This window comes from Pseudoliparis swirei, chromosome 19 (genome assembly GCF_029220125.1).
Source record: "Pseudoliparis swirei isolate HS2019 ecotype Mariana Trench chromosome 19, NWPU_hadal_v1, whole genome shotgun sequence".
Taxonomy (NCBI): Eukaryota; Metazoa; Chordata; class Actinopteri; order Perciformes; family Liparidae; genus Pseudoliparis; species Pseudoliparis swirei.
The window spans coordinates 25,456,869-25,528,957 of record NC_079406.1 but is presented as its reverse complement, the minus strand read 5'-3'; the positions used below and the strand labels follow the sequence as shown (position 1 = coordinate 25,528,957).

The 72,089-nt window shown below is 43.4% G+C and overlaps 2 protein-coding genes across 3 annotated transcripts; both read left to right on the top strand.

Annotated features, from left to right (window-relative positions):
- The first annotated feature begins 29,771 nt into the window (after positions 1–29,771).
- On the top strand, positions 29,772–43,357 carry tlx2 (T cell leukemia homeobox 2). Of its 2 annotated transcripts, none has more exons than XM_056439083.1 (5): positions 29,772–30,716; positions 36,334–36,546; positions 37,659–37,896; positions 42,530–42,710; positions 43,046–43,357. In XM_056439083.1, exons 1-5 carry the CDS (start codon positions 30,122–30,124, stop codon positions 43,055–43,057), a joined length of 1,239 nt encoding a protein of 412 aa, XP_056295058.1. In that variant the 5' UTR covers positions 29,772–30,121; the 3' UTR covers positions 43,058–43,357. The 2 variants fall into 2 exon arrangements, with proteins under 2 accessions (XP_056295058.1, XP_056295059.1); XM_056439084.1 differs by having other exon boundaries at positions 30,347–30,716; positions 37,662–37,896; positions 42,530–42,705.
- Positions 43,358–49,162: 5,805 nt separating this feature from the next.
- npm1b (nucleophosmin 1b) lies at positions 49,163–67,282 on the top strand. The gene is made up of 11 exons (XM_056439085.1): positions 49,163–49,251; positions 49,550–49,632; positions 50,477–50,596; positions 50,890–50,983; positions 51,531–51,622; positions 51,858–51,928; positions 52,127–52,211; positions 56,727–56,804; positions 60,999–61,061; positions 61,283–61,357; positions 62,420–67,282. The coding sequence occupies exons 1-11, from the start codon at positions 49,203–49,205 to the stop codon at positions 62,471–62,473; spliced, it is 864 nt and encodes a 287-aa protein (XP_056295060.1). The 5' UTR covers positions 49,163–49,202; the 3' UTR covers positions 62,474–67,282.
- The last annotated feature ends 4,807 nt before the right edge of the window (positions 67,283–72,089 follow it).

The following is a 72,089-nucleotide window of genomic DNA, read 5'->3' as shown; positions in this document are numbered from 1 at the left end:
TGGGTGCTGATGGTGGGGGTATGATGAGCTGTGGTGCTCATCCATCAACACCACTTACACGCCATAGGATCTGCTCTATAGCTGAGGGGCGAAATTAAGTTACGGACCCACATCTGCTGATACCCACTGGTTCATTAAAGGATCCGCCTGCTTAGGCAGCAACTGGGCGGCATCGAACACGCTGCAAAAAACACCCAAAAAATACAAGAAAATAAGAAGCTTGTTCAAAAAATGCAACCTTTTCTTTGTGGAAATAGATACGGAAGATTAACTCGTACTCGCGGCAGTGTCCAGTCTTTTAGTTTTTGTGTTTATTTTAATATTTTCTTTGCCACAAACACATCGGCACTAACAACATCACTTTTGGACATAAACTTTTAAAACAAGGGTTTTTGTCCACTTTTTCCATCGATCCAGCGTGGCGGCAGAGATTGAACCACAACAACAACAGTGGAGTCGCTACTACGGGAGACGACGAAACATCGAGAAACGGAGCGAATTGAACAGACTGAGAGTTCAAGCCCACCGTCCACCTTTGCCCAGCATCCTTCTTGCTAACGTCCAGTCTCTGGAAAATAAGATGGATGATTTTAGGGCAAGGATCAGATTCCAACGGGACATGCGGATTGTAACATCTTTGTCTGACGGAAACTTGGCTGACCCGCTGGTGCGGATCGAGTCATATGTCCAACCGAGTCCTGCTCTGTTTTCCGTGCAGACAGAACGGAAGAGTCTGGTAAATCTAAGGGTGGAGGGGTCTGCTTCATGACAAACAACATGTGGTGTGACCCCAAAAACATTAAGACTCTTTCTCGTTCCTGCTCGCCGAACCTGGAACATCTGACGATCTCATGCCGCCCATTCTACCTTCCCCGGGAGTTCAGCTCGGTCATCACCACAGCCGCCTACATTCCACCACAAGCGGACACCGACGTAGCACTATCGGACCTACACGATGTGTTATGTCGGCATCAGAACAAGTATCCCGACGCGGCTGTGGTGGTGGCTGGGGACTTTAACAAGGCAAACCTAAAAAAAGTCATGCCGAACTTTCACCAGCACATTACGTGTGCTACCAGAGGGAAAGAACGTTGGACCACTGCTATACGCCATTCAAGAGAGGCTATAAGGCTGTCTCTCTCCTCCGTTAGGAAATCAGACCATGCCGCCATTTTTCTGCTTCCGGAGTATAAACAAAGGATCGCAATGCGGTGGTCTGACCAATCAGAGGCTGAGCTACAGGACGCTCTGAGTATTGTCGACTGGGACATGATCCAATCCAGTTCCAGTGACGCCAGCGAGTTTGGAAGTAGCAATGAGCCTCATAGCAACGCTTAACGGACACCATCGCCCCACGGTAAAAGTTAGGGTCTTTCCTAATCAAAAGCCGGGTTGATAGATCCATCCGTGAAGCTGTGAACGCCGTACTGCTGCCTATAACTCCGGTCTTGTATCCGCAACATGGACGAGTACAAGGCAGCGGTCTATGGACTGAGGAGGCGGTGAAGAACGTAAAAGGAGGTACCGAGACAGAGTGGAATCACAGATGGAGCAGCGCGACACCAGGCGCCTATGGCAGGGCTACGGACTATTACAAACTACCAGAGCAGACCCGCGCAATGGTGAGTGCCGACGCATCCCTAGCGGACGACCTGAACTCATTTTATGCACGGTTTGAGGCTAGCAACAACAGCGCTAGCTGGTGAGTTCTACCGCTGGGGATGAACACACTCTCTGTGACCGAGCACAGTGTGAGGAGGGCTCTGTTGAGGGTGAACACCAGGAAAGCTGCAGGTCCAGATGGCATATCTGGGCGAGTACTGAAGACCTGTGCTAACCAGCTAGCTCCAGTGTTCACCACAATATTCAACCTCTCCTGGCTGAGTCCGTGGTCCCCGCCTGCTTCAAGAGATCCACTATTGTCCCTGTGCCCAAGAATGCTTCTCCAGCATGTATGAATGACTACCGACCGTGGCCCTCACCTCGGTGGTCATGAAATGCTGAGAGGCTGATAAAGGACTACATCTGCGCCTTCCTCCCTTCCTCCATGGACCCGCTGCAGTTTGCTTATCGCCCAAACAGATCCACGGATGATGCTGTCTCCCAGGTACTGCACACCACACTCTCATCTGGACAGCCAGAGGGGGCTATGTGAGACTACTGTTCATTGATTATAGTTCAGCTTTCAACACCATAGTCCCTCCAGACTGGCGGCAAGCTGATTGAGCTGGGACTGAACACCCCTGTGTGCTTGGATCCTGGACTTCCTGACCGCCAGGCCACAGGTGGTCAGGGTGGGCAGACACACCTCCAAATCCCTCACCCTGAACACAGGATCCCCAGGGTTGCGTCCTCAGCCCCTACTGTACTCCCTGTACACACATGACTGTGTGGCCAGGTTCAGCTCAACACCATCATCAAGTTTGCGGATGACACAGTGGTGGTGGGCCTGATCTCGAAGGCCTACCTGGAGGAAGTTGCTGATCTGTCACTCTGGTGCCAGGACAACAGCCTCATCATGAATGTCACCAAAACTAAGGAGCTGATTGTGGACTTTAGGAAGGTACAACAACAGAGGACTCACCACTGGGGATTAACGGGACTACTGTGGAGAGGTGAGCGTATAAATACCTGGGAGTCCACATCACCGAGGATCTGACATGGTCAACAAACACAGACACTCTGGTGAGAAAGGCAAGGCAGCTCTACCACCTCAGGCAGCTGAGGAAATTTAAAGTTTCCCAGAGGATCCTTCAGTCCTTCTACTCTGAGCTGTAGAGAGCGTCCTGACAGGAAGCATCACAGCCTGGTTTGGCAACTGCTCCGCTCGGGACAGGAAGGCTCTGCAGAGAGTAGTGCGTCGCAGGCGCACTACTGGACTCACTCCTCCCACCACCACAACAACCACACAGGAGGCAGCAGAGCCCAGCCAGCAGGATCATCATGGATCCTCACCCCACAAACAGAGACTGTTTCTGCTGCTGCGTCTCATCAGGGCCTCCCACTGTCACGCTGAGACGAGTTTTACTCAGATCAGGAGGTTGTGAACGACCCCACATAGACCCCCATAGACCCCCCACAACTGCCCACCAGGCACACACACACACACACACACACACACCACTGTTATTGTTGTTTTGTTTTTGTTGTTGTTGTGTTTGTTTGCTTTGCTTTGCTCCTGCTGAGCATTGCCCATTTATTGCACACACTGCTGTGTGTGTATGTGACAAATAAAACATCTTGAATCTTGAATCTTGAACTCTCTGTGAAAATTAAATTCCTTGAAACATATTGACATTTCACATTTCCATCAGAATTTCCCTCTTCTTTTCTTTTTCTGGGGCCAAATATTCTGCCATAAAAAGGTGATGTAATGATCAGCTGGGGCTGTATTCTTGGATATTATCATTGTTTGGGAAAAAGGGAAAAAATACATAAATTAAACAATTGTCCAACATCTTGTCTTATTACACATTTAAACATTAATAAGAAAGAAGTGAAGATTGATCGTATTTGTCGAGACTCCATTTCTTGCAGTGCGTCTCCAGAGTGAGGAAGAGGAGGAGAAGAAGAAAAAGAGGAAGGGCGTTAGATTCAGAGGTTTCATTTCAAACAACGGGCCACTACCAGCGTGAGTCCGACACCACAGCCCAACGCCAATTACACTGATTGGAAGCAATTGGTTTGGCACTCGTGTTGCTGACATCGACAAGTACAAAGTTTGCTGGTTGTTCGTGGAGGCGGGGCGCGGAGCTTTTACTTATCTTGTTATGAGAATTTGGGCGTATGGAAGATAGTCACTCGGGTTTCAGACTTCGTGTCACGTGGGTTTCAGACTTCGTATAATCACGTGTCAGGCGGGTTTCAGACTTCGTGTCACGCGGGTTTCAGACTTTGTATAATCACGTGTCACGCGGTTTTCAGACTTTGTATATTCACGTGTCACGCGGGTTTCAGACTTCGTATAATCACGTGTCACGCGCGTTTCAGACTTCGTAAAATAGCAAAATAAAAATTGCGGATTACATATTTTTTAATACTTTGTTGAATTAGTTTGGGGCGCTTTTATTTGTGTGCATGACTTTAAATTCTGTATTATCGTTTGTCACTTGTGCATTTCGAGCCGCGGAAGGTCAAAATGATTCATCCGTCCAACAGAGGAAGGTAAACAACACACTCTGTAACTGAAGCTCCATGTTTGTTTGTTTTTACAGCGACGGCTTAAGATATAGAAAAATACAATAAGCGGGAATACCGATGAACAAAATCCTGTTTGCTCTCTTCGATTCGGTCTTTATTTATTCAGGTGGCGTTTTGCTGACTGTGCGTTCTCTCACCTTTTTTTTTCACAGCAGGGAAGAAACCGTTTTGACTCGTCGACCCGGAACATCGATTCACGTTTTATGGCTCAAAGTCACCCACGTTTTTGCACACTTCATCTTAGAATGCATGTCTCAAATATTAAAAGTAAACCATTTTTTTGGGGACAATTTCTTTCTTTCAATCATTTTATTTTAAATTTTTTTTGGTAGCTATTCATTAATTTGGTATTTAAATTTATTTAACCAGGAAATGCCTCATTGAGATTAAAAATCTCCTTTACAAGAGTGTCCTATCCAAGACAGCACATTACCAGACAATACAAAACAACAACAAATAAATACAAATTACATAACAGCCTAACAACCAACTATACGAACAATCAGACAAGGACAGAAAAACACGGACAGAAATCAAACATATCAAACAGAGATCAAACAGAAATCATCAGAAATCATCATCCTCCATTTTGAACCTACCAAAACAATTGTATTTATATCATTCTTACCACCATTTCATTTTCAACTCATCCGGGCTACTACCCCCTCCTCCCCCCAGGAGGAATAACATCGACAACCAATGCAAAAAAGAAAAAGGGCACAACAGAATTGCAGAACAGGAAACCCCCTATTTATGTCTGTCAAAACCATTGAATCCTAAACAATGAAATATTGCTGACATATTCCTTCAGAGTCACTTGGATCCCAAGCCTCTTCGTACGGACACTTTCTGTGTCCTGAGAAAACAAATAAAGAGGATTTTGCTCCAGACGGGTCAGGTACAAGTAAGACGACGTGTTCCTCTTGTACGGGGATGAAAGAACTTGAACGCTGTCCTTCGTCGCATTCCCTTTTTTTCCGTGCTTTTCTTTTTCTTCTTCTTTCAATTAAGCATTTCATTTTCTGACAGTTGAAGCGAAAGCCACTGAGGCTTGAAGCGTATACGAATGATGGCACTTAGTGAGAGAAACCACCATCCGCACCCCATTAACCACCATCCTTCACCAAAGGTACGATCGGGGCTACAGAGTCATAAGTCATATGTGCATATTGGACAACATGCCTTCCTCCGGCCCCTATCTCCTCTGGGTGTGTAGCTGTGTGTAGTGGGAGGATGCCGGCTGCTCTCATGAGGGTACTTCCTCCCTAAGTATTGCTTTTCCCCTCTTATCTAGATTCTTCAGATTAGCCAATCTGGACTATGAAAACACGTGAAGAGGGGGAGAGTGTCAGGTAGACTTAACCGACTTGTGTCAATGCACTTTAACAAACCGTTAGCTAACAGTTCCATATTTGCTAAATTCGGGGATATGTTGATTCATAAACAAATGGAGAATGACTTTACAATATCATTATTTTGGAGTACAAAAGTTAACAACGGTAAGGTGAAAGTAGTCAACAGACTTATCAAAAAAAAATATGCCGTTGCAATAATACTATGTAATATTCGTGAAGTGAGCCTTAGTATCTTACAATTATTCATCATTAGCTAAATTTGTCCAGCCTGTAAACATGTGAAATGTCTGTTTGTGCTCTTTTTGTTTCACAATCCCTCAACAGCGTGAAGAAAACCCCCATCTGTTTACGTTGTCACACGCTTTTCTTATCAGAAAAGATCAGAGTATTACCATCTCCACCGTCAACGGCCATTAACCTGAGCTTCCCTCCGCATCCATCGAGGCACGAGGTTTGATTGAATCCGGGCCAACGCTAACTGAAAGGAAAGCCATGGCGGCGGTATTCGAGTTTCTCTCCAAACACCCTCAGCGTGGTTATTATGGGGCCCGACATCAATGGGTTGAGCCGAGGCCGGGGGCGATGGTGGCTGAGGGCGTTGTCACGGAGACTTCCTGTGAGAACCAGCAGGTCCGTACCGACGCTCCGTAAGAAGCGGTCAAAAACTTATTTCCCTGTTGATCCCGGCGAATAATAACGCCGGATGAATCTCGTCATCTTCGCGGCAGCTGTCGAACGCGTGCTCTTATGAGATTCTCACAAATTTATGTTTGACCCCCCGCAGCAATGCATGCTGGGCGTGATGATTCGGGGAGGGCCTAAACAGATGTTTTATGTATTTCTTTCGAGACCTAATGGTTCTTCTTTTTTTTCCACCACGGCGAAGATAATTTACTGTCACCTGCAGAGAGACGGGACATTAATGTTTCGCTTAGTCTATTTCTAATTATTCCTACATGGAACATTTTGGAATGAGACTGCCATGTAATGCAGTTTCTTCATTACTAAAGTTTTGCACCGAGGTGAAATTTCCGCTGCCGCGGTGCTTTAAACCGGGCTATATTTTGGCGGTGGAATCACACCCGGGTGGGATGTTGCCGCTCGGTTGGCGGGCCTCCACCGCGGCGTGGGTCACGGGACGTTCGCGGAGAGGCCTGAATTTGGACGGCTAACGGAGGGGCGGGGCCACCCGGTCTTTCCTAATTGAAATACCGTAGACCCCGTTGCCCAAATGTAATTATAGCATCAAGTATACGGGCACTTGAGGAAACAGCAAGATACAAATTGAAATTTAAGAGTGAAATGCAAAGTGTCTCCAGCAGTGCGTGAGTGCTCGTAGTGGCCACTAGGCCGTGCCTCGGGAAATCTAGTATGCGTTAGAAATGAAAACCAACATCTTGGTGATGTTTGAAGTTCATTAACCAAATATTTTGTGTGTTTTACATTCATTTGGACGTCTGTTTCCAATGCAACGTACATTTAATTCCTTACACAATGGGAGGTAATTGATTGGTGTGTATGTCGTGGATTGAAACCAACAATTTATCACCAACGTTGTTGAATTATTTGATTATTAAAAAAAAATTAACATTAACATTTTTACACATGAATTAAAATTCCTACATTCACCATATTACTTCGGGAAAGTACAGAAGTATCGGTGATATTGACTCATGTGCGAGTGCTTTATTATTATATATTATGTTACTGCATTGTTAACACTTTAGAATTGATTGAGGTGGATTTTATTGAATCTAAATAGTTTAATCTATAATAACGAATCATTAAATATGTTTATGTGTCAGCTTGTTCTCAAGCATCAGTTTTGTGTCTGTTTCTGCTTTTTATCCGTTCACTGTATTTTCAAAATAAACTTCGATGTAGGTTTAGGAGATTAAACTACTCAGTTAGATTTAGGGAAAGATAGTTTGTTAGACAATTAAAGATAACCTAGAGCAATTCGTATGACAGCTTAATTTTTCATGCATTTCCCGATAAATGTCCGGCCACATCCGTCACTTTCGACTTGTCACATGCATGCAGTCTTTTCAAAATAAAAGCGCGGCCTCGCAGTGAATAAGGTTTACAGAGTGTGTGGTTTGGGTTAAGAATAACTACAGGAGTGACGTTAGGCGAGTTTGAAAGTTATGTAACTTATAATTTAGAAAAAAAAGAAAGGTTTTGACTTCTGGGACACGAACAGTGGCCTGCTGGGTGAAAGTCATGTGTTGTATGTGCAACACTTCTAAATAAGCCAATTTATACATTTATTATTGAATTTAATAGCATAATGGAATGACATTTGCTACTTTTTTTACACTTATCACTCCTCATGCTCAAACAAAAGGGCGTAAAGTAAAAAAGCCAAAAGATTTGCTGCAGTGCTGCAGACGTGAGTTATTTCTAATGATTAAGCCTCTAATTTCTCCAAAGTGTCTCTCGCTGACATCAGGGGCTTTAAGCACTTAACTATTATTGATATTCTACTTAATAAAATTCTGTTCCCTTCAGTAACTTGCCAAACGATTAGTCCCAAACAAAAGGTTAGTTTTAATTGTGCGAGAGAATATTGAATCCTCCATCACGGTGACAAGCGAAATACAGTACGCGGCGGGATGGGGGGAGGAAGGGGGGCTGTATCCACGCCACTCTCCCCCCCACACACACACCGCCGGCGCCATTGTTGTGACCCCCTTCACGTTCAGGAGCTGTCCGCAGGTCGGCCTCGGGCCGCTCAAGAGTGCGAGATGACAGGTGGGAAAGCACAGCGGCCGCCGCCGCCGCCGGTGGAATGAAAGTGGCGCGGCCCGGTCGGCGTGGCGACGACACGTTTCAAAGGGGCCGGAGAGAGTTCAGAGGGTCCAAGACAAGAGATGCTATCCAGATGCCTCTTTTTTTTTTCAACGTTAGCTGAAGTGCTCATTCCTTGAGTCATTATAGATAGATAGATAGATAGATATATACTTTATTAATCCCCAAGGGGAAATTTGTCGAGCCAGTAGCAGCAACACACAAGAATAAAAAAACAAAACACAAAATATAAGAATATACATTATGTCGATCACAGCGAGAGAGAGAGAGTGAGAGAGAGAGATATTTGGCTGCTGGCTTTTTTTTCTTTCTTCCTTCCTTCTTCTTCCTTCTTTTCTTTCTTTTTTTTTCCGTCAAGCTCCTGCTCTGCCAAGACAATGGCAGATGGGAATGTGTCGATACGTAAAGTCGGAGGAGGCCCTCCCTCCGTGTGCGTGCACGGACACGCCAGCGCCAAAAGTTCAACGGTGTCACGCTCCTTTCCTTCCCCCCCCCCCCCATCCCCACCACCCCCCGAACTCTTGCTGCTCTGCAACAGTCGACGTGCGATTTCTCTTCTTCTTCCTTTTTTTTTCTCGGGCCTCTCTTTCTCGTCGTAAGAGGTCAAAACGTGTACCGGCGTGTTCTTGTGTATATTTATTAAAACATTTTTTTTAAAGGATCTCTTCCACTAATAGTCTTTGGAAATGAAATATTTGGTACGGAGCCAGTTGTTCCCGAGGTTTTGAACACCTGCTTCATCATTAACATAAGAAGCGGCATCGGGCTCCGTTTTTTAAGCCCTGACATAAATTAACTTGTGTCCTTCTTAATAAAAAAGCCCCGTATCTGGTTTCCGGAGGGGACTAATGCATTTACCTCCTGCCTAGACGCTTCACTCGTTCTTAATCCAGAAGTTTCAATCGTTGACACTTTAATGTGCGGACAGTCAAAGGAGAAAGTCGAAAAAAGTTGCACCGCTGCGGGAAACAAAAACAAATCGCCTTTGTGACAGTAGTGGGGATTTTTTTTTTTTTTTGGGCACAGATGTGAAAGATCACATTTCAGATGATACGCCGATCACCCCAACAAGCCTCTGCAACGTCTCCGCGGAAAAAAAAGGTATGCGCCACGCCATCATGTATTCGATGACGCGTTAGCTAAATTTCGTCTTCTTTCTCTGGGCCTGTGTGATATTTTAAATGTGTCGACGCGGCGAGACAGCTGACGCCTTGAAATAGCTGACGTGTTTTGCTTGCTGTGTTTTCCTTTCACCTATATACCCCCCCCCCCCCCCTTTTTTTCTTCGCCGCTGAAATCTAGTCACCGAAAAGTGGATTGACCTTCGCTTTGTAACCGGAGACGTTGGTCGCGCTTTGGAATTCTGCAAACAAACTTTTCATCTCTGCAGTCGGAGCCCTTTTGATCGCCCGAGTGGCTCGGCGTCTTGATCTGCCGTCAAAGTTATCTCGCCGAGAAAAAAAAGGAAACACGGCTCACACTTACAGAAATAGAAAAAAGGTAACGGAGACGCTGAGAAACATTTGTTTTTTATTACGGGAAGCCCGACGTGGACGCAGACTGTTCTGGAGGAAGTATTCCGATCCTTTAAAAAAAAGTACCAAACGCACTGGGAAATGTCAATATGTAATATTATGAAAATGAAGCATTAGTACTGGCCTGAATTATATATTAAATAAACGTATTCGCAATGCGTTGAACCCTCTGGTCTTGTTATTTAATTAAACATTTTAAAAGACACGTTTTAAAGTATACAGCACATGTCATTTAGCTAACGCTTTCATCGGAAGCAACTTACAATCATGTTAAATTCATACACCGTAGAATGACTTAAGGACCCATCGACTAGGGCGGGGATTGAACTGCCAACCCCCTGATTGAAAGACGGGACCCGTTCACCACTGACCCACAGTCGCCACGTTGTTTACCTGGGAACAGGGTGCAAAATAAATCTACGCTCAAAAGGGTTGAGCTTTTTTTAACCTATTCAACATGCGACCGTGTCGGGTGGACGGTCCGGCGTAACGACGCAACAACGAGCTCAACGTCGATACAATCGGAGAGCGACGTCCCGAACACACGCACAGGGCGTCACTTCTTAAGTTGCGTTCACGCCAAAAGCGTTGAGAATTTTTCGCGCGAGTAGATCCCAAAAGCAAAGTCACCGTACAGACGCGAGTGGTTGCGATAGACGGGAATTGCGCGGCGCGAAATATTTAAACTTAGGCGAACAATTCGAAGGATGGCGAGTTGCGAAAGCCAATCAGCGTTGAGAATCTAACTGCTGCTGATCTCGTAGGGCTGGAAGCTGAAGTCATTTAGAGGTCGTCGGTGAAAATCACCGAGCTGTGTGAGCCTACGGGTGATGTCATGTATAAATATATATATATATATATATTTTATTAATGTTATGAACACAAACACGAGGACGTTAGATGTTCCGACGTTTGTGGGACGTCCTCAACAAGTATAAAACAGAACTAGTGGTTAGCTCTTCCGTGGTGGACGAAGGAAATGATGACTGTGTCCACGGAAATAAGCCCCGCCCCCTCTAAGGCACGAATGACGCAAAAAAAAAAAAATAGTCAAGCGAGTAAAGGTTTTTGGTGTGACGCAGCATAAGAATGAGGTAGAAGTCGAAATCATAGGGACCGATGTCCGCAGGGTTGCAGGAGAGAATGGCGATGAATTGAGGAACGCCGAGGCCGAGGAGGGTTGGCGGTTGACGGACTGGAAGTCAAGAGTGGAGTATGAGATCATATTTTCTAGAGCTGAAGCCTGAGACGCGGTTCTATACCAAAGGAGCCGAAACTACGACGTGGCGGTGAGTGGATGAAGAGCCGGGGAGAGCTGATGAATAGCAGATGTGTGAGCTGAGGGAGGCGATGAGCCGATTGCAGGCAGGTGTGAAGATAAACTGGGTCCAGGTTGACAGCAAGACAGGAAGGGACTCAAACACACACACACACACACACACACACACATGCAGAAACAAGCCAGAGACTGCTGTCCATCATCTGGAGCCATGTTTCTATTCAATTGTCACGTTATTTAACCCTTGTGTTGCCTTAGGGTCATTTTGACCCGAATCAATATTACACCCTCCCCCCGCTTTAGGATTAATTTGACCCCATTCAATGTTTAATGTCGGTGTTCTTTCGGTAGTCAACAAACAAACATAAAGTGCCTCACACTTAAACTTGGAAAACAATATTAATTCTAATAATTTTCTGGAGGTTTTAATTGCTGGCGTCAAATTGAACCCAAAGGGTAAAATATGTTAGTAAATATAAAGGTAACAGGAGGGTGAAACATTGAATCGGGTCAAAATGACCCAAAGGCAGGGGGAGGGTGTAATATTGATTCGGGTCAAAATGACCCTAAGGCAACACAAGGGTTAAGAGCAAACATTTGTTGTAAATTGACCCTTCGCTAAGTCCCGCCACACAAACAAAGATCGGCCAATCACAGCGTAGCATCTATCTTTTATCTTTTTTAACTTGTTTTCACTGCTGAGTCCGTTTGACATCTTGGATACGTCCTTCAAACACATATTTTAGATCCTTCCGTCTGCTTCTCCCTGATATCCCAATTTTTCCGTTTTCCCCCCAAATTGGATAATATTGTTTCAAGGAGTGCAGTGAGTGGCAGTGTGGGCTCCACGGTAGCTCTGAGGGAGGGGGCGGGGCTTAGCTAAGGGCCAATTAGACCAGCGTGTCCTCATATTAACGGATCGTGTGATATCTTACGAAGAAATTACTCATTTTTGCTGCTTCTTTTTTCCCGTGACACGTCACTTTTACGCTGTAAGAATAAACGGCATCGCACCGGGATGCCGGATTAGCAATCATTCGCCATTTTAGAAAGAGTTGACGTCGGATCCTCCAGCTATACGACCTAGCTTCCCATCTGACGGACATATACACAGTTCACTTAAATAAACTTTATTTTTTTAACCGATTTCCACCGCGAGTAACGCCGCTTTCGCACCGCTGCATACCAGCAGCTCTCCGCCTCAAGATTCCTCCTCTTCCCTCTCTTCCTGAAAGAGAGCAATCATTTCTTCATTAGCCTTTTATTTGTTTTAACTGTTCCACTTCAGGGGTAACACACACAGTTTATTTGGGTACTCTTAATTACAAAAGGGAGATCGTGTGCCCTCCTCGCCAAAATGAATGTCTCTCTCTCTCTCGGCCTCCCAGAGGGCATCGGCGGCCGCGGAGTCGGACTGGGTCTGATTGCATTTTCCACCACGATTGATGAAGTTATCGCAATACTGACCGAAGCGACTCGGACCTTATCTCTTCGGCTGTGAAGTCTTTAACACCGTGTCTATTCGCCCTTGAGGCGAGAGAGGGATTAAGAGGAGAAATGCCCTTATTTCCTATTTGTTAGTTTTTGTTTTTTTTCCTCCTTTTTTCGAAGCTGAAGCCCGGAAGGCCGCGAGCTCGGTCACGATGAATTACATTGCAGTGCTGTGTCTCTCTCTCTCTCGCTCTCTCTCTCTCTCTCTCTCTCCAGATAGCCATTCAGGAGGTATGGCTAGCTTCGGGTGTCTTTTCATTTTTTCCGTGACCCCGTTATTAAACACAGTGATAGAATCGGCCTCCCACCTAGTTGATTCAGAAATGTCAGGGAGGACTACAGAAGAGGAAACATGGCTTTCTGTTCACAGTCGCATCAAATCTGGGACAAAAAAAAGTGAACGCGGACACCTGGGAATGTGTAATAGTGACTTATGCGTACTCGAAACAGGAAGTAGTGATGTGGTGAAGGGAAAAGTGAAGTCAAATTAGTGTTAATCTACAGCATTATGAACATATTATATATATATATATACAGAAAACTCAAATATCCTATCTCTAAATATTAGAATATCATGAAAAGTATACTAGTAGGGTATTAAACAAATCACTTGAATTGTCTAATTAACTCAAACACCTGCAAGGGTTTCCTGAGCCTTGACAAACACTCAGCTGTTATAAATCTTTTAACTTGGTCTGAGGAAATATTAAAATTTTATGAGATAGGATTTTAGAGTTTTTAATCAGCAATATTAAAAGAATAAAACATTTTTGTTTTTTTAATTGCATTACAGAAAATAAAGAACTTTATCACAATATTCTAATTTTCTGAGACAGTCCTGTATATATACAGGGGCGGCTGTAGCTCAGTGGGGTAAGGGGGTCGTCCTGCAACCCCAAGGTTGTCGGTTCGATCCCCGCTCTCCCCATTAGTTGCAAGTCGAAGTGTCCTTGAGCAAGGCACTGAACCCCCAGTTGCTTCCCGGGCGCATCACTGCAGCCCACTGCTCCTTAATAACTAAGGATGGGTTAAATGCAGAGAACTAATTTCCCCTTGGGGATTAATAAAGTATATATCTTATCTTATCTTATCTTAATATGAATCAATAAATAATTTGACATAATTGCTTCCTGTCAGAGTTAGAGATGTTGTTGACTGAGCTAGGCTAGCTTTCTCCCCCGTTTCCAGTATCTATGCTAAGCTAGCTTAATCACGCTTTAGTTGCAATGGAGAGAAATTAAAAACATTGACGTGTTCATATGGACCACGGTATGAATGCTTTATGAAAAACATGTTTAATATGATTATTATGTTGATATAAAAACACATCTTTTCCGACTATACCTTCAATAAAAACAGATTAGCACTTATAAATAACACTATTTATGGTATTACTTATGGTATTACTCATGGTATAACTTATGGTATTACTGATGGTATTACTTATGGTATAACTTATAGTATTACTCATGGTATTACTCATGGTATTACTCATGGTATTACTCATGGTATTACTTATAGTATTACTCATGGTATTACTGATGGTATTACTTATGGTATAACTTATGGTATTACTCATGGTATTACTCATGGTATTACTCATAGTATTACTTATGGTATTAGTCATGGTATTACTCATGGTATTACTTATGGTATTACTCATGGTATTACTCATGGTATTACTTATGGTATTAGTCATGGTATTACTCATGGTATTACTTATGGTATTAGTCATGGTATTACTCATGGTATTACTCATGGTATTACTTATGGTATTACTCATGGTATTACTCATGGTATTACTTATGGTATTACTCATGGTATTACTTATGGTATTAGTCATGGTATTACTCATGGTATTACTCATGGTATAACTTATGGTATTACTTATGTAATATATTGAAAAATGTATTCAATGAGTGCAAACCGGTTGCAGTTGGTCACACATATAAACATATATGGTTAATAATTCCTGGACGGTCTCATTCTTGATGTCTCTCCAGGGTCTGGGGGCAGAAGCAGAGCGTCCACGTGTTGATTCAATGGCACCGAACCGCCGCGTGCATTAATTCAGTTTAAGGGGCCGGTAAAAGAAGAAGAAGAAGAAGCAACGCTCGGGATCGGGTAAACTACGACTTGTCAACGGCATGATGTATGGTAGCTTATTATACTCCACTCATTATGATTAATAACATAGGAAGGAATCCTCCGTTCTTGTCGAGAAGGAGGAAAAAAAATGCAATTAGCCGCCTCGGCTGGCGTCGGCCTCCTCTTCGGCCGCTCGCATCCCCCAAGATGAAACACCCAGTTTACAGCGGGAGACTCAGCACTTATTCATCGTGCAGCCGGTTACACAGCATCCCTTTCTTTCCGCTTCGCTTCTGATCGAGATGTTGCGTACGCTGCAAAATTGGATTTAAGCTCATATGAACCGTCATGATATACATTTTTTTTCTTTGGCTGTATTTCTCGACGAAGACCTATTTGAGACAAGTGGCTTTTAGAAGGGAGTAAAAACATGGTTAATGCTTAATGACGACCTCTGACTGGAGGTCGCAGTTTGCCCACACTGTAAAAAAAGTATGTATGTTTTACAGTAAGAGACCGTTAATTCAAAATAGGTTATATATTTCATTTCTATCACATTGAAACACCGTAAATATATATTTCAGCCAAAACAGTAATGTAAGCATCTATTTCTTGTAAAAAATATATGTTGTTAATTTTACTAAACATTACACTGATAATGGAATTACACCGTAATATGAAGAATCAATACCGTCATTTTTACATTGATAACTTTAAAAAAAAAACCTTCTGTCACTGTTAAATGTACAGACTACTTTGCCAGGCCAGTATATATTTTTTTTTAAGTGTGCGCATTTGTACACTGTAAAAGACACGTGGTGTTTACAATGATAAACCGTTAAATCACAAGAGACCGCTAATTAAATATCGGTTATATTCCATTTCTATCACATTGAAACAGCTTCAATATACATATCAGCCAAAACAGTAATGTAAGCATGTATTTCTTGTGAAAAATATATTTTGACACTGTTAATTGCACTGATAACGGAAATGACAACGGAAATACACCGTCATAATTTTTATAACTTTTTAAAATTACATTCTGTCTCTGTTGTACGGACTACTGTGCCGACAACCAAAATATTACGTATTATAAATATAACAGCCAGTCCTGTTTTGTTTTTTAAGTTTGTGCACATTTATATGCATCGCTGGGCAGAGATGTGTGAGGGCGGGCCTGGAGGGTCGTGAGGAGGAGGAGGAGGAGGAGGAAGTGAGTAATGATGAAGAGCGGCGGGGAGGAGGGCGTTCTCATCAATTCTGCCTGCCGCACCTGCGATCAGCACCTGGGAGACCGATGGAGCTAAACACCAATTAATGCTGTGCGAGATATATATATATACATATATTTATATATTTATATATAAATATAAATAAATATATTTTAAAAATATATATATGTAAATATATATATAAATACATATATATATATATAAATATATATACATATATCTAAATATATATATATAAATATACATATATAAATATATATATATGCTCTATTAATCCAGGAGCAGTGTGCAAAAAAAGATAGAACGACTGATTTTAATTTACCTCGCAGCGTGATGCAAATCTGCAAATCGTGGGGGGGTATGAAATCTGTTGTACGAGAAAACACAGTCGAGTAAACAATAATCTCATAATTTCGGCCTACGAGAGCAAAACCACAAACTTTAAAAAGGTCACATGTCGGACCCCACTACCTCGCCTCTTACTTCCTGCCTTTTGTGTATTTTCCCGCCAGTTCTGATTTATTTCCCCTCTGGCCCCGCCCCCTCCTGCTCACCTTTTCTCACTTCCTCCAATCACACACCAGCTCCTGCCCCCCTTTTTGTTATCCTGTAACCTGCCTCTTGTTGTTGATTTTGTTGTTGTTGTTGTTGTTGGTAGAAACCGGCGGTCACATCCACGCGGCGTGAACATCACCGCATTCGACAACCTTCGCCGGCTCTGCAATCACATCTGCTCTCATTGGCCGTGGTTCAACTCCCATCAGCCCCCTCTCCACACCTCACACACTTCCTACAGCCTCAATAAAGAAGAGAGAAACTCTGTGTGTGTGTGTGTGTGTTGACCAACTCTAGAGGAAGAGAAGAAGAAGGAAAAAAAACACCCAACAGCAATCGACTTACCGGCAACTGGCGGTGGCGGGGCCCTCATCCATCACGCTGCATGTTGGCGGACGCCATATGAAAACACAAACAAGCAATCAATTGTTGTGCGCCCAGCGTGAGGCCTCCTAATAGAGCACATTTATCTGACGCCGCGGCGGTAGAGCCGGCAATACTTTAATTTGTGAGACATTACGTTGAGTTAATGCCGAGGCCAGGTTGCCGTGTGGGGGGGGGGGCGCGTGCCGCGTTTTGGCGTGGTCGCGAACGCCGATAAATCACATCCCGCGTACGTGTTCTGGGAACGCGGCGGTGTGAACGATCTCGCCCCCGCTGTATATATATATATTTTTTAATGGGCCGCGAAATGAATTTATGTGGGAATATTTTGTTCGGGAAAAAAGAAGGGGGGGGGGATAGGAGGGGGGGGGGGTATTGCATTGCGTCACGGCGTAATTAAAGAGAGAGAGAGAGAGAGCAGGAAGTGGCGAGGCCCCCGGACAGGAAGCTGCTGCACGGCGGTGTCACGGAACCGCCCCCTGTGATTGGAGGGGAGGCAGAAAGAGGGAGGGAGAGGGAGGGAAGCAGGGATGGAGGGAGGCAGGGAGGGAGAGAGAGGGAGGCAGGGATGGAGGGAGGGAGGCAGAAAGAGGACGAGAGAGAGCGAGGTAGGGGGAGAGAGGGAGGCAGGGATGGAGGGAGGGAGGCAGAAAGAGGACGAGAGAGAGAGAGGTAGGGGGAGAGGGAGGCAGGGATGGAGGGAGGAGGCAGAAGAGAGAGAGAGATAGGAGGAGAGGGAGGCAGGGATGGAGAGTGAGAGAGAGGGAGGGAGAGAGGAGGCAGGGATGGAGGAGGAGGGAGAAAGAGGAGGAGAGAGAGAGAGGTAGGGGGAGAGGGAGGCAGGGATGGAGGGAGGGAGGCAGAAAGAGGACGAGAGAGAGAGAGGTAGGGGGAGAGGGAGGCAGGGATGGAGAGCGAGAGAGAGGGAGAGAAAGGGAGAGAGGGAGAGAGAGGGAGGCACGGATGGAGGGAGGGAGGCAGAAAGAGGACGAGAGAGAGAGGTAGGGGGAGAGAGGGAGGCAGGGATGGAGAGCGAGAGAGAGGGAGAGGCAGCGAGAAAGGGAGAGAGAGGGGGGGAAGCCAGGCTCTCCAATAATGATACACCCTCAGGCCTAATGGACCATCTCTCTCTCTCTCTCTCTCTCTCTCTCTCTCGCTCTCTCACACACACAGTGCTCGTTTCATTCTTCCTCAGACGAGCACGATGTCAACAAAGAGTTCGTTTACACAAATCTTTTTTTCCCCCTTTCACGTTGCAAATGCATTTAAACCTAACATTAGTATTATTATGTCATTTCAGGAAGGATCCCGTGTGTGTGTGTGTGTGTGTGTGTGTGTGTGGGGAGGGGGGGGTATTTATATTGTCTTATACATAATGTTCAGGTCACACAGCTGCACATCTTTCATGGTTTCATCGAATAACTGAATGTTGAATTTCCTAAAGAATAAAAGGACCCGGTGTGAACACACGCACACACACACACACACACACGCACACACACGCACACAAGTCGGCCTCATCGTGATGGGACTTCAGTTTAATGGCTGCATGTCGTCGTGTCTGCAGCTCCTCTCTCTCTTCTCTCTCTCTTCTCTCACTTTTCTCTCTCTCTTCTTTCACTCTCCTCCCTCTCTTCTCTCACTCTCCCTCTCTTCTCTCACTCTCCTCTCACTCTCTTCCTTCTGCTAATGAAAAGCGAGTCAGACGAGTCCGCGGTCATCTTCACAAACTGAATCCCAATCTCCGGTATTTTCAGAAAGTCGACAGTATTTCATCTCCATGGTAACTGATGATTTAATAATCCGTCATGTGAGTTATGATCTGTGAATTCATCTCTGAACGTCTCCCGGCCCTCAAAGGAGATTACATTGTGTGTATGACAATAGCTCGTGTAGTTATGATACCAATAATAACAGCTGATACACCTCAGCTATTTTTAGAAAAAGTTTATTTAAATGTATTTGTTTTTTTGTTTTTTTAATTGAAGAGGATGAATTAATAAATAATAATAATAAATAAAAGGATAAATCAATTAATTTGTTGCAGCAACAAATGAATTAATTAATCTTTTTATGTATTATTATAAAAGGAAAATCAACTATAAATAAAAGATGAAATAAGAATAAACATGAGTTTATAATTAAGAAGCAGAAGCATTAAAAGTGGTGCAACAAATATGGGCAAATACAAATAAAATGCAGTAAATATTGTTTAATGAATAAACACATGTATACTACTACAACTACTACAAAAAATTATAATAAATACAATATGTATTATTGGAAGTATTGTGATGGATATAAAACTCAACAGACTGATATTAATTAATAATATACAAACTGCATATATATAATATATAAAAGAAGCCATTGTTCCTTCTATGAATACATATTAATAAGGTTATGTCACCAGACACTGAGTGGGTGTTCCCTCCATCACGTGCGCCAGGGTTTCGTTCATATACACTTTTGTGTGCAGGCAGATGTCCACAGCCACCCCCCCCCCCTCCAGAACCGCCCCGGGCTCTCTCCTGCCTGATCCCGGGCTGGTGGCTCTTGAACGCGGCAGAGAGGAAATTAAATTACCGCTCCTGTGTCCCGCTTTGTGAACAAGACAAAAAGCCAATGATACGGACAATTATACGCTTATAAGACGACGCATGCGCACTGCGGAGCAGACCGTGGAGAGGAGCACAAACAGGCCGCGCACACATTTTTATTTGTTTTTGTTTTGTTTTTTATTTGTTTTGGACATATTTATTACTGTTTTATAATATTTGTTATAATTTATTTTAATTTGCTAGTGGTTTGCACGAAATTAGAGAGGAGAAGGAGACACGTGACTGTAAATATAAAGATATGCATTATAGAAATATGAATGAAATATGAATGTTAAATGATTAATCAATGACGCCGTCGACTGCTTTACACTTATAGGAAGCAGTGTGACGTTGCAGTGCAGCGTGTGGTCCGTGACTCCTGCAGACAAAAGAGAAATGCATATTAAAATCTATGGAGGCTGGATTGTGGAATGTATCGATCGAGTATTGATTTCGAAAATATGAACGGCGGGGTTTTTTTTCAGACATAATTGACTTATACCATCTGTTGCTAAATTATAGTAATATTCAGACTATGTTTTAAAGAACATAATGAATAAAAATAACGATAATATTAAGACTAATTCTTCTTTTTATTAGGAGTAAGAATACAACGATGAATAGATGTATTTAGAGAGACTTTCTGAAAACGAAGCCGTGATCAAAGTCTCTCTAATTTCTCTCTAGAAATCCTCCACAATAAAAGCCCCGCGATGAAAATGGCGAGAGTAAATAAAATAGATGTTATTTATCAAAGTAAATTAGATTCTACTAAATAGTTCACCGGAGGGCCAGAGCAGTTCCTGTAATTCACTTTCAGGTTCACCAACTTACTCAATAAACCCTGGCTATCTAACTGATGTCTAATCGATAAGTTTATCGGAGGCAAACGGCCCGGAAGAGCAAAAATGAATCGGTTTGCATTTAAAAAGTGGGAAAAAAAGATAAAGTCGAGAAATGAAATGACGGATTTTATTTCACCTTTTATGTCGATTTTTTCTTTCTTTCTCCAAAATAGACTAAAACTCACGTGGAGGAAAAGTTCTAGGATTCAAAACCAGCTTCTTTTTAATTATCAATAAATATAAGTATGAATAACAATAACACAAATAATAATAATAATAATAATTAAATAGTAAGTCTGAAGAACAACAATACAAATAATAATTAAAATAACAATAAATAAATAGTAAGTCTGAACATCAACAATACAAATAATAATTAATAATAATAATTAATAAATAGTAAGTCTAAACAACAACTATACAAATAATAATAAATAATAATAATGAATAAGTAGTAAGTCTGGAGAATAACACAACTAATAATAAATAATAATAATACATAAATAGTAATTCTGAACAACAACAATCACATAATAATAATAAATAATGATAATAATAACACGATTAATATTTACCCTCCATAAATACCTGTTTTCTTGCAGCCTATAGGCCTGTGACGCTCAGTGCAGCAACATGACATCCCTCCATCTCTCATCCCTAAGCCTGTATTTCAGAGATTTTTTTAAAGCTGTTTTCGCTCCTCCTCCTCCCCCTCCTCCTCCTCCTCCTCCCCCTCCCCTCCTCCTCCTCCTCCTTTCCACTCCGTTCAGTTCCGAGTCGTCTGCTCCAGGGCAGGAGGCGCCAGGTTTTCCCCTGAGGGAGGCAAAGAGTCAAGGACTGAACCCTCCAAATGCAGAATCCTGTAACTCTACACTCTCAGTGAAGAGGGTTCCACGGGGCACAACGGGTTCTCCTGGGGTTGGTTCTCATCTATCACAGAACTCTGGTTGCTGAGCACTCTGAAGAAAAGAGGTTCCGCAAGCTGGATGAATAATCATAATTAGGATTCTTTGGTTGGCAGCTTATGGGTAACATCCCATCAACAAGTCACAGTGTGGTCCTCTTGGTACACACTGGCCGCAAAATATATTGTGATAAACCACCTAATCATGGAGTCTAAGGAGTAATATATTATAAACTATCAATATTTCACACTTAAATGTTGAATTATTTTGGTAAAGATCAGTTTTTCAGTGGCATAACTCAATATTAAGACCCAGGTTGGAGAGAAAAAAGTAAATAAATGAAGATATAATGAAACTAAAAGGCCAGAAAACCTGTTTTATGTTGAAGGATTGTGTCATTTGCTTGGCGTGGATATCAGGTTTACTTTACTTTGAAGGTTTTGGTGACGTTCGGCAGATCATTTTGACAGATTGTAACGTGAACGAGTTCCTAAATGTTCCGAGGAACCAGAGGAACCGAACGGTTCTGAGGAAAGACCGATGAAGATTACGCAACTCTTCCTTGTGTGTCGCAATAACAGGTTTACTTTATTCACACTTTGTTCTTAGGAACCCCCGAAGGGTCCACACCCTGAAGGGAGAACCACAAGAGAACCTCACTGTACTCCATGAGAACCTTAGAGTCCACACCCTCAAGGGAGAACCACAAAAGAACCTCACTGTACTCCATGAGAACCTTAGAGTCCACAGCCTCAAGGGAGAACCTCACTGTACTCCATGAGAACCTTAGAGTCCACACCCTCAAGGGAGAACCACAAGAGAACCTCACTGTACTCCATGAGAACCTTAGAGTCCACAGCCTCAAGGGAGAACCACAAGAGAACCTCACTGTACTCCATGAGAACCATAGAGTCCACACCCTCAAGGGAGAACCACAAGAGAACCTGTACTCCATGAGAACCTTAGAGTCCACACCCTCAAGGGAGAACCTCACTGTACTCCATGAGAACCTTAGAGTCCACACCCTCAAGGGAGAACCACAAGAGAACCTTACTTTACCATGGAGAACCTTAGAGTCCACACCCTCAAGGGAGAACTGCAAGAACCTCACTGTCACATGAGAACCTAAGAGTCCACACCCTCAAGGGAGAACCTCACTGTACTCCATGAGAACCTTAGAGTCCACACCCTCCAGGGAGAACCACAAGAGAACCTCACTGTACTCCATGAGAACCTAAGAGTCCACACCCTCAAGGGAGAACCACAAGAGAACCTCACTGTACTCCATGAGAACCTAAGAGTCCACACCCTCAAGGGAGAACCACAAGAGAACCTCACTGTACTCCATGAGAACCTTAGTGTCCACACCCTCAAGGGAGAACCACAAGAGAACGTCACTGTATGGAGAACCTTAGTGACTCTAGCTGCTAGTTTTATTCTTTACATCTTGACCTTCGGGTCATTTTTGTATTTCTTTGTCAGTTGTTCTCGTGTTCTTGTCTCTGGGTGTTTTTTAGGCGGTTCTCTGTGTTTCTGGTCTCGGTTCCGCTCAGCAAGAAGACACCAGAGCGTATTTTCCCCTCCAGAACCGTTTTGCTGACGCTTTAAAGCAGCCGTTGGTATCGCGGGTCGATAGCGCTTTAAGAAGACGTACACGTGGCATTAACTCAACGCTTAAAATGATTTTCATTTCAATAAATGTCGGATGAACACGATGGTGATTCAGCATCTATGAGCCCTGATGAAAACACGCAGCAATATACGAGCAGCGCCGCCAACTCCTGGAAAAATAATAAGAAAGCTCTAATACAGATTCACTCAATGGAATATTCACACACAAAATTGAATATGGGCATAATTCTGGAAAATAGCACCATTAAGCCGTTCCATCGTTTCCACTAAAATAGAAATTCCAAAATTCATCCATGATGGAAACCTATGGAGTCAATGAGATGCGTGAGAAGAGTTTGGGGGGCTCCTATTGGCCTACGGGCCCCCAGACCAGACTACAGCACAACGTTAAATGAATTCATCAGGATGGTCACAACACAATGGAATATGACTCACGGCTATTGTTTCCACGACAATATAAATTACGAAAATCATCCGTGATGGAAACCTATACATGGATTCAATGAGATGTGCATGTGAGACGGTGTTGGGGATCAATGGGGGGCTCCGGGGCCTCCGAGGGCCCTCCAGACCAGACTACAGCAGAATGTTAGAATTCATTCATAATAAGGAGCGAATAAGGTAGAATCTGCATGAGAACCACATTTATTCCATGTGTTCTGGGAGGGGGGGGGGGGGGGGGTTCACAGCTCCTTCCTCCGCCATTGAACTGTTTTGTTTCTGGGTGTAAATTGTGAAACTCAAACCTCGTGGCAACAGAGGAGCCAAACAGCACCCTGAGAGGGAGGGGGGCGTGTCGGGCTCCGTCAGACTGATCCGAGACATCCTTGATTGCAGAGGCAGTTGGTGTTGGTGTTCTCCCCCCCCCCCCCCCCCCACACACACACACACACACCCCCGACCCACCGCCACACCTCACGGGCCGGGACCAGTTCAGCTGTCAATTTAAATACGTCCGTTCTCGGACAGCGTGTCTGCGGGGCCTCGCTGCCCTTCAGCCGGGTGTCACTGTTGATGTTTTTACGCACAGTTTGGACACGACTCTCCACAAACAACCAGCCGACAGCAGCTCGTGCTCTAACCCTGGCGTGTCTCCTTGTTGACACACACACATTCATATTTTCCCAGAGAATCCACGTCAGCTGGTTATTCTCACAGAGACAAATGTCTGCGGGCGAATAGTTCCTGGAGCGGAAATGACGCCATCGAGAATAACAACAGTCATTAAACTGGAGGTTGATTTATTGTATTTTTTATTAATTTTCTTCTTTTTTTTTTGCTGGAAGACGTCGTCACATCATTGCCCACATCATAATAATAATAATAATAACAACACAGAAAACAATTAGCGAGCAGCTAAAGTCTGAGGAGGCGTTTCTCCTCCGCGAGCCCCAATGACCAATATCACACACACACTAATGTCGCGCGACCACGTGACGGGCGCAATCATCTTCATAATTACAACACGTGCACATTTACTCAAAGTATAATATCGAGGTGTGTCGTTTCCATTTGATGCGTGCGCAACATTTATGGAGACGCTTATAGCCTATATACTCCGTTTTCTTCTTCCTGTGTTCTGCTTCCGGGCCCCTCTGGTCCCCCCTAAACGGGACCTGGACCCCGGACCGGTACAGGTCGCTAATGTATCGGGGAGGAGGGCCACTGTGACGAATTCCTTTTGTCTCCCCGCTTTGCTGGTACTTTATTACCCAGACTAGCAGCATGGCCTGGAGATAACGATTCATCACGCACAGCCGGCACCCATAGACAACGCCTCTGGGCAACGTCAGCGAGGGCCTCTCTTATTGAGGGGGGGGGGGAGGAGGGTGTGTGTGTGTGTGTGTGTGTGTGAGGGGGGTATACCTTAATTGGCAATGGGGCCTTATTGCATTAGTAAAAATTGCTGATTGCAATCCTGCACAACATAATAGTGTCACGTGTGCCTTTAAGAGCTATAGGTAGAGCTCCTATTGGCCCGCGTTTTCAATTGGCAGCCATATAATAAGTCAGGGATCCCCATTTAAATAGTAATAATCGTTTAATGTGCCTCATATTTCGCAGCTGTATAGCTTATTAGATAGCTTTTTAAGGATCCTGGTGGGGAAGCTGAGGTCACAAGCAGAGAGAGCGCGAGAGAGAGAGAGCGAGGCTGAGAGAGAGAGAGAGAGAGAGAGAGAGAGGCTGAGAGAGACGTGAAGCTAAAGGAAGGTAGTTCAACAAAGCTGGGAGGAAACAGGCAGTTCATGATGAATAATCTCAATAAATCCACATTTAGTGGTTCCTTTTACAGGATGATGTCATGCAAAAGGAGATATATGTTGACAGATTGGTGAAAAAGGTGTTTAAATATATACATTTAGGCTGATAGGGAATTTTCTTATTGAGCTGTGATCAAAACAAAACAGAAATGTAAAAAAAAGAAAAGAAAACGACTTTAATTTAAAAAAAACAGGTGTATTACAAGGGTTGCTTTAGTAGATTCAATAAAAACACTGAATCATTTCGTAATTATTTTGTTTTGCTGATGAGACATTGCATGGAGTTAAATGTGACATTATCAGTCTGAAGAGTCCCAAACTGCACATTATAAATCAGATAACTTTCTTTCTTCTTTTTTTAAAAATCATTTAAATTCCCTTAAGCTTCATTATAACAGCGGCTCGTGGGAACTAATCACAGCGAACGGACTACATTGTGGAGAATAATGAAACAAGACACTCGGTGTGCGGCTGCGCGCGAGCTGCTTGAGGAGGACTCAGAACCGGGATACGGTGCACGGTTTTACCCTCGCGCGCATCGCGATGACGAAGAGCCTCGCGCACGGTGATGAGAGGAGCACATGGACCGGTTTTAGGGTTAGAAGTAAATGAAGTAGCTTGAACTCCAGGAAGATTTTATTTGTAATTGCTTTGACTTTTAGCAGTGTGTGTTTGTGGGGGGGAAAACCAAACTGTTATTTTTGTGTGTTTTTCTTTCCGCTTGGTCTTCAAAACCTACAAGTGTCTCAAATATAGTTAATAATCTGCAGATATAAATAAATAAAAAGTATTTAGTCATGAGTCATATATATATATATATATTATATATTTACATTTATATATATATTTTTTATATAAATGTATATATATAAATATCACTCTAACAATGTCTTTCATTAACCTTTACTTGTATCTTTATATATATATATAACACACATATATATAGAAAGTCATTGTTATATAAACATATATATATCAATCTACCAATGACTTTCATTAACCTTCACTTGTATATATATATATATATATATACATATACTGTATATATAGAAAGTCATTGTTTTATATATATACATATATATAAATATATATATACATGTATCAATCTAACAATGACTTTCATTAACCTTCACTTGTATCTTTATATATATATTATATATATATATATATATATATATTTAACAATGACTTTTCACTAACCTTCACTTGTCTTTATTTATATAACAATATATAACAATATATAACATATCTATGACATTCATTAACCTTCACTTGAATTATATCATATTTGATTTTAAAGTGGATTAAAGTGGATTGACTGTTTCTTATTTTCTTTGACCTAATTGTTTATTCTAGATGTGTCTGAGGAGAATATGATGATGATGATGATGATGATGATGATATATGTTGTCATCTTATTGTGTGTGTCATCTCTTTGTTTGCACGGTGCAGCTTCAGGGCTTCCTCCTTCTGCTAAACGGATTGAGCCGGTGTGGGATAATAATATCGATCTGAATCTGAACATGTGACCACTTGTGGGTCTTTGATATATGGAAACGACTTCGGGGGGCATAAATCTGCCAAAGCCTAAAGTCAAAGAGATTAAATACATATCCGAGGAAACTGGCTTATATGATTTATATTATCGCAGTTCGATGCAAAGAAAAGAGTCAAATTAATGCAATTCATATAAAAAGGTATTAAAATATAGACAGAACACTGACTAACAAAGACAACGCTTCACACAGACATGTTTGGGAAGGTTTGGGAACCCCGTGTGCGTAAAGCGCTCCGTTTGCGCACACCCAGTCCGACGTCACCCAGAGGTGCTTTCACACGTTATCCCTCCGCCTTCCGGCTCATACATCTCTCCCGGTTTTGCATAAACGGCCAATTGTCTTGTCGGTAAGTTGATCTGCGGCTCGGCGCGCGCGCCCTCTCGTCCCTATTCATTTGATTGTAACGCGCGCATATAAACAGGCCTAATATATATGCAGCAGCCTTGCGCCGCGCTCGTCCCCCCGCACGTTATTGATATGGCCTCTGAATTCACGCAATTGATTTTTATGCTCCCCCTACCCACCTCGCGCCGTGGAGAGGGAGAGAGAAAGAGAGAGAGAGAGATCTTTATTCGCACGGAAAGTGAAATAAGTGCGTCATAAACGTGATGTATTATGGATTCAAGCCCGTTTTTATTTTTTCCTGCGCGTCGCGTTTTTATTGTGACAGACATCTTGTTCTCGTTTTTATTGAATTGAGACCACGATATGCATCCAGCTGCTATTTATTATTGTAATTATCTATTTATTTATGTATCTGTATCCATCTAGTATCTCTATATGTATATATCTATCAAGTCACCTATCATCTATCTATCTATCTATCATCTATCTATCTATCTATCCATCTATCTATCTATCTATCTCCATATATCCATCCATCCATCTATCTATCTATCCATCTATCTATCTATCTATCCATCTCCATATATCCATCCATCCATCTATCTATCTATCTATCATCTATCTATCTATCCATCTATCTATCTATCCATCTCCATATATCTATCCATCCATCTATCTATCTATCTGTATCTATCTATCTATCTAACTGTCCATCCATCAATCAATCCATCCATCATCCAACCATCCATCCATCTATCCACCCATCTATCATACATCCATCCATCTATCCAACCATCCATGTATTCATCCATCTATCCATCCACCTATTCACCCATCCATCCATCTATCTATCCATCCTTCCATCTATCCATCCACCTTTTCACCCATCCATCCATCCATCTATCCATCAATCCATCCATCTACCCATCCATCTCTCTAATCCCTCCATCCTCTCCTCTTCATGGAGATGTAAAACCTTTATCCCACTCCTGGGTCTCCATGTTTGCTTCCTACAGGATAAATATCGCTTACGGTTGCTTTACATTTCATTACTTTGTGCGATGGGCCTATCAGAGGCTTTAAATCAGGCTGCAGTCGGCACGCTTCCCGTCAATACCGCTGGATTTATGGCTTCATTGTGTGCAACAGATTATTACTTTAGTGTCTCTCTCTCTCTCTCTCTCACACACACACACACACACACACACACATCTGGCCCAGTGGTTGTATCGTGTAGGACACAGTGCACTGATGTAACCTGCCATTAACAATAAGGGGATCCCATTCAGGCCTCATCCAGCATCATCTTTGGTTTTATACTCGCTCAGTGTTCATTGATCCGAATATTGGTGGATCCTAAAGTGGTGTACCGGGAAACGCTGTGGGGTCCTTGGACACACACACACACACATAAACACACACACACACAAACACACAAATATACACTCCTTTAGCTCTGCTATGAAATCAAAAGTGAGCACCCGCTGTCAAAACAGTCACGTGGCAGCGATACTCTAACATATTATTATTAAGATTCTCCTAAATGTAAAGCCGGTGACCAATCACATCCCTTCTGGGATTACATTTAAGATTCTTATTTTTTTTTGTATATCTAGAAAAAAGCAAACCTAACATAGATTATCTCAGAGTAAAGTTGGACACACAAATATAAAAAATTAACTGAGCATTGAAGATTCAACAATTAATAATACATTAATACATATATATATAGAAACATTAATAAATAAATATACATAAAAACATAAATAAATAACTAATATTAATATGCATAAATAAATAACTAATATAAATATATATAAATAAATAAATATCTAATTAAATAAATAAATATATAAATAAATAATTAAGTAAATAAATAAATATACATATATATATATAATATGTGTCTTGTTAATATATATCTTTTCTGACGACGAAATATTTCCTGTTATATTTTACAGAAAATTTTTATATGCAATTTACCTTTTTTTTTTACAGTATAAAAAAATAAATAGACGCGCAACTGCGTCGTGGCAGGAAAAGCCTAAAAGTAAGAAAGCTGCGGCTTCTTTAAGAAATCGGAGCAAACACAAACTGCCCGACCGAGGAGGAGGAGGAGGAGGAGGAGGAGGAGGAGGAGGGAGGGAGGGAGGAAGGGTGGGAGGGAGTGAGAGAGTGAGGGAGGCGAGGTTTGGCTGGATGACCGAATGGCAGCTTTTACGCAGAAGGGCTGTCTCACCTGCTGAAACGCACTTCTTCCCCGCGCAGCGCCACGCAGCCCTCGTTTCGCTCTCACCTCCAATTAATATCCGCGCGCGCGAGGTCAGCGCGTCGCCTCCTTCTGGGCTTTTTTTTTGGGTTTCGTTTTCGTCCTGTGGCTTTATTTTGGTGATATAGCGACGAGCTTTTGGGCATCCCGCCGTGCCCTCTGCGTGTGTATGGACCGTCGAACAAAAGCGCATCAAGCCTCTCCAGAGAACTGCATCACGGATTTCTTGTGTGTGTGAGTGTGTGTGTGTGTGTGTGTGTGTGTGTGTGTGTGTGTGTGTGTGTGTGTGTGTGTGTGTGTGTGTGTGTGTGTGTGTGTGTGTGTGTGTATATGTGTGTAAGTACTCTGGATAACCATTTGGCATCTTTGGTTGTGTTTTTTCTCTCTCCTTCTTCTTCAAGGGTGCCTTGTGTGTATGTGTGTGTGTGTGTGTGTGTGTGTGTGTGTGGGTGTGTGTGTGTGTAGTTCTCTGGGAACGAACGCGCTGGTAAAGATGGATACGCTTTTTTCGTAGCCCTCATGGAAAGGCATTTCATTTAGGGAACACCCGATCCCCGCTGCTGGACACAGATGATGGCAAGGTTTTGGAAAGCGCTGGACACGTTCTCGGTTTCCTGGGAGTAGATCCGACCTGTGTCGATGCTTGAATTCCCCCAAAACACAGTCCGACCCTGCAGCGCGCGTGCACACACGTTTCATTGAATGACAGAAACACATCAAATCTGACAATCAACACCACGGGTATAAACCATTTTTTTCCAAAATAAAAACTATGGAGCAGACCGGGATCGAGGAGGTGAACCAGACGCACCAGCAGCAGCATGAGCCAATCAGCTTCGGGATCGACCAGATCCTCAACAGCTCGGACCAGTCCAGCGGCTGCATGCTGCCCAACCGGACCGGCGACCCGGATTACGCGCTGGCCCCCAACGTCTACAGCAACGGGTACAACAGCGTCTACAACCCGGCCTGCTCCATGGCGGCGGGGCTGGCCGGCTCCTACAACGTCAACATGAACATGAACGTCAGCATGAACATGAACATGAACGTCAACGTGAACTCGGGCGGTGTAGGCGGAGGAGGAGGAGGAGGCGGCGGAGGAGGAGGAGGTGGTGGCGGTGGAGCCGGCGGGGTGATCAGGGTGCCGGCGCACAGACCCATGCCGCCTCCGCCGCCGCCGCCGCCCTCTGCCGCCTCTGCCGCCGCCGCCGCCGCCGCCGCCGCTCCGCATCCGCCCCCCTCCGCGCATCCCGTGTGCATCGGACCCGGCATCGCGTCGGTGCCCGGCATGGGGATGGGCAGCGCGGCCAACTTCACCTTCCCGTGGATGGAGAGCAGTCGGCGGTTTGCCAAGGACAGACTAACAGGTAAAGAGTGACCCCGTGACCCCGCAGCACCCAACAGATATGACCACACCATATTCCACACGCCTTCTTATTAATAAGCCCAAATAAGGAGCGTTGTCCTTACAGGTGTAAGGTGTGTGTGTGTGTGTGTGTGTGTGTGTGTGTGTGTGTGTGTGTGTGTGTGTGTGTGTGTGTGTGTGTGTGTGTGTGTGTGTGTGTGTGTTGGAGGAACGGGGCCTTTAATAGGTCGGCAGATGTTGGGAGCTGATTTCATCTTTAGGTTGCAATCTATAACGAATCGTCCATGCGCGCGCGCGCACGGGCACTTTAATGGCGCTGGAAGGGCACGTCTGATGAACGAGGGGACGGATGGACGTGGACGTGCTGATGAATCAGTTTATTGGACCATCACTCTCCATTTACAGCGGATGACGTTCCCCGGCTTCTCATGAGGATGAATGAGTTTATTTATTTATTGTGTTATGTTTGTGTGTGTGTGTGTGTGTGTGTTTGTGTGTGTGTGTGTTTGTGTGCAGAGGGATGAGTCATAATAATAATTGCACGTGGCAGGCTAAAATGTATGTAACAGTGGGTAAAAATAGGTCACACCTATTGTATTATTCATTCATAATTGCGACTATGATTGTAGTATTTGGTATTTTAATTTAGACGTATTACCTCAAATATGTGTTCTACAAATTACATTTTCATAATTCACATTACACTCTTCAAAACCTCAGTTTTATTTTTGCCCTAGTATATATTAATATATATATAATGGTGCAACAATAGTACAGCTATACTTTGTGGAGACTTTATTTTTGTGGAATTTATTTGTTTAAATTAATAACCTTTTGGATTTAAATACAGACAAATGTATACAGACAAAAATACGTAAAATAAAAAATCGATTCTCTAAAAACAAGTACACGAAGATTACAATAAATGTCCTTAATTATTGTAGATATTTGCTCACATGATGGCATTTACATACAGTGATACACACACGTTCATGCACTCACGTGCTTTTATATTAACATGTAAAAAAAATCACGTGGTTTTGAGGCGTTTATTATAGCTTATATTAAAAAATTATAAAAAAGCTTTTATTTTGACACATTGATCCACAGCAATAACGCACCGTAACAGTGTTATAGCCAACATGCTATAATTATCTAATTAACCTTAACTTATCATTTCAAAAAATACTCATTGAGTGAAGCGTTCTGTTTTATTCTCTTTATTATAATTCACTTTTGGGAGGGTACACTGGTCTCGTTTCTCATGACCTCATCCTTTATGAAGACGAAGAAGAAGGAACAAAATGAAGAGCATCATTGACTCCTCCTCCTCCCCCCCCCCCCCTCTTCTCCACGCATTAAATATTCACTATTCCGTTCTTCTTTCCAGCTGATTAATTATTAAATACTGGGGGACGAGATGTCAGCTGCGAACAGAAACAGTGTAAATAGGCTTATCAATTCTACTCATAGCCACCGAGGGCCTCTCGTTTAATTTCTCCCAGCTTTGTGTCGCTGTAATTATTTCGCAGCTTATATCTTTCCACTAGTATTGATCAGGATACACACACACACACACACACACACAGGCACACACGCGCACTCACTATCCATATTTAGCCTCCTCTGTTCCCTATAAGAAGCCGTAAATCAAATGGACTCTCATCCATCCTGATGGGCACGAGCACCATCTTTAAACGTCTCTCTCTCTCTCTCTCTCTCTCTCTCTCTCTCTCTCTCTCTCTCTCTCTCCGTTGTTGTGTTTTCTTTTCTTTTCTCTTTTTCGAGTTGAAACTGGAGGAGTGAAGAAGTAGAAGGAAAAAAAACCGGCCCCGTGCAACTTTAAACATCTCCACGTTTAGCCACAGGCTCTGGCAGCCATGGGAGTGTGTGTGTGTGTGTGTGTGCGCGCGTGCGTGCTTGTCTCTGTGAGAGTATTTTTCTATCTTTTCTTGCAGGGATGTAAACGAAACCTGTTAAATTGCACAATAGGCGTCTCTCGTTTGTCACTCCGGCGCGCGCGCGCGTGCTCGTGGCCTAAATTCGGGTGATAAATCCCGGACTGACGCGTTTGGGCTTCAGGGCGTCGGATGAATCATTTAATCCACTCCGAATGAAACTAACACTTGTTTATTCACTGGCGGCGTCATGGTGATCACCTGGGCTCAGGGCGGATTCATATAGGTACACTCTTATTTATATAAGCAGTTTTCATTGTTTTAATTATTATAATTAGTGTAGGGTAATAGTGATAGCAGCAGCAGCAGCAGTAGTAGTAGTAGTAGTAGTAGTATTATAAGTAGTAATATTAGTCGTAGTGGTGGTAGTTTTTTAGCTATTCTGCTTTAAATGTTTTACATTATTTAAAATTAATTTTTGATACAACCCTTCTTTTTTAAACCAATGCTCGGCAACGATTTTAATTACCTAAAAAAAATAGCAAACACACACCAAAATAGTGAAAACGCAAGACGGAAAAACTAAGTAGAAGCAAATGTTTATTGCATAATAATTATTCAATAATAACCGACTTGTAATTCATTTTAAAAGAAAATTTTCTAAATGTGATTTTACACACAATGTGGACAGTTTCAATTGATACAAAAGACCAAAAAAAGATGCAATATGCAAACACTAATCAAATCAATACAAAAATACATTATTACTGTAATAATACTACTACTACTAATAATAATAATAATAATAAAAAGGACAAACAAATAAAGTGGACCATTGACCATAAACAGAGCCATGTAGCACCGATAATAAACCACATTATAAAAACACTTTCTCTCTCTAAATATATGTTTGTGTTATTAATGGCAGAGCAGGAAAACAACAACAACAACAACATGTGATCGTGTTTCCTTTGCACACGGCACCGATGCTCCGCGTGACAGAAGACTGCGCGTCTGCCTTTTGTCCCGCACACTGTAATAAATAGCAATATATGTTCATGTTATATTTCAATATCCCCTTTAGAATCCTTCACGGATATATTTATTAGATTGCCGCAAAGGTAATATCCGCAGTGGGGAAGGGAAGCGCTGTCACCGGGAAGTGTTATTAAGTATAGGTGGTTTTATTAGGGGGAACATATCCTCCGCGGTAGCATTTTTTAATGCTAAATTGTATTAGGCAGCAGATTTAGCATTCTCACTCGTTTGGCTTGTTTTCATTTGAAGGAAGAAAAAGGAACGAGTTTTATTTATCTTCTTTTTTTTAATGGTGAATACGATTTTTTAATTTTTTTATGAACAATAAATGCTCCGATAATACGTCATAATACACAGTTTCCCTATCTGGAATAAAAAAACGCTGCAATAACATGCGTAACTGTTTATTTCCATGCTCGTTCCAGATAATGTTAATTATAATTATTATTATTCTTCTCATGGTGGAAAATGATTAAAATCCTACATACGAAATAAATAAATAATAAATAAATTGACATTTTGCACCACGATCGCGTTTTATCTCGTGGGATTTAGAATTTGTCCAGCAACATATATTATAGGAAACTACAAGCGTGCTCGATGAGTTAAATTACATATTTAATATGCATATGTAGATGTTGGATTAATCTCAAGAGTATAAATGCACATTTAAATACCTTTAATACAGTGATTTTTTTTTTTTACATAAAAATAAATTGGCTTTAAAAAATTTTTTAAAGGCACCATAAACACATTCAAGTGCCATAAGGATACAGGAATATTACTGGTTCATTTTATTCCTATAATCTTATTATAGGACCGATGCAGTGAGGTTTAATTGGATGTTGGTTTAATACCCTGCAGCCATTACAGCATTCCTCATAGTTTTCACTCCTAATAACAATAACAGAGATGGATAAACGCAGTATATATTTCTCAGCTTCTTCTTCTTCTTCTTCTTCTTCTTCTTCTTCTTCTTCTTCTTCTTCTTCTTCAGTGGTGGCAGGTCCGAGGGCTCCATGCGTGCACTTGGTTGCCTCTGAACGTGCTCGTATGTGCCTGGTCCATTAGTTAGCCCACAGATGGCCTGAAATAGCCACCTAATGCAGTATCATTTAGCCAGAGCTGCCGCTGGGAGCAACAACAGGCCTGTTCGCTCTCAGCATGTGACCCATAAGGCTGCACATGGGGCAACAAGACGCCAGCCAAAGAGGGCTAATTATGAATGTGTGTCTATATATATATATATATATATATATACATGGAAAAGTCACGTAACCAGACATCATAGATTTCAAAAACAAATATATAGTGCAAAGTCAGAATAAAGGGCCACATGAGGTGCCGCAGTCTGATGCGAGAGCCTAAATATCAGAGACATCATGGGAATCTTGTCACTATAAAGCCGTGATTAAATACCACAGATGCCATGTCTAAGTCCCGAAAGGAATATTAGAGGGATAGCATTACCAGTTTTACTATTATTGAGCACCGGGTGCAGCACGTGGCGTGAAACCCGATAATGACATTATAGGGATATTACCATAGGAGATTAAAGACAATAATGAGAGGAAGAAAAAAAAGAAGACGCACTATAAATCCAGTGGAGAAGAAAAAAACACACAATAAAAGGCGAGTGAGTTGTCATTTGAGGCACTAAATCTGCATTGCTAATATACACTGCAGGTAATGTTCCCTTTAATGTGACCTCCTGTTACGGCACTTTGCAGCTATTCATCTTTATTTATTTTTTAGTACAAATCATTTGCTCGTGTTCGGCACCGTCGGGGGACGATGTTCCGTTTTAACTTTCAGATCGTCGTTGCAAATGAATATTTTTTTGTTTCTCAGCTCTCATGCGACGCCGATGCAGATGTGGTGTTTTCTTCTTCTTTTCGTATTCATTTTGGCTGCTTCTGACAAAACAAAAACAAATAAACACCCTGTAAGACACGGAGGACAAACAGCTTGCTGGGGGAGCATCTGACACATGAGAGACACCATTTTTTTATTTTTTTATATCCATTTCTTGATTTTCACTCAGCCTCCAAAATATGAGAATGTGGCCCGGGGAGTGGATCCATGGCCAACAACGATCTCATTACATTTATCGATCTTCTGTTTACCCATGGCTGACAAAATAGACAGGATTCATAGATATTTTATGACGCAGGGAGATAAGTTGTTATTAATACCCAGATACAGTGATGTATGTGAAAGTGAGCCGCCTGGGGCCCAGAGAGAGAGAGAGAGAGCGAGAGAGAGAGAGAGAGAGAGAGAGGAAAAACACAACCCAGGCTTACATTCATATTCATGCAAAAATGTCGGTGAATAGATTGTTTTACGTAGGTTGATATTATTATTATAGTGTTTTTAGTCCTATTTTGACCTTCATCCCAGTGTCAGTCGATGACCTTTCCTGCCTGATTCTCATCGGCTGACCAGCATGCTGCATTTGTCTTTGTAACCCGGCACTTATTTCCTTAAATGGCAGATGTGTAATGTTATGTAACCCTCCCCAAAACGCTAACTCAAGAGGCGATGAGCTAACGACGTTAAAGTAGCAGTCAGGCCGCCGAATGCGATTAGCCGCTCCGCTACGTTGGCGCCGGCTGCTGCTAACTCCAGATGTGGGGACCTGACTGTGTCTATCCCTTTCCCCCCTTTTTTTTTTTTTTTTAGGGGAGCAGTCGGAGGAGAGCCGAGCCGGAGAGGGCCCAGGGGGTCCGGGTCCCATCGGGTCCCTGTGTCCTCTCCCCAAGGGGGACATGGGCCGGGTCCCCGTCTGGAGCACCGTGGAGACGTTGGCCAAATGCTACTACCCCGAGCTCGCCCACCTGCGAGACACCAGCGGCCTTCTAGCAGACTACCCCTTCCCGAAGGGGGCGTGTCCAGGTGAGTCGCCCCTCCTCACTCACACACCTGTATCACAGATGACTTTTTTTCAGCGCATTCATTGTGTGTTTTTAGTCTAAATCTTTTCCTGAATGGTTTTTAGGAGCTGATGCTGTATCACTCTCTCTTCGTCTTTTCCTTAAACGTCCTCTTTTGGTTTCTAAACAATTTCACTGGGGGAATATTAGTTGTAATTACATTCATCTTCTTCAATTGGCAGCTTCTGGGCCTTTTCCCGTGACTCCCCAAAACGACACTGGCTTTATCCAGAGTTAGAACAAGATGGACAATCTTTTTTTTTATCTACAACCGAGGGCCGGAAAAGGCTAAATTGTGTTTTATAACATGAGCGCAGACAAAACAACAAAAAACAACCTCAAGGGAAATAAGTTTATGTGCTTAGAAGCTGAAATAACTCCTTCCACGAGCAGATATTGATCTCGGAGCCTTAAAAAAAAGTCCAGACGCCTCCAATTAGTTACAGTAACCATCGCAGCTAATGCTAACGGGGAGTCTCTTAACCCTCCATGGCATGACTTTTTATTTTGGGTGGTAAAAAGATATTTCATCCCTTTTTTGGGAAGCTTGGGGCTCCTTGATACAATATCAATCATAAAATGTATCTCCCCCCGCGCCTAAAACTAGATTTTGGTTTGTTGACAATGCTGCGAGGGTACTGAAACACCAAAGGATTTCTCTTGTAAATATAATAAGTGGAATAAGTCAAAAAAGCAATGCATGAATTTAGAAAGAGTTAATTTTGACAATCCAAATAAGGACAATTTGAAAATATCAAACAAATAAATGAAATTACCAACACTGTATGTTCAAAATCCACATACAAAACATGTAAATTCATTTAAAAAGAAACTCCCCGTTAGCATAAGCGCAATGGACTTCTGTGACCCCACCGCTCTTCCCGTTCTCCGTGACCCGTCACATCGGCCACCCGATAACAAAAGTCCATACGCAGCCAATTAGTTACAGTAACCATCGCGGCTAAAGCTAACGGAGAGTTTCTTTAAAAGAAACTCTCCGTTAGCGTTAACGCATTGGACTTCCGTGACTCCACCGCTTCCAGGAACAATCCAACTCAATCGACTCTCTGTCAGCAGCGCTGTCCCCGTTCTCCGTGACCCGGCGCATCGGCCACCCGTACCAGAACCGCACGCCGCCCAAGAGGAAAAAGCCTCGCACGTCCTTCAGCCGGGTGCAGATCTGCGAGCTGGAGAAGCGCTTCCACCGCCAGAAGTACCTGGCGTCGGCAGAGCGCGCCACCTTGGCCAAGGCCCTGAAGATGACGGACGCGCAAGTCAAGACCTGGTTCCAAAACAGACGGACAAAATGGCGGTAAGATTACAGTTGGGGGGAAGAAGAGATGGGGGGGGGGGGGGGGCAATGAGCATCAGTAATTCTCTCTCTGGCGCTCGCCACATTTTTTGCTCGTATCTCGTCCCTCGTGATGTACTTAAGCAAAACAAAGAGGCCGTGGTGGATGTTTCCTGTAGCCGTTTGTGTTTATGGGGGGGGGGGGGGGGCAGGATGTTCACTCTCCTTCCGTCTAGCTTCTTCTTTTTTTTCCCAGAGCCATAAATTCGACGCCGTGTTTTTTTGGCTCTCGGTGGAACCAAAAAATGCTTACCGGTGTTTCACTTCAAATCGTGAGCGAAAAAACGGCCGGCGGCTGAAGCGGTCGGGGCGTCGTACAACACAACACAAGACAACACAACACAACACAACACAACACCTATTTGGCTTCGCTGTCGAGGCCGGTTCACTTGACCAAGCACAATTACTCTCGAGTCTCCTGAAAGGCCTTTTAGAAAGCTGCTGTCCAAAGCAATACCGAAACACTCACAGGAGGAATTGACTGCCAAGTGCATAGACAGAAAACACACACACACATGCACACACACACACGCACACACACACTTCATTCTAACTGTTGTTCATACCCATTTGGAAGTAAATGAGTCGGGAATCAAATTATGAAGCCCTGCCCTCAGTTAAAGAGACAGTACACTATATTTCACAAGCGTTTATTACAAACAAGCTAAATTACCTTTCACCGTTTCAATGTTTAAAACGATCGTAAAGCTTGTGCGACAGTTTTAAATTCAATACGCATGGAAAACACTTAAAAGCCTCCGTTGTTAACACATTTAGGAGTTATCTTTGGTCTTAAACTGGTTTGAAAAGGTATTCAATGATTTACAATCACAGTCTCTCTAGCACTGAAACATCTAAGATGTATTTTTTACACTAAAAATGTGATAAAAAGGAAATAAAATCCACGCAAACTAAATCCAAGACCAAGCAGCTTGTCACGAGTAACAGGGGAATATGCGTAACTTCATATTTCTTATTTCTGCTTAGCTGTATGCCATCTCCCTGTAGTGTGCACCTGATAGGACGAGCATGAGGGACGTCTTTGCGTGACGACTATACGCTATAGTAACAAGAGGATGATCGAATCAGCAGCCGGGGGAATCACATTATCATAATGCTGTTAACAATAATGTGTGGCTAATGGATGGAGGTCGGTGTGCATGAAAGAGTGTTTTTCAGAGGTGTGCTTCCTCCTGTGATTTTCTACCTGCCATTTGTATTGATGTGGTTTATTTTGAGAGCAGTTTGTTCTGGTTTGCTTGACTAGAAAAAGCGTTGTACATTATTTAAAGTCTTCGTTGTTCCTTCATCTGCGTTACTGGAAGGGATCTTTCGAAGAATTTATTGGTTGAAATTAGTACGATTAATACCACATAGGTGGGGAAATGGTCGTCAAGACCATCAGCTGGCAGGAGATTCGATTAAAGATTTTTTTGAATCCTCAAAAAACTATGATAAACATCTTCCTGCAGACTCGTATAGTGTGCCGATCCCGAAAGGTTCCCTTTTCGTGGGGTAACGTTTCCATTAAAAAGCACGCGTCCTTTAAAAAACACGCTGTTTCCTGTGTATGTTTTATTTTCGTGGAAACACAAGGAGCAGGATGGACCGCCGCCTCCCCGCCACCAGCACCCGTCACTCGTCCCGATCAGCTGTCATTTAGCCTGAAGCTGAGGGAACTGAAGGAAACAGTAAACATAGACGGTGTGCAAATGAACAGGTTTCACTTGCACATAATCCCGTGACACGTTTTTTTTCCGACACGTTAAGGCGACGAGCTGCCAAAGAAAAGAAATAAACACCCTAAAATATCATAAATATGACTGAACAACCTTAATCTGGCAGGTATTATTTCCATTTATGTATATTTTTTATATAAATGTAAATGCAAACAAAGCAATGTATGGTTGCATTAAGTTACTGGTTGTCATCAGTTTAACCCCCCAAAAAGATTATCTTGATATATGAAGGTACTTTTTGAGGGTAGCCTGCAATAATTTAAAAAAGGAAGAAAGTAAATGTTAATGTAAATAGGCTGCATGTAAGAAACAGACATAGTCGTCTACGTCAACCATTGGCCGCCATTTTGAAGCTTTAAGTGTGCCATGCTTGTCGTGGCCATCTTGGTTTTTTTTGCAACCAGAAGGGAGACAACAGGGTGGAGCTAAGTACAGCCGGAAGGGACACAAGAGGGTGGAGCTAAGTACAGCCGGAAGGGACACAAGAGGGTGGAGCTAAGTACAGCCGGAAGGGACACAAGAGGGTGGAGCTAAAGTACAACCATAAAGGAGACAAGCGGGTGGAGCTAAGTACAACCAGAAGGGAGACAAGAGGGTGGAGCTAAAGTACAACCAGAAGGGAGACAAGAGGGTGGAGCTAAGTACAACCAGAAGGGACACAAGAGGGTGGAGCTAAGTACAACCAGAAGGGACACAAGAGGGTGGAGCTAAGTACAACCAGAAGGGAGACAAGAGGGTGGAGCTAAAGTACAACCAGAAGGGAGACAAGAGGGTGGAGCTAAGTAAAACAAGAAGGGAGACAAGAGGGTGGAGCTAAAGTACAACCATAAGGGACACAAGAGGGTGGAGCTAAAGTACAACCAGAAGGGAGACAAGAGGGTGGAGCTAAGTACAACCAGAAGGGACACAAGAGGGTGGAGCTAAGTACAACCAGAAGGGACACAAGAGGGTGGAGCTAAGTACAACCAGAAGGGAGACAAGAGGGTGGAGCTAAAGTACAACCAGAAGGGAGACAAGAGGGTGGAGCTAAGTAAAACAAGAAGGGAGACAAGAGGGTGGAGCTAAAGTACAACCATAAGGGACACAAGAGGGTGGAGCTAAGTACAACCAGAAGGGGAACAAGAGGGTGGAGCTAAAGTACAACCAGAAGGGACACAAGAGGGTGGAGCTAAGTACAACCAGAAGGGGAACAAGAGGGTGGAGCTAAAGTACAACCAGAAGGGACACAAGAGGGTGGAGCTAAAGTACAACCAGAAGGGGGACAAGCGGGTGGAGCTAAAGTACAACAAGAAGGGAGACAAGAGGGTGGAGCTAAAGTACAACCAGAAGGGAGACAAGAGGGTGGAGCTAAGTACAACAAGAAGGGAGACAAGAGGGTGGAGCTAAAGTACAACCATAAGGGACACAAGAGGGTGGAGCTAAGTACAACCAGAAGGGGAACAAGAGGGTGGAGCTAAAGTACAACCAGAATGGGGACAAGAGGGTGGAGCTAAGTACAACCAGAAGGGGAACAAGAGGGTGGAGCTAAAGTACAACCAGAAGGGACACAAGAGGGTGGAGCTAAGTACAACAAGAAGGGAGACAAGAGGGTGGAGCTAAAGTACAACCATAAGGGCCACAAGAGGGTGGAGCTAAGTACAACCAGAAGGGGAACAAGAGGGTGGAGCTAAAGTACAACCATAAGGGACACAAGAGGGTGGAGCTAAGTACAACCAGAAGGGGAACAAGAGGGTAGAGCTAAAGTACAACCAGAAGGGACACAAGAGGGTGGAGCTAAGTACAACCAGAAGGGACACAAGAGGGTGGAGGTAAAGTACAATCAGAAGGGACACAAGAGGGTGGAGCTAAAGTACAACCAGAAGGGGCACAAGAGGGTGGAGCTAAAGTACAACCAGAAGGGACACAAGAGGGTGGAGCTAAGAACAACCAGAAGGGACACAAGAGGGTGGAGCTAAAGTACAACAAGAAGGGACACAAGAGGGTGGAGCTAAGTACAGCCGGAAGGGACACAAGAGGGTGGAGCTAAAGTACAACAAGAAGGGAGACAAGAGGGTAGAGCTAAGTACAACAAGAAGGGACACAAGAGGGTGGAGCTAAAGTACAACCAGAAGGGACACAAGAGGGTGGAGCTAAGAACAACCAGAAGGGACACAAGAGGGTGGAGCTAAAGTACAACAAGAAGGGAGGCAAGAGGGTGGAGCAAAGTACAACCAGAAGGGGGACAAGAGGGTGGAGCTAAGAACAGCCGGAAGGCTAAATTATTTTTTAGGCAACCGAAATGTTCTAATTGACTTTCACGAAGTGAAAATACTCCGTGAAAACGATTAAAAACAAAAACCACAACATTTCTCACTGTGGTAGCGACCTGTCAATCACGAGGTCGCCCCGCCCTAAAGCCTACCCTCCATTATGTCTATTCAACTCTAATTGGACCATAATTTGAACAAATATTTACAATATTTCCTGAGTGAATCATTTTCTCAAAGACAATCAGACTTCTTAATGCAACCAGACGGCTATTAAAAATAATAATGCAAAAATAATGTGTTTTTTTAGCCACATAAACACATTATATGAGAAACTATGAACCCGAACATGATAAATGTCCCCCTTTAACTTGAAACCTCCTCTGGGGGTCCTGACCCCCTTAGTTTGGGCAGCCACTTTAAAAATATATATAAATATTAAAAGAGAAATGTTATTGCTTCTTTATGAGGACGCGAGACCAACAATGCTGCGGTATGCGGCACGAATAAATCTTGCGTCCACGCCCCCGCAAGAGTACACCCACTACTACATAGGTCTTATATCTTCCTCTTTTGTCTCCCCTCCTCCTCCCCCCCCCATCGACCCAGGAGACAGACTGCAGAGGAGAGAGAGGCCGAGAGGCAGCAGGCCAACCGGCTGATGCTGCAGCTTCAGCAGGAAGCGTTCCAGAAGACGTTGAGCCAGCCGCTGCAGCCGGACCCGCTCTGCCTGCACAACTCCTCCCTCTACGCGCTGCAGAACCTGCAGCCATGGGCAGATGACAGTAAGGTGACCTCCGTCACCTCCGTGGCGTCTCTGTCGTGCGAGAATGCGTGTGTGTGTGTGCGTGCGTGTGTGTGTGTGTGTGTAGAGTCGAGGGAGCACAAAGTGTCGTCAGTGTGAAAGGACAGACGGGAAGCAGCGCCATGATGGGAATGTCATAGAAAAACAAATATATATATACTGTATATTTAATGGTCATTGTGCTTCCTCGCTCATTGATTGAGTGTGTGAGACGTTGTACAGCACCGCACTCACATTGCTGTTTTTTCAAATGAGAAGTATGTGTGTGAGTGTGTGGAGTGATTTTCCCGCCTGACATCACGTTTCTGCTTTCCCTTCAGTTGATGGTCTAAAGGAGAGGAGGGCATTTTATCCATAAGTGCCAGGAAACCAATGGGACACCACTGTACATGCCCAACTATCAAGACTGTCCTCACCCCCCACCCACCCTCGCCCCCCCCCAACCTTTTTGCCTCCAGATCCCTCACAGAGGCAACAAAAAAAGAAAAAGAAAAAAAGAAGACCTCCTGTTTTTTTGTTTTTTTTCCTTCCCCGCTTTCGACTTTGTACATTGTAGTAAATGCATGTTTAAAAAAAACAACTTTTTCCCGTGTGCACTCGGAAAGTACCATTGAAGCCTGCCCCCCCCCCCCCCCCCCCCGAAATTCCTCATTATGTTCAATTTAAAAGGTGTTTTATATTAAATGATATTGTGACTTTTTGGAAAAAGAAAGGCAAACCTCTCTGTCTTTACTCCCTCTCTCTCTGTCTCTCTTCTCGTTGTTTGTCAAGAAAAAGAGAAAAAAAACGTGCAACGCCGCTTTATGACGTTAGCTAGCCTAGTTAGCATCGCGGGATTTAGCCGTGATTACACATTAAAGTTTCAAACCACCCGAAGGTGAGACAACGAGACGAAACGTATCAGAAGGACGGCGCAATACCTTTTTCTTTGTGTTTGCCATAAAAACTGATGACTACAGCTCTCGAGTGTGGAGCGTGGAGGAGGGGGGGAGGGGCGCCCTCCCTGGATAAATAAAAAGGTTTTGAGAAGTGATGCTCGCTCAAATTAGAATGAGAGTAAAGTGCAAGTTGTGCAGCTGCCAAGGGGAACGCTTTAAATGCCGCGGCACTTGTTTCTTATTTATGTTCCTGTTGTTGTTGTTGTTGTTGTTGTTTTTCCTTGAAAAGAAAAGGCTCACTTCGTCACGGTCATCGTGGAGTTTTTACACCGTCAGCACGGTTATAGCGATAAAAAAACAAAACAACTATCGCAAAGATTATTAGTCATGAATCACCCGCTCTGCCGTCTGCTTCCGGTCGACCGGCCGACGCCAAACGCTATCGCCACATCTTCAGATTTTTGTGGGCGACGGGAGCTATTATGTATTGTTGTTGTTGTTGTTTTTTCACTGAAAAATTTTAATCTAAGAGTCTCCACATATATAATATAATCCTCCATGACACCGGCCTTCTCTTTAGAAACAGAAAGAAGAAGGAAAATGGGACGGGAGCGCCCGCACGCCTTTTCATTTCTCGGTATTGGCTTCCGTTGTCGCCGTCGTCGTGGCGACTCGCGGCCACAGAGACACCAGACGGCCGCGAACATTCGTTATCGCGCTGCAGCATCCGCGCTATCGGGAAGTGAACAAAAAGAAAGAAGCTTATCGGCCAGGTCACAACAAGGACTTATCTACATCATTCACGTCCATAGCTCGCCACCGTGAAGGTCACACGGGGTCCTCGCCGTCCGACCGCTGCTTTTCCATCGGACCGACGACCTCTTGACCCGACGCCGCGCCTTTAAGACGCGCTTTGAGGCTCAGTGAACATCTCGCACCTTTTCCTCTGGTTTTTTCTTCTTCTTCCCGACGGCATCCGGCTGCACGAGCTCCCAGGTTGACGATCTGGTTAGAAAACAGCTGTCTGCAGCTGGCAACCCCCCCATCTCTCCAGCGCCTGTGTTCAGCCGTTGTTGTTTTTCTAGTTTTTTTTTTGGAGGGTGGCTCGCCTGGTCGGGATCCTGTCAATGGCGGTGCGGTTCTCCAGGTGACGCCTCCCCCCCTCAACCCCCCCTCCCCATTTCCTCCTCCGCTCCCCCCCCCCCTCCCCCGCCGCCGCGCTTTCATCTCTCCGTCTCGGATCTCCTTGAAGACGTGACGTTGCCCATTTTGAGAAGGAAAAAAATTCCTCGCCCTTTACCGTACATTGTGTTTCACTACAGGTGCTTTCAAGATTATTGTTGTTCTCTTGTCATGTCTTTTTATTATCTCGCCCCCCCCCCCCCTCCTATCTCTTTCTCTCTCTCTCTCGCTCGCCGCCAAAGGGCCCTGTCCTTATCCAATAAAATGTCACCACACAAGATGAACAAGAGAGGCTCGGGGTGTATCGGACTTCCATCAGGCACTAAAAAGCCATTGTTCGCCGACGTGCGCTTCGTGTCACGCTCCGTCTGCTCCCATCACTCCTCCTCCATCCCATCACTCCTCCTCCATCTCATCACTCCATCCTCCATTCCGTCATCGGTCCACGTTCCAGTCCCCCCCCCCCCCCCTCCGTCCCTCGTGACATTCTGCAGTTTATTTCGACTCTAGCGGCGCGTCACGTGCCGCGTTCCCACAGATTACCTCACACACACACACACACACACACACACACACACCACGACGAACATCAAACAGGAAACAGACGAGACTTCTGTGGAAAGAGATTGTTTATGCAAAAAAGAAAAAGCAAGTCCAACCGGAACAGAGAGGAAACACACACCTGAGCACGTGCACACGCGGAACAGTGAGATTAAGATTTCACTCCCAGAATGCACTTCAGATGTTTTCAGTGACAGGTTTGTTACTTTAGACGAAGCAAATAGTGAAAATAAAGATTAGTCTGGTTTATTTAGCAGCTTTGTTGAACTGTGGCCAAAGGATTATTAGTGTAAGTACTGTACTTAAGAACACATTCAAGATACGTGCACTCTCTACTTTCCCCTTTAATGCGACGTCATACTTCTATTCCACGACACCTCGGAGGGAAATGGCGTCTTTTTAACATTTTTTACTCCACTACATTTGCCCGACAGCGTAAGTTACTTTTTTTTTAGTATATAGCACTTTTTCATCCGCTTTTGTATGTCCTTGTCCTTTGTTGAGAAAAAAATCTAAATCAAACATGCATTTAAATTTAAAAAACCATGTTGGATCAGCTGGAAAGATTCATCGGCACAAAGCTGACAACCGTTCCTCAGACACATGCAAACATGAGAATATCGTGTAGAATATGATCATTTAAATCATTTAAATCAGGAAATGTCATATACTGTAAGTACTACAAGTCAATTTTTCTCCTATGTACTTTTATTGAATTCTTCATAGGCTTTTTACTTGCAGTGGAGTATTTTCACAGTGTGGTATTAGTACTAGCGAGCTGAATACCTCTTCCACCATTAACTAATGCGAGCATCACTCTCTTCCCTTCTTGATAGCACATTTCATAATATTGGTAAAACACATTCTCAGCTGCTGCAGCCACCAGATTTCAGAGGTAAGCGAAGTCCGCCTCAGACTGCCAAACTCTCGAGATCGATGCTGATTGCGTTGACGTGTGAGGCTTTGTTGTTGAAAGGTTGTTGACTTTTAAAGCGCTGCCGCGGGCCCATTAGCAGCATGTTATACTCGGGGGAAAATAACGATTGCATATCGCAGAGGAATTCTGCGGGCTGGGGGAAAAAGTCCTAAGAATCTATAATTCTAGAAGAGCGTCGGCCTCCGATGAGAGGCGTAGCCGCCCGTACACGTGCTAATGCAGCGTAAACAGGGTTTAACATGCGGGTGAAACCAGAGCGGTGGGAAATCTTCAAATGGGCATAAATGAAAAAATACATATCTTTTTTTTTGTACCAGTAGATGTGAAAAATTAATTACATGTAATGTCATGTGACTTCCTTTTAACTCAAATGAGGTACAACTCCTCAGTGGAAACTGTCCCTTTCAAAAATGATGGCAACTGGATTGGCTGGACAATCTTCCTTTTGGTTTCCGTTTGCCTTTTTAAAATATATATAATATATATATATATATATATAATATATACATTATAAATATAAATATATTATATATTATATTTATTATATACTATAAATATACTATAAATATATAATACATATAATATATATAATATATGTATATAATATATATATATAGTATATAAATATATAATATAATATATTATATATAATATATAATATAATATATTATAAATATATACACAATATATTATATATATTATAATATATTATAAATAAATTATATATATATAAAATATAAATATATTATGAATATATATTTTTTATAATATTATATATCATAAATAAATATATATATATATATATATACGCACACATCCATTATGTCTCTCAACACAAAATCACACATAGGGAAATTTCTGACCAAATCTTCACATGGGTTTACCCAACAGATGTAAGTCGTCACATTGTGGATGTGTAGGCTTCGATGTGATGATCATTCAACTCAAACTGTCGACCGCTGGAGCAGAAAACAAACGCCGGAGCATCGAGCCACGTCCGTCTGAGTCGAGTGAGGAATGAGGAACTCTCTCTGCAGCCTGACAGCGAGACAGAGACTTCAGAGCAAAGTCGACCTGCCGACACTCTCTCACACTCACACTCACACACACACACACACACACACACACACACACACACACACACACACACACACACACACACACACACACACACACACACACACACACACACACACAAACATGTACAAACAGTGATGCATGTTTGCATACAAGAGGACACAGAGGGGTGATATATATGCTCAAGGATATGCACATCTTCCTATTAACAAGAGTGCAAAGTACAAAGTGCTGTTAGTGGTTAGGCGATTACGAGAAGTCATTCTTCTCTGACATTGACAGCGAGTTGAGGAACATTGTATATAGAAGAATACATGAAGAAGACGACTGTGTCCTAGTGAATATAACAAATGGAACTTCTTATATCCCTCCACCTTGAGGAATCTGCACTGAAGTGAACGTGTTGGCCAAATCCAAAGAGCAACAACACATCATATCTGTCATGAGAACGGATCTGCGGACGTGTCCTGGCAGCCTGTGACACATTAATGCATTCTCAAGCTTTCAGGCATGCATGAAGACAACTCATTCCTTGTTGGGTGAACGACACCGGCACATGTTGACTCAACACCTGCTCGATGCCACGCTGACTCACTCTGAGGCATTCATTAAGGCCGGAGCGGCGTTTTCACAATTAAACCGTTGTGTGTGTGTGTGTTTGTGTGTGTGTTGAGATGTTTTGTTTCATGCAATATAAATGAATCAAAGTCAGAGAGTCGAGGTCAATCCGCCTGGAAGGTCAGAAGCTTGGAGTGGCCTTGATTCAAAATCCTGCAGAGAGGAAAACATTGAATCTCATCACACAACAATCCACTTGCATGTAAACAAATAACCTCCAATAACAAGAGGAACTTAGACAATAAAGAGCTAATGTGGCCGTTAGAAATATGAGTGGTATTTGCTAACCTGTTAGTATCAATCAATAATATTATTTTTTATTTCATTTGTTCCATATTCAGCATGTGTCATCTGATTTAAATGATATTTCAAATAGAAATATCGTCATGCACGAGTTGTTTGGGGCTTTTTTCCCCTACCCCTTAAAACAAACTATTGCTAAAAACATAATAAAATGGCGTGCAGCATGGTGCAGTTTAATACTTGGCTCATTTATCTTCTCTGTAATATCTGCAACCGCTCTCCGTTTTTTTTATTATCAATATTTTTAACCACCGCAGAAGACTCTTTTATAGGACTGCAACTGCCCCCTGGGCTGCCCTTTTAATATTACTGACCAAAGGCCTCTTTTATTTAGTCCAAACAGCGCATTAAGTGATAGACATAAGGGAGAATATCCCAATCTCAATATAAAAAGCTGTAAAGCGTGTTTGAGGAAGCCGTTATGAATTAGGAAGACAAATACTGTACATAGACCATGTAGATATTGAAAAAAATCTGCTGTCGGGCAAATGTATCTACTCGTCTAATCTTAGTTTACTTGAAAATAAAACATGTCAATTTTATTTGCCTTATTCTTAATTGTCATGATGAGTATTCCTTTCCTTGCATATTTAAGTGTGTCAGCAGCTAACTAACACCCATCTAAATAACAATAATACTGTAATAGCCTTGGTTTAAATATAATGCATGACCTAAAAACTTTCTGATTATTGTAGTTTTCATTATTTCCTTTTTTTGTTTCTTAGTTATTTACTTAATGTATATTACGAGAGCTCTCTCTAGCGTCGAACCCCGAAAACACACGTTTTTCATTTGTCCCGCCCCGCCTCGAATTCTATTGGCTGCGGCGTTCATAAACCGCTGCGCGCGTTCCGTCCTCCCATTGGCTCCGCGATGTGTCCGTCACACCCGTTTCCGGAAGTGTGAACACCCACAACAAAGATGGAGGGCGATATCTCAGATTCGAGCAGACCGCAAATGTACTTTTTTGGTGAGCTCGATTATTCCGGCTAACCTTTTGAAATATATATATGTACATATATTCGGTCACACAAACATAATGTACTCCCACGTTATCACGACACGCATAGTAACGTATTCATTGTAAGCTAACCACCTCCGTTACTCGCGCCATTCAGCTCTTTTGTCCGAGCACCGCGCGCGCGGGGACACCGCAGCTTGTGTTGTTTGCAAACTATTTTACCGCATGTGTGTGTTTGTTTGTGTGTTTGTGTGTGTTGCTAAACGGGAAACGTTTATTGACACGTCTCGCGGGTCGTTTTCTCCAGGTTGCACCCTGAAATCGGACAAACGGGAGTTCAAAGTTGAGGTCGACGACGATGATACGGAGCACCAGCTGTCGCTCCGAGCAGTAAGGAGGGCCCTTTAATGTTGATTATCAGTATTTACACACTTATTACATGAGTTTCAGATCTATGAGACATTATGTTTATTGATTTGGGGCAGTAGTGAAACAAAATGAGCTTCTCTTCATGCAGTTTTCATGGTTTCATAGTTTTAATGTTAAATTATTGCAGTGTCATAAAACCTGAATAACTTATTCAAAACTCTGATAGAGTAGTTTAATATTTTGGACACATGCAGAGTTATGATATGCAGGTGACGCATGTTATTTGGGTAATAACCATGATTTCAAAATGCAATCTTATTTTCTTTTTTCTATTCCTTTTTCACAGTGTATACATTATTTTATCTCCAATGTAAAGAACAATTATATTTAAGAAAATAGACCAAATGGATGTCTGAATATCTGAGGGCAAATCTTTAGCTGCTGGAACCCACAAAATGGAACAAAATGACCTCAACAGCTCAAGTCAATAAATAAACATACTTTCAGCTTGTGTAATGGAGTTAGAAATACACTCTGTCGTTTTTTATTTTCAATGTATTATATTTGATTTTTGTTTATTATTCAACGATACTGTTGAGTGTTTGTGAATTTTATTTTAATGAGCTATTTTATTTATTTTTTATACTTAAAAAAATATATATTTTTATTTATTCCTGCAGAAGACAATAAAACACACATTGCCTTCTGCAGGAATAAATAAATGCCGGAAAATCCACCATCTGAGTCCACTTCTTCCATGCCCTTTTCACATCCGTTACACTCGCATCAAGTCAGTCAAAGGGCATCAGGAGCGATGGTGAAGACTACGGAGACGTGCACCGGGTCACCTGTGCTGCTTTTCCAGGTGTGTCTGGGAGCCGAGGCCGAGGATAAGTTCCACGTGGTGGAAATGGAAGGCCTCACGTACGATGGGAAATCCACCAAAGTGCCGCTGGTTGTCCTGAAACTGTCCGTCCTGCCCTCTGTGAGTAACTGAAGACTATTTTGAAGGGCTACTCAATCTTATACATGCAAAGAATTATTAGACGATGTGAATAATCGATAAAAATAGTTAAAATAATGTAATTTTGTTGTAATAGTAAAAGAAAAATATCTCTCTAACTTGATAAAATGACCAAAAAAACTCACCTATGCTGTGGAGTAAAGCAAAACCAGTAGTGGTAACGCTAATATGAATTCTTCATCCGAATAAAGGATGCAAAAAGTTTATTAACAGTGATTTTAAAGACCGTATTCTGTTGTCTTTTTCATTTCCAGATGAGTTTAGGGGGATTTGAGATCACACCTCCAGTTACCCTCCGCCTCAAGTCTGGATCTGGACCGATTCATATCAGCGGGCAGCTTTTTGTCAGTGAGTATTTAGGCTGAACAGCTGATTCTACATCATTAACCAGAAGAACTTCACTACTTCACCCTGACTCAGCAGGTCGGCTCCAGCCAGTGACGCTTTATTTTGGAGGGCAATTTATAATTAGAGGAAGTTTAAATCAGCATTACTCTTTTAATGCTGCCCTGGTTTGTTCTGCCAAACATGTACACAAGGCATATATGGTGTGTATTTGGATGACCCAAGGGTGGATTAAACCATAAATGGGGGGGGGGGGGACTGGACTAAAGGACAGTTTAAAGCAATCCCACATGCTGGAAATAAAATACAATTTAAGAAATCAAAATCTCTAAAAATAAATTTAAATCACTCATTTGATACCCCAGAGCGACTGAATATTTGTATTTTCTGACACTAATCACACACAACGATTTTAAAAAACAGCTTTGTTTTCAATAGGAACTAATTGTTAATTTCCGTTGACGCGGATGTTTTGAGTCCACACACCTGTCCAGGTAAATCTGAGGGAGACACGAATTCAGCGCGAGTTACCCGCCGTTTGCTTTTGTAGGCCCGAAGGAGTCCGTGGACGACGAGGAGGAGAACAACAGCTCGCCGGTGAAGCGGCCGGCGGGCCCGATGCTGGGGAAGAAGCCTCCATTGGTAGCGGCCTCATTGTTTTTGTTTAGCTTCAACTCTGAAAGTTTCAACTTCTCTGTTTCTATACTTTCTTTTTTTTATTCACACGATGGCGAGATTGATTATGGTTATTAAAAAAAAAATCTGTCACAGAGTGGCGCTTCTTCGTAAGCCCGCTAAACGATATTAAAAAAGGTTTATTGTTATTTAATCCAAAGATGATAACTTCAAAATGAATAATGTTTTATTGTCCTCGCAGAAAAAACTGAAGATGGAATCTGACGACGACGACGATGATGATGAAGATGACAGTGACGAGGATGAAGACGAGTACGTCTCTTAATGCTGAAAAAAAAATGAAGAAAATACACATTTATCTTCCTGAAATCTAAGTTATATGCACAAATGATATACGGAATATTTTTCACACGCCGCGTTTTTTTCCTATAATTTATGCATAATCATAATTTTTCACATTGCATTTCAATAGCTAAATTTTTTTTTTTTCCTCTTCCTCTTTGTTTGAAGCGATGACGAAGGTGATGACGAAGACGAAGACAGTGACAAAATCGACGCGAAGCCTCAGAAGAACGCCGGAAAAGAGCTCAAAAAAGTAAGCTTTTCATTTATATCATCTTCAGGAGAGTTTATTATTCAGTAATATTCATACACGTGACGGCGGCTTCAACCCACGCTGCGTGTAACTGGATGTGGCGTCATTCTCGAGTTGTCCACCAGGTGTCAGAGTAGCCACGTTTCTTTTTTTTCTGTGTGTGTAAAAGGTATTTCCTGTGTCTGCATTCTGCTGCTCCTCCCTCCGTTTCTCCCACTTCAAACTCCCACAGACCTGAACCCTGCAGTGGCAGCGGGCCCTTCCCATCCGTGCACTCGCTGACCGTCCACCTTTCTTTCTTTTTTCTTCTTCGTATGAGACAAAAAACACGGAGCTTTCTTCTTCTTCTTCTCTTTCCTGTTCGCTCATGTACCCACCTGTTTTCCTCCCGAGTAAAACACAGGGTCTGTGTGGCGTAATGATCGGATTTCTCCTCTGTAATCTGCTCGAATTCTCACCGTCTCACCAACAAGACGGCACTGTGCTGTCCTGTACATGCACGCACACACACGGACACTCACACGCACACACAGACACACACACAAGTGTGTACACATTCGCACTGTAGGCATGTACACTTACTGTACATGTGTAAGCACACTTGCATAAATACACACTGTCTGCAAACAATATCTACAATACATATGCGGAGACACACACACACACCAGTTATGGGAACCTCTTCCCCGTTATGTTTTGTTCGGTAACTGCATATCTTTGTCCCTCTGTCATCCCTCTGTTCATATGATCGCTCCCTTTTTGTATTTTTGCACCTGGCCCTCTTCCCTTTGAACACTTGTTTTGCGTGTTACCGCAATCATTTGCAAGTGTGTGTATCTGCCTCTGTCTTTTTTTTTTACGTCAGTGTCTGTTTGTGATTTCTTTTGGGGAGGGGGGGGATTAAAACACGCTATACGAGTGCAAACTGTGCCAGGCAAAAAAAAGAAGAAGATCAAAGCGCGGCAGATGCGCATACTTGCGATGTGAGCGCCGACATTTCGCCTCGGGGTCAGAGGACAGCTGAGCATTTCTGTCACCTGTTGATTTATTCTGTTGTCTTCTCCTCCTCCGATACCTTCCACCTCCCGCCTCTCGTCTCCTCCGCCCCCCTCCGTGACCTTAATCCTTTTCTTTAGCCCCGCCCCTCTCTTCAGCTGCGTGTTACCCCCCCCCCCCCCCCCCCACCGTCTCATTCTTCAGTAATGAAAGAACTGAACTTTTAGAACGTGCGGCTGTGAGCAATTATTATGTTTTGGACTGGGAGATCAGCAAAATGTCAACGTGTGTTTTGTTTTTTCTTCATACCTTTTTTCTTGTTTTTTTGGTAGTTACTTGTTGCCAGAATGTGTCCGTGTCATTGTCAGATTGTTCATCTCGTTTTCTTTGATCGGAAATATTTCATCCAAACGGGAACATTGCGACATATATCGCAAACTTTAGAATCCAATCGTCATCCAGTTTGGCCGATTTGAGTTTTTTTGCAGTGATATTGGACCTCCGTTTAAAGTCCACAGCTCTCCACCGACACGTCCACTTCACTTTCTTTTCTTTGTCGGACATTTGTGAAGCGCAAACTCGTTGGAGTTGCGTAATCTGAGGGGCTCCTTTGCCTTCCTTTGTATTACGGTGACGATTATCATGTTGTTTAGAAGAGAGCAGCTATTCTGTCTGTCTGTTGTTGTCTGTCTGTCTGTCTGTCTGTTGTTGTCTGTCTGTTGTTGTCTGTTGTTGTCTGTCTGTTGTTGTCTGTCTGTTCTTCAGCCATTCTTTGCCAGTGTTGGTCTTGAGGACGAGACACAATCTGAGTTCACCGATATTTCAGGCGACTCGTGGCAGAGAGAGAAGACGCCTCCGAGTCGACTCCGCCTCTCGTCCTCTTCGTCGTCTCCGCCTCTCGTCCTCTTCGTCGTCTCCTCCTCTCGTCCTCTTCGTCGTCTTCGTCGTCTCCGCCCCTCGTCGTCTCCGCCTCCTCTCGTCGTCTCCTCCTCTCGTCGTCTCCTCCTCTCGTCGTCTCCTCCTCTCGTCGTCTCCGCCTCTTCGTCGTCTCCGCCTCTCGTCGTCTCCGCCTCTCATCCTCTTCGTCGTCTCCGCCTCTCGTCTTCTCTGCCTCTCGTCCTCTTCGTCGTCTCCTCTTCGTCGTTTCCGCCTCTCGACCTCTTCGTCGTCTCCTCCGCTCGTCCTCTTCGTCGTCTCCGCCTCTCGTCCTCTTCGTCGTCTCCGCCTCTCGTCCTCTTCGTCGTCTCCGCCTCTCGTCCTCTTCGTCGACTCCGCCTCTCGTCGTCTCCGCCTCTCGTCCTCTTCGTCATCTCCTCCTCTCGTCCTCTTTGTCGTCTCCTCTTCGTCGTCTCCGCCTCTCGTCCTCTTCGTCGTCTCCGCCTCTCGTCGTCTCCGCCTCTCGTCTTCTCCGCCTCTCGTCCTCTTCGTCATCTCCTCCTCTCGTCCTCTTTGTCGTCTCCTCCTCTCGTCCTCTTTGTCGTCTCCTCTTCGTCATCTCCTCCTCTCGTCCTCTTTGTCGTCTCCTCTTCGTCTCCTCTCGTCGTCTCCTCCTCCTCTCGTTCTCTTCGTCATCTCCTCCTCTCGTCCTCTTTGTCGTCTCCTCTTCGTCGTCTCCGCCTCTCGTCCTCTTCGTCATCTCCTCCTCTCGTCCTCTTTGTCGTCTCCTCTTCATCGTCTCCGCCTCTCGTCCTCTTCGTCGTCTCCGCCTCTCGTCCTCTGGCTCACGTCTCCGACCGCCGCCGCGTCTCGAACAAAGACCGCGTCGCTAAGTGGGTAACGAGCGAGCTGCCGAAACACGGTTTACTCTGCTAATCGTTTCAGTGTGCTCGCGTGTCAAAGGAGCGGGTCGCCACGACGACGGAGACACCTTCCTCACGTCTCTATCCAAACATCACACACGGCAGCACAATGACTCAATGAGTCTTTAGGATAATAGTCTTCGTCTTAAACTAAACGCAGCAAGAAGAGACTCAAACCGATGAGCGCGGAGCACTAATCGCTGACACTAAGTGCACCTGTGGAGTGAATGTTCCTCGACTTGATTTAAATGGCGTTCTTTTGTGTAGTAATATCCCGTTTTTTGATCCGCACAAAGAGGAAGAAAAAAAAGTCTGGCAACCGCACCGGAGCCTCCTTCCAGCATCTTCTCGTACCCGGCGTCGCTCTAGGAAATAACACGTGTAATTGCCTTTTGTAGCGGTTGTGTCAACACGGGCAATTACACTGCCGGCCCGTTCCAGGGGAAGGTTGGTGCTCGGGAAATGCAGGTACTTGCCTCGGCTATTACCGAGGTAATTACACAGGTGACTGAGAGCCTCGGTAACCCGACAGGAAGGCCTCCAGTGGGGAGAGCAGTGACGAGCATCTGACCGGAGGAGGAGGAGGGGGTGTTGCGCTGTGGTGAGCCGGCGGGATACGTAAACACGCAGCGGTTTTAAATGCCGCCGTGGGTTTGTCCCCCCTGGAGACGCATCGGGGCGACTGGGCAGCAGCTCGTCTTCCAGCCGGGGGGGCGGCGGTTCAATCCCCGCCCGAGTCGATGCGTCCTTGAGCAAGACACGTTACCCCGAAACGCTCCTCGTTGGATGAAAAGCGTGAGCTAAATGACGTGCGATGGAAACATTTATCCACGATGTGTTTTCATATCGTTTACACTTCTTTGCAAAAACCGAAGGAAATTAACCAAATTAGCTGAAGTGCTCTTCTACGTGTTCGTCAGCCATCAGAGACGTTTAGCAACTAGAGCTTTGAGATGAGAGTTTTCATCACGGCAGAGACCAACTGTCCCTCCGCCTGCCTGTCTGTTGTCGACTATTTGTCTGTATGTTGTTTACTCTGTCGGTTTGTTTTTGACTGTCTGTCTGTTGTTCACTGTCTGTCTGTTGTTAACGGCCTGTCTGTCTGTTGTTGTCTGTCTGTTGTTCACTGTTTGTCTGTTGTTAACTGCCTGTCTGTCTGTTGTTAACTGCCTGTGTCTGTTGTTGACTATCTGTCTGTCTGTTGTTGTCTGTCTGTTGTTGACTATCTGTCTCTCTGTTGTTGACTATCTGTCGTTGACTGTCTGTTGTTGACTGTCTGTCTGTTGTTAACTGCCTGTCTGTCTGTTGTTGAATGTCTGTTGTTGACTGTCTGTCTGTCTGTTGTTGTCTGTCTGTCTGTTGTTGACTATCTGTCTGTCTGTTTGTTGTTGACTGTCTGTTGTTTATATTTTTATATATATATATATAAAAATATTTATGAGAAACAGAAAAAGATCCACAGGTTAAAAAACTAACCAACAACCGATGTGATTTAAAATAATAAATATATAGATATGAATTATATTTACAGCTTCTTTTAGCTTCATTATGGTGTGTGTGTGTGCCCCCCCCCCCCCCCATGCTCTTCTTTTGTTTCCTGAGCTTATAAATTGTCATTTTAATATTCAACATGAACCAAAGTTGCTTTTAATAGAATACAGTTTGTTTACATTCTTTCACGTGACACGTCTTTCTTTTGTTGTTCTTTTGTTTTTCTCAGAGCTTCCCAGAGTTTCCGGCGAAGAAGCCGCCCAACAAGACTCCGGTGAAACCAGCGGCAGGAAAACCACAGACGAAGGTCGGAACGCCGTGTTGATTCCTACCGATTAGTGATTACTACCGATTCGTGATGATGCAATCGGTCGATCGGCACAGGGGTCGGAGAAGTCCCCGGCACACGGAGGTTTAGAGATGCACTAGAAACAGACTTGTTTTTGTTGTTGTTTTTGCCTCTTTCTTTTCAGATGTAAACAACATAATGTGACATAAACATTAACATCGTAGGCCTGTTTTCTTTTTGTTTTGTTAATTTTTTTATTTTAACTTTTCAAACCCAGAAACTCCAATCCTAAAAAAAAAAGACATCCAATTTTTTTTCCCCCCAGATGTAAACAACATAATGTGATGTTTTATACCTGGAAAAAAACGTCATAGGCCTGTTTTTGTTTTGATAATTTTGTAATTTTTTATTATTCAAACCCAAACTATATTCCTAAAAGAAAAAAGAAGACATAATGTCGCTCTCATAAATATTTATTTTAAAGTCTTTTTTATTTTCCCCTTTTTTAGATGTAAACAAAAATAATGTGATGTTTGAGATCTAGAAAAAAAAACATCCATTTTTTTTTAAAAATTCATTAAAAAAAAAAAATGAGTCATACCCTGAAACTAAAATATAATATAAGACATCATGTCGCTCTCATTAGTTTTTTTTCTTATTTTTTTAAGTTTGGCTTTTCTCATACGTATGTCTCTGAGGTGTTATAGATAATAATGTCAAATAGATGCATCATTGACAGAATCAAGCCGTGGCGAGCGGCCCGCGTTGAGGCCTCGTACTTCTCCGTAGGCGGACTTGGATCCACCTGATCCGCGTTGTGCGCTTCAGAAAACTTTTTGTGTGACGTGAATTGTGGTCGAGTCCGAGAGGACAAAAGGTGTCTCTCTCTTCGGGGTAATTGTCTACATTTATTGGCTTTCACAATTAAAACATGGGGGGGGGGGGTAATAACACAGCCGAGGAATGTGATAAATGCACATTGCAATTAGGTGTGTGTGTGTTCAGAACCCGCAGCTCTCCGTTAAGCAAACACACCTGACCTCCAAACGGGACGCCCCCCAGGCGAGGTTTAAACCGCGACCCCTCGGCCTGACCCCGACGTCTTGAGTTGCAGCCCCCCCCCACACGCACACACACACACACACGTCTTTGATGCCCTCCAACTCCCCGTTGCACACGTTATGCACAAGAGGGAAATTGGCGAGACCGTGTGTGTGAGAGAGAGAGGCTGTGTGTGTGTGAGAGAGTCACTGTGTTTCTGTGTCTGTGAGAGACTGTGTGTGTGTGTGTGTGTGTGGGAGAGAGACTGTGTGTGCGTGTGTGTGAGACTATGTGTGTGTGAGAGAAAGACTGTGTGTGTGTGTGTGTGTGAGATTATCCGATGGTCTGCCGAAACCGTCCCGCCAGTCTAACCCTCTGGCCCCGTGGAGCCCCCCTCCCCCCCCTCTTCTTCACACCCCTCACTTCCTGGACACACCTTCTCCCTATTGCCTCCCCCATTACCGCCGTTTGATGTCTGCAGCTCGCGCTTCCAGATGCCCCCGAGCAACGGGGGGGGGGGGGTCTGTTTTTTTGTTTTCTGTTTCTCTTCCTCCAGGTGACCGGTCATTAGCTCGCCCTCGTCGTCAGATGTGTTGCCAAGCGCCGCGCTCGCCTCCGACCGACCCGCTCGCCGCCGGAGCACCGAACCCCGAGTCGCGTTATCTTGCAGCTGGTGCCTTTTTTGGGGGGTGGGGGTGATTACTTCGAGCACTGTCTTTCACACACACACACATACAGTCTCACACGTACAGTCTGTCTCACACACACACACAAAAACATACAGTCTCACATGTACAGTCTCTCACACAGTCTCACACACACACACACACAAACATACAGTCTCACACGTACAGTCTGTCACACACGTACAGTCTCACACACACAAAGTCTCACACAGACAGTCACACGCGCACCCAGTCTCGCACACAAACACACACACACACACTTGTACAGTCTCACACACACACACACACCCTTGTGTGGGGCTCTTCCCAGCAGGGTGTGAGTCATTGTGTAGTTGTGTAGCAGCAGGTGTGTGTCTCTTTCCCCCGTGAGCGCAAAGATGTAACTGTGACTCGCAAAAAATCATTTCTGTTTACGCACACTAGTCATTGGAATTAAAGTCAGTTAAAGTCAGTTAGCCCCCACATACACGGGCCTCCAAAGCTCCCATTCCAACCAAATGACAAGTGCCACCTCCGGACCGACCGACCCGGTGTGTGTGTCCCAACACGTGTGTGTGTGTGTGTGTGTGTCACATGACGTGGGGTGCTGGTGATGAAGGCCCGTGGTCTCGTGGCATCTGTAATCAGCGTCTGGTTCCAGATGAAGAAGCGAGCGCCGTGTTTGTCAGCTGTTCTTCAGCTCCACAGCTGGAGGAGGGAGAGCTGCCCGTAAATAATGAACACGGAGGACATCGCGTCTGGCCGCCCGCCAGCAGGCCGCGTTGTGTTTGGTGTGTGTGTGTGTGTGTGTGAGAGAGAGACTGTGTGTGTGTGAGAGAGAGACTGTGTGAGAGAGAGACTGTGTGTGTGTGTGTGTGAGAGAGAGAGAGAGAGACTGTGTGTGTGTGAGAGAGAGAGAGACTGTGTGAGACTGTGTGTGAGTGTGAGAGAGAGAGACTGTGTGAGACTGTGTGTGAAAGAGATTGTGTGTGTGTGTGAGACTATGTATATGTGTGTGTGACTGTGTGAGAGAGAGACTGTGAGACCGTGTGTGTGTGAGAGATTGTGTGTGTGTGAGCGAGACTGTGTGTTAGACTGAATGTGTGTGTGTGTGTGTGAGAGAGAAACTGTGTGTGTTAGACTGACTGTATGTGTGTGTGTGAGAGAGAGAGAGTGTGTGTGAGACAGACCGTGTGTGTTAGACTGTGTGTGTGTGTGAGAGAGAGACTGTGTGTTAGACTGACTGTGTGTGTGTGTGTGTGTGTGAATGAGAGAGAGTGTGTGTGTGTGTGTGTGAGAGAGAGAGACTGTGTTTGTGTGTGTGTGAGAGATAGAGAGAGTGTGTGTGTGAGAGAGACTGTGTGTGTGTGTGTGAGTCGGGGCTTTTCTTCCCCTTTTTAATACCTTTTGATGTGCGCCATAAAAACGCTGCTCTCTTGGGGACAGGGACGAGAGAGAGAGGGATGGAGAGAGAGAGAGAGAATTCATTCCACCTGTTTTAACTGTCTCTCTCTCTCTGAAGGTGTTTGAAGTACGAAGTGGGAACACATGACGCTCCCACTGGTTTCAGTTCCACTGGGAACTTTTATTCTTTGCTGAGTTAGAGTCCGTAGTTCACAGCCGACGATATTCCTGAAACGTTTTGCTTTTAATTTAAAAAAAATTGTTGATACAAACAATTCAACTCTGACCTAATCACAATTATTAATAACATTTAAATATTCTATCACCACGGAACCTCCTCTTCTTCCTCCTCTTCTTCTTGTGCTCATCCTCTTTCTTCTTCCTTCTCCTCTTCCTCTTCTTCATCCTCCTTTTTTCTTCTTCTCTTTCTTCTGTTCCTCTTCTTTTTCTTCCTTCATCCTCCTTCTTTTTTCTCCTTTTTTATTCTCTTCCTCCCTTTTCCTCTTCTTCTTGTTCCTCTTCTTCTCTTTCTTCTCCATCTTTTTTTCTTCCTCCTCTTCTTCTTCATTTTCTTCTTCTCCATCTTCTTCTCCTTCTCCCCCTATGGCGTTCTATTTAAAAATCTTTTTTGTTGATTTATTTGTTTCTATTGTGTTTATATTGCAGCTCTCTCTCTCTCTCTCTCTCGTTCGCCCAATGAAACCTGCAATCACCGGATTCCACACCGGCTTCACTGCACGTGTGTGACCCTGTGTGCGTTTGTGCATGTGTTTGCGTGTGTGTGTTTGCTTGCGTGTGTGTGTTTATGTCCGTAAATATTTGTAAAAGTCATAAAGTTGATCATAACTTTAATAAATACAGATTTTTTTTTCAGCTCCACATTAATTTAACTTTTATCTCTCGGTTTGTTTTGATTTGACATCAAAGGAATAAACGATGAGTCGGTTGTCCTGCCCGGTAACGGTGGACATGACGTGTCAAGAGGTCACGGAAATAGTAAAAGAAGAGATATATATATATATGTGTGTGTGTGTGTGTGTGTATATATATATGTTCATATATATATATACACTGTGTATAAAACACTGTTTTTTTTCTCCAGACTCCGGCTCCGCCTCCCTCTGTGGCCGAGGTCAAGAGTCGGCTGACCGCGCTGGCCAAGGAGGTGAAGATCATCCCCTGTTCTTTACCAACTACACCTCCTCATGTCTGACCGAGGATGAGATGATGACTTAACGAGTCTTCTTGTTCTTCTTGTCCTCTTTCTTCCTCCTTTTTTCTTCTTCTCTTCCTCCTTCTTCTTCTTCTTCTCCTCTCCTTCTTTCTTCTCTTCCTCTTCTTTTTTTCCTCCTCTTCTTCTTGTTCTTCTCCTCCTCCCCCCTTCAGGGGAAGCCTCTGCCGAAGACGGAGCAGAAGTTTGAGAACTACGTGAAGAGTTCTTCAAAGATCTCAGACAAAAAAGTGAGTCATCGTTTTGATGCCTCAAGATTACACAAGTATTGATTACACATGTATTGATTACACATGTATTGATCACACATGTATTGATTCTTCTCATAAACACTCGGCAGATACTTTTTGCTTTTGGCACATTCACACCGGCCTTCGTGTTCTTGAAGAGTGTGTGTGTTTGTGTGTTTTGATGGATGCGGAGTAATGTCGTCATTGTTCACCGCCGTCCTCGCAGCGCACTCTGTCCACTCGCCCACATACGTCTCTCTCTCTCTCTGAGTTATCTCCGCTGTGCGTCGTCTCTCTCCAGACGGAACGGGAGTACACCTGCCACCGCCGCCTCTCTCTCTCCTCCCGTGATTTACTGCAGCGAGTGTCTTCTTGTCTTCTGTAGCCTCCTAATGAAGGGACTGTGGGCGTGTGGCCGGTACCAGCCTCTTTCCCTTATTCAAGGCCTTTTTGACCAGAGAGAGAGAGGGGGTGGGGGGGGGCTTTCTAAATGCAGGACTTAAATCTTCTCTAATGCCGCTTGTCATTGCAGTAGAGAAACAACAGTGCCGTCCCCCCCCCCCCTTTGCACTTTGTTTTCGCGGAGCAAGAATTCCTCACCGGAGGAACCTTTTTGTCGGGGTCACGCGGTGAAGCCGTGGTTTGTTCCGGCGGTCACGTATGAGAACGCTCCTCGAATATGAATGTGCGGCTTTAGCTGTGAAGTTGTGAGAGCAGGTGGAAACTCTTCAGGGCCGGGCGGGGGAGGGGGAGGGGGGGAGGGGGGGTCCCACTGTGTAGAAACATCTGTGGAAGTTTCACCAGCCAAAAGGCCTGAGATGTGTCCGAACCCGGAGCACCTCGTCATGCGCTCTGGTATGTACTGTTGCCCAACTCCTCCCCCCCCCACCCCCCTTAAACTCGGCGTTCCCACACAAGTACGCCGGAGTAAAAAAAAGAGTAAGTCATCGTGTGTCCAACGAGGTCGTGCAGCACTTAATTGGAAGATGTCTAATTCCATGTGTCTCTCTTTCTCTCTCTCTCTTTCTCTCTCTCTCTCTCTCTCTCCTCTCTCCCCCTCAGGTGGTCAAGGACCTTTGGGCTTTTGTACAAACACTGAAGATCGAGAAGAAGTAACGCAACTTTGTTTTTTGTTTTTGTTTTTTTTCGTCCCGCAAAAGTCATTTTAAAGGCACAGTCTGCAAGATTGACCAACTCGAAAAGAAAAAAAATAAATAATAATAATAACGGGTGATGCCATTAATGATGCAGGTGTCATTGTTTTATTTTCTATTTTATTCCGGAAGCGAAGCGCCTCGGGATCCACTCGGAAACAGTCGCGTTTAGCAGAGTTTTCCCAAAGGTGTGTGTGTGGGGGGGGGGGGGATGGTGTCCACCCTTCATCGCGTGCCAACCTGTACCACCTTCAGGGGATGGAGGCCGCAGCGTCACCAATTAGGACCCGCAGATGTCTGTTGCTTCTCCTCCGGGGGAAAAGAAGAAGAGAATAAAAATATTTTTATTTTTTTCATATACGGCCGCAATAAATAACAGACGGAATGTAAATTGTCAAACAAAACGCCGCTAACGACGGACCGGAGAGGACCGTGTCACGTTGGTTTTATTTTTTATTTTTGGGGGGCGTAACTTCAATTCAGTTTATTTGTATAGCCCAATTTCGCAAATTACAAATTTGTCTCGGAGTGCTTTACAATCTGTACACAGAGACATCCCTGCCCCAAAACCTCACAGGAAAAACTCCCAAATAATAATAATAAAAGGGAAGAAACCTTCAGGAGAGCAACAGAGGAGGATCCCTCTCCAGGATGGACAGATGCAATAGATGTCATGTGACCAGAAGGACAGATTAGAGTTAAAATACATTCAATGAATATGACAGAGTATCAATAGTTGGTAGTCGGCATATTCCACGATGGAGACCTCCACGATCCATCAGGCAGATGGAGGTAGAGAGGTCAGATTACAGACGGTAGACGGCGAGATCGTTTTCACGAGTTTGGCTCCCGGGTGCTTCGCGTCCGTGACGAGTCGTCGATATTGCAGAATGTTCCTTTTTTTTAAAATGTAGTTAAAAAAAAGTTAAATAAATAATTCGACTGTAAACTGCGTCAGACACGTTTTGTGTTTTTTTTTGGGGGATTTTTTTAAAATCAAAATGTACAAGTCTGGTGAAGACAGCTGATGGGGGGGTGGGGGGGGCGATGGAGACATGTGTTGCTTTATGACGTTTTTTTATATATGTATTTTTTTTGCTTGCCAACAAAAAGAAAAACCTGCAGATTATCGTATGAATGTGGAATTCGTCCTGCATGTACGAGTTATTATAATCTTTTTATTATTTTTTTATAGTCTCCACAACAACAAAAGAACACGCCGCATTTGTTGTTTAACGACTTTGCCGACAACACACATGCGGGGATCCAGCTGTTCATAAAAAAACGATAAGTTCCCTCCTCGCGGAGCAGCTGCGGCGCGTCTTCCCCGTCCGCCTGGCGAGCTCCATTCATGTTTTACTGGAACACGTTTACGCCGTTATTCCACCGTTTCTTCTTATTACAGCGATTGCATAACAGCACAAACGATTATCTGAAGAGCAGTGGAGGGAAAAAACAATATGACGAGCTCTATAAAGCCGACACAGCTGGACTGCACTGTAACAGCCGGCACACTTGGCCGACTGTGATGTTCCCCCCCGACGTGTTCCCATGAACTCTAAAAGCTGCTTACACGCCCACGAACACGGCGCGGCGGCTATTTATTGCGGCTTCATCTTCGCGTCACCTCCACCGGAGAGAAAAAAACCCGTAAAGAAGTCGACCGCGTAATCGTTAGTGCGGCGGTGACACCGAGCATCGCGCCGCCGCGCTTATGTGTTTACGACCCGGTCCCGGTCCTGTGTTTTATTTTAACTTTTTATTTTATTTATGAGCCTTTTTTAAATTTTATTTTTTAAGAGCCAAATCGTTGGCCATCTTGAACCAATTGATTAATCAAATCGCTCGGCTCCACGGCCCTTCTGTTGTCGGCAAAGTCTGTGAACTCAAACTCCTTCAGCTGATTTAGGTCTTTAACCCCCCCCCCCCCCCCCTTGACAGGACTACATTTGACAGGACTACGTTTGATAGGACTACATTTGATAGGACTACATTTGATAGGACTACGTTTGATAGGACTACATTTGACAGGACTACGTTTGATAGGACTACATTTCATAGGACTACATTTGACAGGACTACGTTTGATAGGACTACATTTGACAGGACTACGTTTGATAGGACTACATTTCATAGGACTACATTTGACAGGACTACGTTTGATAGGACTACATTTGACAGGACTACGTTTGACAGGACTACATTTGACAGGACTACATTTGATAGGACTACGTTTGATAGGACTACATTTGACAGGACTACGTTTGACTACTACATTTGATAGGACTACATTTGACAGGACTACGTTTGATAGGACTACATTTGACAGGACTACGTTTGACAGGACTACATTTGATAGGACTACGGTTGATAGGACTACATTTGACAGGACTACGTTTGATAGGGCTACGTTTGACAGTACTACGTTTGACAGGACTACATTTGATAGGACTACATTTGATAGGACTACGTTTGATAGGACTACGTTTGATAGGACTACATTTGATAGGGCTACGGTTGATAGGACTACATTTGATAGGACTGCGTTTGATAGGACTACATTTGATAGGACTACGGTTGATAGGACTACGTTTGATAGGACTACATTTGATAGGACTACGGTTGATAGGACTACATTTGATAGGACTACGTTTGATAGGACTACATTTGATAGGACTACGGTTGATAGGACTACATTTGATAGGACTACGTTTGATAGGACTACGATTGATGGGACTACATTTGATCGGACTACATTTGATAGGACTACGGTTGATAGGACTACATTTGATAGGACTACGGTTGATAGGACTACATTTGATAGGACTACATTTGATAGGACTACATTTGATAGGACTACGTTTGACAGGACTACGTTTGACAGGACTACGTTTGACAGGACTACGTTTGATAGGACTACGATTGATGGGACTACATTTGATGAGAGCCATCTTTAACCAATCAAATCGCTCGGCTTCACGACCCTCCTGTTGTCGGCATAGTCTGTGAACTTTAACTTCAACAGCTAATTTGCGTCTTTAAAGTTATAATTAACCTAAATATTACATTTTTAATACTAATTATTGCTTTTATACCAAATTAACTGTTTTTTTTCTCTTTTCTTTCTCTTGCTTTTATTCACCAATTTGCGGCAGCTAAACATTTATATATATAATATTTTTTCCCGCCCTCCCTCGGAGCTGATTTTGAGACGTCGTGTTCTAGTGTGGTATAGAAATGTGTTTAAATTAGGGCTGTCAATCGATTAAAAAAATTTAACTAATTAATCGCACATTTTGAAATTGCGATTAATTAATCGCGATTAAAAGGGTGTTTTTCTTCGAAAGACTAAATCTTCTAAATGAACGAGTAATCCCTCCAGACAGCGTGTATTTTAGACACTTGTTTAATTGTATTCTTTTTTAAAGACAAAACTTCACACAGAGCTGTGTTTTCAAAGAGGCTCCTACCTATAAAGTGTCAGTGAGGTATTTAATATTGTGGATGATAAATTGTTTCTTCAGTGAAACATTCAGATTAGTAAGAAAAGGTGTATTAGAGATTGGTCCTGTCATCTTTAACACTGAACAGCAGCAGAACCAGTGGCCTTGGTAAACTGACAAATATGTAATGTTAACCCTCTGGAGTCTGGGCTCATTTTCTCGATTTTACAAACACATGTAAATTCACCTTTTAAAGTCTTTTGCATGTGAACCCATCCCAGTGTTTCCCCCACCATTCTATCAGGGTGAGGCCCCGCCCCCCTGTCATGTTCTCTATCGCGCCAGATTACAGCAGAAGTAATGTACGGTTCTTTCCTTAAAGACGTCTTTGTTCTTGTATTAAACTAAACGTCTGTTGTTGGTCGTCTCTACAGCAGCATGTCATTCTGTCTCCACGTGTCGGTCACTCTTCTCTCTCCGTCCCGCGCGCCGCAGAGCTCCATGCCGGCGTGTCTGCGCGCGCATCGGGGCGGAGAAAAAAAACGTCCCCTTCACCTTCCGCCCCGCGTCACCGACACGTCGCCCTCTGCTTCTCTGTGAATATGGAGGAGCAGACGGGAGGAAGGAGGCGGACTGCCGCCGCTTGACACTCACAGGAGTGCAACAACTCCAACGCACACCGGAAGTAAACAAAGTTGCGTTAATTGCGTTAAAATATTTTAGTGCGTTAACGCGGCCAAATTAATCGCATAGATTAACGCGTTAACGCTGACAGCCCTAGTTTAAATGTTTATAAATTACGCCTTTGTCGTCTTTAAGTCCTTTTTTTAAATTCAGAGTTTTTGAAGCTAGTATCTAATTATCTCCAATCAATAAATAAACATCGTGATCATTGTTGATAACCTGCTGTGTGTTTAGGGCTCATTGCGTTTAGTCATTTTATAAGTATTTAGCTTTTATTGAAGTATCTGCTAAGTGTCGTATCAAAGTAGATTATTGATTAGTATCTGTGATCGATCAGTCCAGTGGACGACCCGTCTGTATTTTCTCTACGACCATCCAGTAAAACATCGTCTATCTTAATAGACACGTATATTTACTGCAGAGGAAATTGAAACGCACTGAAATCTGTATTGCGAGTGATTTATAGACTCGACGCGCGTTGAAATAAAGAACATTATTCGTCCAATTTTATTGATTTTAGTTGATGCATGAGTGCTGATGGAGGATATTCATTCATGCTTTGTTGAGACGAACACATCCAGCCATTGTTGTTGTTGTTTTTAATCTATATGTAACATTTACCTGAATAAAGTAAATCCCTGCTGCTTATGAGTCACACTTTTATTTTTTATTTTCGAAAATATTCTGAATAATTTGACTCATGTGAAAGTGAAATAATAATCATTTATTTTGTGTGTTTTATGGATGTTGTGCGATGACGTGTGCGCGCGAGTAGTTTAGAGTCTTCTGGTGTTTTTCCACATCTTTTCATAAGCATAATAATAAAATAAAATAAATAATAAAAAAGGTTGCCAGGTGGTTGTTGGAGGAGATTTTGACGCCTGGTTTTGAGTCTGTTCTCATTACGTCCACCGGGGGATCGGCCCACATCTGGTCATTGAAGGAAGATGTAAAAAAAAGACCCTCATTATCAAACAACAACAATATCCTAAATCCTCCTGGATCAATTCCTTCATTTTGTATTTTTATTTTCCCCCCAATTTGTTGTCAAAAAAACAAGAAGTGCAACGCCACGTGTTCATTGAATGCATCGCGGTGACTGATCCGCCTGTTTCTAATGGAGGAGGTTACTTCAGGGTCTGTGGGCAATTTCCAGGCATTGAAAAAAAATTAAATAATGAAAAAGTCATGGACATTTGCTTTAAATAATTAGTGCCTGCGTATGTGGTTCAGTTCAGATCGATTGAATCCTTATTTTACCACTTTTTTTTGTGAAGTAGTAAATTTCCATGACAAATTTATAATAAATATATGTTTTTAAATACTTCACACACAACTAAGAAAACCGCGGCTCAGTGACATCACAACGACCTTTTTATTCTCATCTTTATGAATAAACCGTTGTTTTAAAAATCGGATGGTCAACAAACAAAAATAAAAGGTCTCAAAGGCAAATTTATTGGTAGAAATATGAACAACCTTTCTAAAAAAACACTTTTTTCCTTCTTCAAATCAAAGTTTATCTTCCAGCGTTTCGATATCTTGTGTTTTTTTTTTTTACAGACAGATTCATCTTTCTGAGCGGCGACGCAGGAATAACTAAAGTTATCGTGCAGAGAAGAAAAATATCTTTGAGAAACCTGGAAAGGTCCTGGAATTTTTAAAAGGCCTGAAAAAAAGTCCTTGAAACATAAATTATCCCGAAAATGTTGGGTTAATATTCATATGTTCATGTACACAGTTTGATTAAAAGAACATTTATATACGTTTATTCTTTTTATAAAACTTGTCTCATTCATTTGTGTAATTTAAAGTATATACAGCTAGATTTCACAACATTTTCGGTGATGGAAATTTGGTTTAAAGTTATGAAAAAGTTTTGAAAATCCATTAGTCGACATGTGTATGAACCCTGATCTACTGTATCGTGATTTAATATCCCTATTAATTCAAATTAAATAAGGGTTTTGTGTGTCGGTTCTCACTGGGGTTCTTTTTCATCGTAATTAATAACCTTAATCAAGGCCCCGTCCCATTGGTGGGTCGGGCTTCACGCTCAGGGCCCCACGCTGAGGTTGAGCCGTCACACCTGTGTGTCCCTTTAACCCTCCCCCTTGAACTGCAGCCGCCGCCGGGTGGCCCTGGCAGGCCCCGTGTGGTTGTCTTGAATTCCAGTCCAGGGTTCGACTGAACCAGCCTGCAGGTATTGACACACACACACACACACACATATACAGTATGTATATATGTGTGTGTGTGTGTATAAAGGATGGTGGTCTGCAGAGTGTTTGCGTGACCCCGGGTGACCTTTTTCATGGCGCTCCTTCATTCTGTTAGTGCCCCACGATACCAGTAGAAGCTCATGGGCACAGGGGCAGGTGTGCTGTGCACGTGAGCTGTGCACGTGAGCTGTGCACGTGAGCTGTGCACGTGAGAGGCTGCAGGTCTCGCTGCCCGAACACAACGTCAGGCCATTAGGGAAATGCATCGCCCCTTTTCCCCTAATCCAGCAGTCACACGATGCGGCACTTGTCTAACCACCTGCCTTATTAAAAGCCTGGAGCATTGTGTGTGTGTGTGTGTGTGTGTGTGTGTGTGTGTACACAAGTCTTTCATCCACAGTGAATCATCTGTCCTGTTCTGGGGCATTTTTTTCAGCAAAAGCAAAAGACAATTTTACTTGAAATGAAATCATGAAGAACTCACGGGGGACTCTGAGGTCACGAGAACATTAATTAAAAGTGCAATTTTTTTTTTTTAAACCATCAAGACCCCCCACCCCCACCTGGATGCACCTGCACTCCCCGGGTCAGTGAGCCGTGGCAGAAATATTCTTTGCTCTGAAACACAGAACATATGCAAATACCGACTTTAGTGGCAGATGAAATCCGAAAATATCTCCGCTTGTAGTTTTTCTTTTCTCTGGAACTTTAAACTTTTCTCTGCGGGCCCAAAACGAAGAATTAGAACGCGCCGTCTTTACATTCAAACATTTCCACGGTGGCCCGGAGCGAACAAACCAAACCAGTTATCGTAAACGGGTTTTTTTTAGCACACGCAGGGAAAAGTTTCAGTTGGTTGCAATCTGCCTCCTCGCCACTAGATGGCGCCAAATTATACACACTGTACTTTTTACACAGCGTTTAGCCACTTTCTACCACATGGAATGGTGAATTATGTAATTGTATCAAGGAATGTCAATATTAACACCATAATTAATGTGTTGCATCACAGTTCAGTCATTTAAATGTATTTACTGCTATAAAAAAATACAGTTTAAAGTCCTTTCATGAAAGATTTTTCAAAATAAAATCACTTCACATGTGCTTAAGCCCTCAAATCCCACGATCAACAGCGACGGCGTTAATCAAGCCGAGAGCATTTATGACCCCAGACGTCGTGGAGGTGTCAGCGTGTCTTCAGAAAACACCGGGAACTCTTTTCCATGAATCTCGAGACACAGATTATGTAACCTCGCCCTCCTGTTCGTTAGAAGTGCCTTCATGGAACGCTCACACACTTACATTTATATATATATATTTATATATATAGAATATATAAATGTATTTAAGTGTGAGCTCTTTTTGTTTGCTGTTGTTTGAAGGAGAAGTTCTGCATACGTCATCAGAACCTTGTGTCAGTCAATTTGTCTTTCTTTATTAGTTTTTTTTTCTACCTGCAGGTCTTCTAATTGAGTACAAGATTTTTTTTTATTCTCATCTCTGCTGGAAAGAAATGTAAAGTCATGTCTCTGCAGGCATGTACATTTCCGCCCTCTTTTTCTTTCTTTTTTCTTCTTCTTTTTTCTCACGACCCAAAAGGCATATGTGATTTTAAAACACACACGTGTGTGTGTGTGTGTGTGTGTGTGTGTGTGTGTGTCTATACATGTTATGACAACAGGTGTTGTTAACATGTGTTAATACTATGTAATAATTCTCGCAGTCAGGAACATGTGACCGGTGACAAGAGAAGAGAAGAAGAAAAAAGTCAGTATTTTTCCTCAAACAGGGGACGTGGTGCAGATGTGCTGAAGAAGAAGAGAGAAGAAGAGAGAAGAGAGAAGAAGAAGAAGAAGAAGAAGAAAGGAGAAGAAGAAAGGAGGAGAAGGAAGAAGAAGAAGAAGGAGGAGGAGGAGGAGGAGGAAAAAGAAGAAGAGATAAGAGAAAAGGAGAATAAAGGAGGAGGAGAAGAAGAATAGGAAGAAGTTGGAGAAGAAGAAGAACAAGAAGAAGAAGAGGAAGAAGAAGAAGAAGAAGAAGCATTCTTGTGAAAGCTGCTCTTGTCTGATCTGCTCTGGCGCCCCCTAGTGGCAGCAAAAGATAACGTGGACGTTTGAACTTAATTACCTTTTCTCCGCCATGTGGTGGGATGATACTGGGCAGGTGGACAAATAAATAATCATTTTGATTGATCAGCCTCAAACAAGTCAGCTAAATTTAAAAAAAATTATGCGAAAAGATGCTTTTGACTGATGGAGAACGTGTCGTCATAAGAAATTAAAATAAAGCCTGTTAAGACGTTACTCTGTCACGTTTTGAGTATGTTTTTTTTTTAACAATGTCTTGTTTCCTCGGTTAGTTTGTGACACGTCAAGTTAAAACGAGTGAACCGCGCACGCACACACACACACACACACACACACACACGCCCATCCCTCCCATGACAATTGTTTTGACCTTTGCTCTGAGGAAATAAGGCCGTCTGTGCTTGATGTGACAGGTTGGCACATCACCTGGATACAAGCAAATAAACGGAGCGGAGGGGGAAAAAAAATATCAAGGGAACATTTCAAGCATTTCACGGAGAGCTTTCAAAATGGAACAATGCCTTCGCCCCGGGGGGAAAAAGTGATCACGCTGGTATGTTTATATTAGACGGGAAAGGAAGCCGTCATTGTCATCACCAGTGATTTTCGCTCTCAGGGCAAGAGTTTTGACAGTCGACTGTATCTTAATAACAATTCCCTACACGTATAAGTCAATTGTCACGCTGCGATGCGCTTATGTAAACATTTTTTTCTGCACAAAAAAAAGAAAAAAAGCAGGGCATACTTTTCCTGTCGGGATTCGTGAACTCTGCCGGGTCCTCGAGACGAGCGTGAAGACTAAGCGGAGCTATTTTTAAGTAGTTCGGGCATAAACTCGGAGTCCTATTGTTTGATGCCGTGTTCACGAGCTGCAGTCTGATGACAGGGTGGGGATGTGTGAGTGTTGCTCATTCGGGGGATGGGGGGGGGGAGTAATTGTGCAAATTAGAGGAGGAGGTGGGGGGAGTCCATCATCTATCTTCCCGTAAGCAACAAAAACACACACACACACACACACACACACACACATAACCCTGGCCTAGTAAAAACACAGCCCCAGTTGGTACAGCAGATAGGACACGCGGTTATTAATACAGGAGAGGGAGGCGCGCTCGCCTCGACAAGCGCCGACACGCGAGCGC

Coding starts and splice junctions, on each gene's coding strand:
- npm1b (XM_056439085.1), top strand. CDS start 49,203: ATGGAGGGCGATATCTCAGATTCGAGCAGACCGCAAATGTACTTTTTT. Junction 50,597..50,889: donor AACTGTCCGTCCTGCCCTCT/GTGAGTAACTGA, acceptor TTTCATTTCCAG/ATGAGTTTAGGGGGATTTGA. Junction 50,984..51,530: donor CAGCGGGCAGCTTTTTGTCA/GTGAGTATTTAG, acceptor TTGCTTTTGTAG/GCCCGAAGGAGTCCGTGGAC.
- tlx2 (XM_056439083.1), top strand. CDS start 30,122: ATGGAGCAGACCGGGATCGAGGAGGTGAACCAGACGCACCAGCAGCAG. Junction 36,547..37,658: donor CCCGAAGGGGGCGTGTCCAG/GTGAGTCGCCCC, acceptor ACTCTCTGTCAG/CAGCGCTGTCCCCGTTCTCC. Junction 37,897..42,529: donor AACAGACGGACAAAATGGCG/GTAAGATTACAG, acceptor CCATCGACCCAG/GAGACAGACTGCAGAGGAGA.